Source organism: Hermetia illucens, chromosome 7 (assembly GCF_905115235.1).
Source record: "Hermetia illucens chromosome 7, iHerIll2.2.curated.20191125, whole genome shotgun sequence".
NCBI lineage: Eukaryota > Metazoa > Arthropoda > Insecta > Diptera > Stratiomyidae > Hermetia > Hermetia illucens.
This window is the reverse complement of record NC_051855.1, coordinates 13,154,541-13,217,718: the sequence shown is the minus strand read 5'-3', so window position 1 is coordinate 13,217,718 and position 63,178 is coordinate 13,154,541. Positions and strand designations below refer to the sequence as shown.

Sequence of the window (63,178 nt, the reverse complement as noted above, 5' to 3'; positions counted from 1 at the left end):
GCCTAAGGTATTCAGAGTTCGCATACTAAAGACCAAGCTCTCCATTGGCCACGCAGCCCCCGGTTTGGGGCCCTATTAGCACCTTCTGCAGTGCAGGGAGCACGATCTCCGGGTTGTTGCTTCGGCTCATCCTCCCGCCAGATCCACTTGCCCCTAACACATGACCAGCAGACAAGCAGATCCTCTTCAGTTGGATGAACCTACTACCAGCCTGGGTCTACAGACTCTTGGCCTGTTCAAGGACGGATTCCAGCGGCCACCACGAGGAGGTCGGGTGGAGACTTACTGAATTATGCACCTTTAACTTGAAGCATAAGCAGATCAAGCCGCCCTTCTTCAGGGACTTTCACAAGGATTTTCGCCTGCCAGCAAGAATTCAAATTTCTCTACTCAGTTGCGTAAATCCTCGCAACTTCACCCCTCAGAGTAGACTTCACAATGGATGGTCGGATACCAAAAGCTGGTTCTGGCCCTATCATTGTGGATCCAGAACCTTGGCGAGCCAGTCTGTCAGTCTCCTTATTACCAGCCATGTTTGAGAGCCCTGACACTCACATCATGTTGCTCCTCTTGACGACGTCGGACGTGGTTTCAGCCGACACATCGAAGACGACTCTAACCTTTGTTGAGGTACTGTCAGGCTTAACAACACAATGGTGTGGTAGGTAGTAGTGTGATTGGGGAATGTCTGTAACCTCCTGCATGTGGCCCAGTTTCAGTTATTCATCCATGAATTTGATGTACTCTAGCCTTAGTTCAGGCTGACGTGCTAGCTTGCACTCAAGTGCATAGAACCTTCGAAGAGCCATGTCCTTGGATTCGCCTAGCATACCTGGATCGGTTGTGAAAGGCAATGCGACTTCGTATCTTCCGCGGTAGTTCACTTGGTCTATTGGCCGAGATGTGCATAGCATTGTTTTCACTTGACGGGATGTGATGTTTGTTGCGAGAAATGCTTTCCAGACTCCAGCCTGCGATCGCAGGATTCTTGTTACTAAGGCAGGCAGGTTTCGTTTCCTTTCACTGGTGATGTCATTCCTCGGCGTAGTTTTTGGTACTGACGACTCGGATTTTCGGTCAAGAGGAGATTTCGATAGGGCGACATCCTGGCTCTTAATCAGATGCAGCAGGGTATTGTGTTTTTTGGTACAGAGTTTGCAAGCCCCCCGTGGGCAGGTCCTAGCGGTATGACCAGGCAGTTAACACATTTAGAATATTTCTGAATTAATTTCGGTCGATCCCTTGGTGTCAGCTTGAGGAAGCACTTGCTGGAGAAAAATGGATTTGCGGCATCGCGTTATGCACCTCGGCCTGCCAGGTACAACTGATATTAATGATCTTGCTGTAGATGGTCGTTTTTCATCACTACTCCTCAGTTTGGTACCGAATACCTTGAATTCTTGAAACCGGGTTTTCAAAAATGCCAGAAACTCCGTCAAAGATTGCAGGTTCCTTGGATGCATCAGGGATTGTACATACAATGTATGTGTAGTTTTGTCGAGCTTCCGTATGCACTTGCTAGTGCAGTAAAAAGGGGGTACCAAACCGTAGGGACTCCGATGTTTTCTAACCCCTTCAAACACTTTCGGGTCGTATCGTGGAGTGCCTTGATTCTTGCGGCTGTCTCCATGTTATGAGGTGGGCGTGAAAACAACTTCGAGATTAGAGCTGCCACTATTAACCTCGGGTTCTCATATCGTTCCTTCAACAGTAGCCATGCTGCAAGTAGTTTTCCTCAGTCAACAGTAGATTTTTTACCAGGTTTTCTGCTTCACCGGTCAGATTGGCGCGTAAGTGCCACAGTTTTTTGCAGGCAGACAAATCTTGCGTATGGAACCAGAAGTGAACAGATTCAACCACGCCACCTGCAACCTGCGGGGAGTCCCCGTAGACACCCCTAACTTCACTAGGTGATAATTTAGTCGGCAATGACCAGTGAGAATTCTCACTATGATTCGGAGGTTCTTCTTGGTGAAGTTTAAACAGTATTTTGGGTGCTTGGGATCGTATTCCCCAGTTAACTAGGCTAGCCCAGTATAGTTCCCTCAACTGTTCCTCTTAATTTTTTAATGACATAGCCATAAATTCGTTTCCGATTCCACAGAAGGGTCCTGGTGCGTGCAATAACGTCCCTGCCCCCATCTTGGCCCTTCCTTGGTAGGAACGGGTTGGGTTGGTCCCAACATGACCTGGAACACAGAGCATCCAGGCCCTATTGTGCGTGCCGAGCGTATTCAGTCTCGTGCGATATTCCCATACCAGTTTAGAGTTCACCTGGTTGTCCCTTGCTTGCCTGGTTGCTTCTGCTCTCCTGGGAAGTAGCCCGATGCCACAACTACCTTTCGAGTGCTCCTCGCCGCTTCCAGAGAGATTTGGATAGCCACAAGGTCCCCGATCAGGAACTCTGAAAGGCACATATTTTATATTACGTTTAAGAATGATGCAAGCTCTTAGTTTTTCGGAAGAGGACTTTCACTGGGCAGCAGGTCTACTTCCCTGATTGGTCTAGTCCTTTCTCAGATTTCTTCAGGGATCTCGCCATGCTTTCCACCCAGTGTCTCCTCCGAGGTGTCTTTCCTCGGCTTTTCCCTGTGCACATGCACAGTTTTGTTGCCAAATCGATAGTTGATAAGGCAACTCCGACGTTTGATTGCCTCCAAGGATCGGTCATCTACTCCAATCGTGAGGAGTTTACCCTTGCCCTTTAACTTGCTTCTGAAGACTCTCCATAATCGCGTATGGAGATCCTCATTCGCAGCGCGCGAGGTCCATGAGATCTTCCGCTTCTATTGTTAAGATTTTTGGTGTGTTCCTGGTATGTCATCCTCAACAAGTTCTGGGTCTTCTCCCAATAAAAACGAAACCGAAATATGCAAAGAAAGCTGCTGGATGGGGACATCTCAGTCGTAGCATGTCGGGAGGTGGTTTTAGTGGGGAAAAATCTCATATTCTTAGGAATCGTGAACCCTGAGGTTAGCCTTTTGGAGATTTCCACCTCTTAAAGAAAAAATAACATTTCTTTTTAGCTACAAAGGATATTTACAAGTTTCCATTTCACTGTGTTCAAATCTTTAATGACAAAAACGAGTTACTGTCTTAGGTTTTGCATCGAAGTCTTTCGTTTTAAATTACCCGCGATGAAAAATTCAATTAATTTCTTCGTTTCAAAATTATTCTTTTGATATTTTGTTTTTGGTTGTTGATACTCGATAGATAATAACGAACGGGCAAAAAGAATTCATCAAAGACGTACCTGACCTTTGTCAGCCCTGCACTGGCGCCTGGTATGTTCTGGTGTGTCAGTAAACGATACACCCACAGCGATCACCAGGCAATCATCTTTGAGGTATGTGTGGAGCCACCATGCCCAAAACCCAGAAAGAATTGAGGCTGGTCGGTAAAAGCTTTGGATGAGCAGACCTTCATAAAGGCATGGTTAGACCATCTTGATAAAGCAGGCGCCTTTACGGAAGGAGCTGTCCATGTGGCCCAATGCCAATGTTATCTGACGAAAGGAATTGATGTGCCTTCTTTCGTGCAGCCCAGTAGGCGCAAACGCGGAGAATAAAACACTTAAGCGGGTTGGTGTCATGCTATTCCGAGATGCCCATGATTCGCTCTCGAGATTCCTGATAGCTCCGTAGCTGAATATGGCACGTGTTCATATGTCTCCTCCTCAGATAAATCTGATGAAGAAATCAATGGTTTAATGGGTGGTTTAGGATCAATTGAGTGTTCGGGCTATAGACGTCATTATCGCATTACGAAGGAACTATGCCTGGTGATACAGAGATAGAAACGGACTATGAACATGACAAATCGGGCAAACAGTTGACACAGCCTCTCCTATGTTCCAGGATTGCCGCCAGCGTGACGTTGGGAAGCCATTGGTGGTAGGGTGCTCTCCTCTGGCCGTTTTTTGCACACGCAGTGCAGTCAGGTTTGTAAGTGCCTGGAGCGCCGCATCCGTAGCAAAGTGATCTACGGGGCGCTCGACATAGATTCTAGCGATGCTCCCGGGAATTCCAGCACAATGGAGTAAGCAAAATAGTCTCCAGCTCGCTATCAACCTCTTCGACGCTCGAAGGTGGATATTCTGTATCACTGTGGACCTCGTTTACGATGAGTTTGAGAGCGAGACGAGAGGAGCAAGGGAAGTGAAGGGTTTGGTCGCGAGACGTTCCGAGCCTTCCCCTCCATTGCTCCTCACTGTCCAGGAAGGACGCTACGGTGCTAAGACGTTGCCTGAGCATAGCTCTCCGACCAGTTCGTCGTTGACAAGGGGCTGACCGAACCGCTCTGACAGTTGTCCTTGCCGGACACGTGCTGGATGTCTATAAAGCTCAGGTGTCGAAGCTGACGAGGGGACGCTTTGTCGGGCCTTCGTTTCAAAGCATATGTGAGAGGCTTATGGTCCGTGAGCACTGTGAACGGCCTGCCTTCAAGGGAGACGCGGAAGTACTTAACGATCAAGTACTCGGCGAGCAGTTCTCCATCGTAAGTGCTGTAGTTCCGTTGAGCGAGGTTTAACTGTCTGAAGAAGAAGCTCAACGGCTGCCAGACTTGGTTCATCTTTTGGTGAAGACCGGCACCTACTGCGATGTCAGAGGTATCAACAAAAACGGCTAGGAGTGCATTTTGTCGAGGAAATACCAAGAGTGTAGCATCAATCAGTTGCTGTCGGGATTTATCGAACGCGCGACCAGCCTCTTCAGACTGCACAATCTCTCGTGTGTCCTTTGTTTTGGGGCCAGACAAGTACACGTTCAAAATGGACTAGTGTTGGGCGACCTTGGGCAAGAAAAAAGTTTAGCATGCCCAAGAACCTCCGCAAATCCTTGACGGTTTTCGGACGCGGGAAACTCGAGATCGCTTGCATCTTGTCTGGGTCGGGCTGTATTCCGTCAGGGGAAATGAAGTGGCCGAGGAATCTCACCTGTGTCTGGAGAAACTTGCATTTCTCAACGTTTAGGACTAACCCGGCCTCAAGGGGACGTTGAAAAATGCACTCGAGATGGGCTCAGACTCAGTGGAAGAAGCGACCAAAACATCATCCAAGTACACGAAACGAACCTTTGGAAGGTTTACGCCACATTGCACAACCCGAAAATCATCCATGTGAACTCGAAGAGCCCAAAAGGTGTGCATATTGCCGTCTTTGGAATGTTTTCTGGAGCTAAAGGGATTTGGTGATAGGTCTTGGTTAAATCCAAGGTCGAAAAGATGCGGCAGTTTGCTAAATGATGTGCAAAGTCGTGGAACAGTCTGTAATCCCCACAGGGACGTCATTCGCTATTTGGCTTAGGGACCATATGGAGTGGGGAAGATCAACAGCGATCCGAAGGTCTGCAGATACCCATAAGTTGCTCGAATTCTTTCCGCGCAATAGCCAGCTTTTGGGGTGTTAGAGGACGCACCTTCGAGAAGATCGGGGAACCAGTGGTGTTGATGTGGTGCTGCACATTGTGCTTCACTGGTTTAGAGAGACTACACTCGGTAGTAATCTGGCTGAACTTTTGGAGAAGTGCCCGAACACGAAAGTCGGTAATGTCTTCTAAAAGTACGGAAAATTGTTGTTGGGAAGAGATGAGATTCTGCCGGAGGAATTAAGATTGGTCGTGGGATCTATAAGAGACTTGTTTTGCAAGTCCACCAGCTGGGGAAGCTGACATCCGCCAGGATGAATCGCCACGAAAACGTCCTACGCATGCCAAGACTCACGTCCACTTGCCTATACCCGTAGGGGGGAGGAATTTGCTGCCGCCAGTTTCATTGGTTGCGGAAAAAGCCGATAATGCAGGGGTACGGGAAGAACCGAAACCTCCACACCAGTATCTACGAGGTAGTTGGGCCTACTGAGGGGATTAAAAATCGTTAGGCAACGTGCCGCCACGACCCCCCGCGTACCTAGTTTTTGGTGGTAGGCACGAATTTACACTGGATCGTACATTTGGTGGCTTTCTCGCCGAATCTGCGATGGTACCAACAAATACTTTGGTCCGTAGGCTGTCCTGTCCTAGCAAATTTCAAAATAAATTTCGAATGTTGCTAACCATACTGCGCCACACCAGGAAACTGCCTATTGGCATGGAATCAGGGGCTCTTGAGAACTTCAGGCCCCATTCAAACGCTATCTTACTTATGCAATCGTCCGGGTAAACACTACTGAGGAGCAGCCAGTTCCTCAGCGAAGCCAACCAAAGTGCTGAGGTGGATCCCAGGGTCTGGTAGATAGGTAGGTATCAGTGGCCGCTCCGAGGAGCCCAATTAGCACGTTGGTGCGCCGTTTTGATGCCACAAACTCCTAAGACCGTGACTGTTGTTAGAGGAACAGGGAAGCAGAGTCCAGCTGGCTCGGATCTTCAGAGCCAGCCCGTAGCATTCACGAAGGAAAGCAGCTCTCCGACCCTGCAGCTAGAAATCTCACTGATGTCCCCAAAGAATGGTTTACCCAGTGTCCGCAGCCTGACTCGAGCCAGAGCTGGGCAATCGCAGAGAAAGTGCGTGAGGGTTTCCCTTCCTTCTCCGCAGCTTCGGCAATGCGAGTTGTAGGGTAAGCCGAGCCTAGCGGCATGGTCCCTTATGGGCCAGTGCTCCGTGCAGACCGCCGTAATCTTGAATGCATTTGCACGCGTCTGGCACAGGAGCTCTCGTGATCGGGCTATGTTATAAGCGGGCCAAATTCTCCTTGATTTGGCACAGCCATCTCAGGCCCGCGGCTGCTAGGTAGTGCGAGTAGACTCGGCTCCCGACAGCTGCCAGCGGAACACCGACTGTATTCCCCGAGGGACTGCCAAGACCAGAGCCTTGCCTGGCCAATCCGTCAGCCCGCTCATTTCCCTCTATGTTCCTATGCCCGGGAACCCAGAGGAGAGTGATCTTGAGCGTGCCGCCCAGATGGTTGAGCGTGTCTCTGCACTGCCCCACCAACCGGGAAGATGTCGTCGTTGAGTACAAGGCCTTGATGGCCGCTTGGCTGTCGGTCAGAATGGCTATGTTACGTTTGGGGCTCAAATCACGTTCCAGCCATCGACAGACTTCCAATATCGCCAGTACTTCCGCCTGGAATACACTGGTGAAATCTGGGAGACCATATGACTTGGATACACCGTGTGTATTCGAGAAAACCCCCGCGCCGACTCCATAGGCCATCTTTGATCTGTTCGTAAAGAATACCGTGTCATTGTCTCGCAACACGCCGCCGGCTTTCCACTTTGCCCTGGTTGGAAGGTCCACAGCAAAGTTTCTCGTGGGGGATGCCCAGATTTCTCGAGGTATTTCATCTAGAATGTTGCTGCGGCCGTAGGACTTCGCTGCCCAGCATCCGGACTCACGTAGTCTGACGGCACTGCACGCTGCAACATATTTGATGTGGAAGTCTAGGGGGAGGAGATGCAGGAGTACATTGAGAGCATCTGCCGGGCAGGACTGCAGAGCCCCCGTAGCACCTGCACACGCGGTTCTTTGAATCCTATTTAGCTTCGTTCTATTGTATTTCTTCTTCAAAGCCTGCCACCATACAATAGATCCGTACGTCAGGATCGGACGCACTACAGCGGTGTACATCCAGAGAACCATCCTCGGCCGGAGACCCCATTTCTTCGCAAAGGTTCTCTTACAGGCATAGATGGCTATACAGGCCTTCTTAACCCTCAGTTCTATGTTCAACCTCGAATTTAGCTTAGGATCCAGGATTACACCCAGATACTTTACAGGGTCTTCTTCCAATAAAAACGAACCGAAATATGCAAAGAAAGCTGTTGGGTGGGGAAATCTCGGTCGTAGCATGTCGAGAGGTGGTTTTAGTGGGGAAAAATCTCACATTCTTAGGGATTGTGAACCCTGAGGTTTGCCTTTTGGAGATTTCCACCTCTTAAAGAAAAAATAACGTTTCTTCCTAGCTTCTGAGTTCAAATCTTTAATGTAAAAAACAAGTTACTGTCTTAGGTCTTGCATCGAAGTCTTTCGTTTTAAATTGGCCGCGATGAAAAATTCAATTAATTTCTTCGTTTAAAAGTTATTCTTTCGATATTACCTGATATTTTTTCTGGATTCTTGGCTTCATGATATGCCTAGAGGGTTATTAGATAATAACGAACGGCCAAAAAGAATCCGTCACAGAGTAAACCGGTTTTTTGTTTTTGTATATTTCCCACTGTTTTCAGTATAGAAATCAACGATTTCATATGCAATGAGGCATGGATACATATCTCATGTTTAAGATGTGCTAATCTCTCGTCTTTCTACCATTACGCATGAAGAATTAGCTTTTAATAATATGGAAACCATTGAAAGTCGTCACAATGAGTTTCCCTAATTTTCGCTTGAGAAGCAAAGAAGGTGAAAACCATCCGAAAATTTCCAAACAGTTGCAAATATATGCATTCCACATCTTCAGCCATTGCTAGATTCACCAAATCAAGCTCTTAAGCGTGTGTGCTTGTGTGCAAACAGGCAGCACACGGAACATATACACGGTACAAACCTAAGGCGACGACAGGTCGTACAGGTAGAAAACAGGAAGGCAATAGTGAAGTTTTCGAGTGCCTAGGACCGGTATTGTAGCGTATATAATGAAAACATTCTAAATATGTATGTTGTTTTTGGTGCTGATGTTACTGTCCGCCATGCGAAATAAGTGGCGTTGACTTGAACCGTTTCTGGTGAGTTTGCTTCTCTCATGTATAGAATTTGATGGTGGGGCACTCGTCAGTGGTAGCGCGGTGTAGCATTAAATGTTAAAGATATTTTCTTGGTTGTATTTCTTTTTCCCTTACCTGCCTTCTCTGCACTTTGCTTGTCGGGTGAGAGTAGATTTAGGTATAACAGTTGGCAATTGAGGCAAGTGAGATCTCCCTTTTCATAAGAAAATGGTAATTGTGATTTATTCAGTTGCATGATGGTGCCCCCTTTTTCTTGAAACTGTAGTAATACCATTGGTATATCTTTCAATTCAGTGAATTAGATACAAACGATGATTTTCTGGTTTTCTTGTTTTGTGGATCGTTTTACTGTGAAATGAGTGATGAGTGCTTACATAAATGTCTTTTACGAGCCGTTGAAGATGTTTGAACGCTTCTCGTTTCGTTTAGTATAAGGAAATTCTCAAGAGAACTTTGTGGTCCATCTTAAAGTCGAGCGTGTTGTTTTCTTTTGCTGTGCGGTGTTCATTAAATAGTGAACGATTTTCAATCCGGGGCAGATGTGTTTGAATCGAATTGAATTGTCAAAACCCTCGATCCTGTGCTGCAAGAATGTAGACGCATGTGGAAGGTGTATCCTTCATCGCTAGGCTCTTCTACGGTTTTCAGATGAGCTATAAGAAGAAATGTAAGAGAAACTTATCCAATTCTCGGTTAGAATTTCAACGTTCATTGGTAAATACGCGGTGTTCGGATAAATCGAAGTGGTTGTCCTCCAGCAATTCCAAAACTAGTGCAAAAAACAAGAAACTTGCTTTGCAGAATTTTCCAGTATTTCCAATATTTCATATACGGATTACATTGGATTGAATCACAACAACGAATAGTGCATAGCGAGAATAATTCTTAATAAACATGTGAAATCAAGCTGGATCTTATGCCACTTATTGTGTTTAGATACATATTACCGCACGACCAACTTGACAATTGCAGATTTTTTTTAAAAAAAAAGAAGATATCTGTCTACAACCTAACCAAAAACAAAAAAAATTATCTGATTTCTCTGAGTGTTTCCTAACAACAATAGAAAACTTAAGTCTTATATTCGTTGAATTTACGATGCTAGACTATCTAAAAAAATTGTTAATCAAACCGACCATGACAATAGTTCGAAAGATGCCGCGAATCATCTGGGAATTTCTATCCATATTGTCTGTTCGTTAGTAATTAATGTTCTAATGCGACATAGATATACGGAGTGAGGTGCGCGAAATGTACGGCAAAGAATCAAATCAAGTGTTTCACATAAAACACCATCAAACGATTGTTTGTAATCATAGTGCGTGAAGGTCTTATTGTACTTTTTTCTTGTGTTATCTTACGGGGTCTATCTTAAAATTCAAAAATTGTGTGAATCGTTAAAAATCTAAGCAAAATTTCGGGGGAAAAAAAAAACGGAAACTGACTATAAAAGGAATAAACGGTAGGTGATGGTTGATATTACAAATCTATTCATAAAAAAGACAACGTTTACAAAAAATAAAAATTTCAGGGCTCTTAGCGCAACAACCGGTATCCGGTCTCTAGGCCTGTCTCGGTAAGGAATTCCAGAAATCCCGATTTTGTGCCGAGGTCCATCAATTCGATATCCTGGCCCACGTCATCGGTCCATCTCAGGCAGGGTCTGCCTCATCTCCTTTGTCTACTATAGATATATCCCTTATAGACTTCCCGGGCTGGATCATCCTCATCCATGCGGCTTAAGTGACTCGTCAACCCAACTTATTGAGCCATCAACGGCGCAACAACCGGTATCCGGTCTAGCTCTGCTTTAGTAAGGAACTCTAGACATCCCGGTTTTGCGCCGAGGTCCACCAATTCGATATCTCTAAAAGCTGTCTGGCACCCTGAGCTATGTCATCGCTCCATCTCAGGCAGGGTCTGCCTCATCTCCTTTTTCTACTGTAGATATATCCCTTCCAGGCTGGATCATCCTCATCCAGACGGATTAAGTGACCCCCCCCCCCCCCACCATAACCTATTAAGCCGGATTTTATCCACAACTTGACGGTCATGGTATCGCTCATAGATTTCGTCGTTATGTAGGCTACGGAATCGTCTATCCTCATGTAGGGGATTCTTCTCTCGAACGCGGCTAAGAGTTCGCAGTCTCCGAGGAATACATAAGGACTGGCAAGATCATTGTCTTGTTCAATGAGGGGTATGACCCTATGGGGAGACGTTTCGAGCGGAACAGTTTTTCTAAGCTGTTGGGTCATCAATTTCGTCGGGTTACCGAACTCTCTCATGCCCGTGTACAGTTTTACCCTGACTATGCTATCATAGGCGGTTTTAAAATCGATGAAAAGATGGTGGAACTGATGTCCGTATTCCAACAGTTTTTCCATCGCTTGCCGCACAGAGAAAATCTAATCTGTTGCTGATTTGCCTGGAGTGAAGCCTCTTTGGTATGAACCAATGATGTTTTGGGCGTATGGGGCGATCCGGCCTAGCAAGATAACGGAGAATATCTTATAGATGGTACTCAGCAACGTGATACCTCTATGATTGCTGCACTGCGTAATATCCCCATTTTTATGTATGAGACCAGTTGTCAGGCGGTGTGATTTGCTGTCCCATACCTTCACCACAAGTTGATGAGCCACTTGATGTAATTGGTCGCCTCCATATTCAATCAATTCAGCTGTAATTCCATCGGCTCCCCCATATTGGATCAGAGCCTTGAATTGTGTTAGAGCACTTTATTTAAGATCGTAACCGTGGTGGTTGGACCTAAGTGCCTTGATCGCGTCTGGCTATCGGTGAGAATAGCAATGTTCTGTCCCCTGTTGCTCCTTTGTAGATTAAAAGAGGCACATCTGTCTATTTGTGTGCATTTTCCTTGGATCGATGACATCGGCACCTGCTCTCTCTGCTGTGAGGGATCAGTCGATGTACCAAGTAATCGGTTGCTGATTTAAGCCGTATGTCCCAGCCACGCTGTCCCAGTTTGCCTTGTTACTCCAACGTGTTTCAAACTTCATATCAAAGTAAAACCTCGTTGTCATGTTATTCTTTGGTTATTAGTAATTCGGGATACCGCCTAGAAAGAATATCAATCTTCCTTCGGTTTAGGCAGCTCCCCGCCTCACTGATACTCCCGGCCATCCTGAATATTGCCCTCCTTGCTTGCATCTGTATGTGCAAACTACCCAAGGGCTACGGTTCGCATGACCCCCTGGATTGGGGGAGGTATTTTTCGACTCCCCAGTCTAAATCCGTAGCGTTTTGTTAATAGTAGGGCACCCTCGTACAGGGCAGACGAGAGGCTTGGCCCCTAAAAAGCCACACATCGCTCTAGAGGAGAGACAGCTCACCCTCAGAGAGAGATAGGTTGGCCTCAGGGAGCTATGTCCCGTGTCAGCCTATCCCGCAGTGCATTGGTTGATCTCCTTTGTGGTACCAGTGAATACAGATATGAATGCGCGTTACCCATATCTGTATTCAACCGATGGTCCTGAGGTTCTTTCCCAATGAAAAAGCTCTCGTAAGGGTCCAATTTGTTGACCTTGACCTATTTCAGCACCTTTACCCTTTCCATTCGATGGTCATGATGTTCTACAATAAGCTAGGCGACTGCCGAATTAATATATGTTTTTCTGCCCCGTTTTATTACCTCAGTTTCTTTTAAATGTTCGTTGACCTGAGTGTTGTCTAACCGTTTGGTTTGCCCTACGTAGGTACAAGGGCAATCTTCACAAGCCATCTTGTAGATGCCGCTTTTTCCTTCTTTCTTCTTCGGGTCTTTTTCCTTGCCTAATTGCGTTCAGAGCATGTGAATCCTGCTTGATCCTACTGGTTCGATGCCTTCTTTGGCCAAGATTCGTCGAAAAGCTGGGAACATTTCCGTAGAGTAAATTATGCTGGCTCATTTTGTCTCCATCTTCATCCTCTCTTGTTCGAACAAGGTTGTTAGACGATTTCGCTCCTTCGTACTTTGCATATTCCTAATTAAGCTCTGGATTAGAGTTGGCCCGAATGTAAGCCTTTTCTTTTTCGAACCTTTCTTTAGTGAGTGGTATAGGCGGCCACTTTGTGCTGATGACTGTGGTTAGACGTTCTGGCAATGGTACGTTGTGTACTCGATGGCTTTCTATATATATCGAATTCGAGGCAGTTATTCTTTTTTAGCACTTTGATGTTGAGGAAGGGGATGCCACCGTTTGATTCCTCTTCCATCGTTAATTTTATATTAGGGTGTCAATTGTTGATTTGAGCCAGTAGAATTTACTTGTCTCCCTCTTTTACAATGGCCAGAACGTCTTCCACATAGCGTAACCAAGCTCTAGGTATGGTCATCTGTCGTTCCATTTTCTTTTCTAGGCCTGCCATGAAAATTTCACTTAATAGTGGGGATAAGGGGTTACTCATCGCTGTCCCTTTGGTCGTCTTATAAAATTTATTTCGAAAAGTAAAATAATGTCGTCGCTAGTTTGGTATATAGTTTGGCCTTTCTTTTATCCTCCGGAGTACTGTCGTGTTGTTCGATCCATTCTTCTAGCATACGTAGGGCTTCTTTCACTGAAATTCTCGGAAATAGTCCTCTATACGGCACTCCTTCAATCTCTCCCCGATTTCTGCCTCCTAATGTTGTATTTTGTCTCTGCTTCGAAATGTTTTATATTACCTTTTAGTCCTTATAGTAGCCCTGGTTCTAGGCTGCTGAGGAATCTCCCGTGGGAGGCTGTTTATCTCCTGCATTGCTGGACCATGGTAACCAGCTGGTGCACTGTTCGATGCACGCTTTCCCTGGCCATGGTTTTGAGTCTAACTTGTCTCACCATCCCACCAGGGTCGGAAAACGTTTCTACCACTCAGGCCGACTACCAACTTAGTGGACAATGATGGTAGAGGATTTGTTGTTAGCTTGAAGAAGTTGCCGTTGTTTAATTTTTGGAATGCCAGGTCTTTGTAGGTCATTCGGTCTAGTATTACCAGTTTGTTACCTCTGTCTGCTTTGAGGTAAAATTCTGGCTTCTGGTTAAGTTTTTTGATGATGGGGTCTTCCTTGTTTTGTTGTTTATTTCTTCTACCCTTAAGTTAGTCGCCCCTCGGTCCGGTTGGACGGGAAGAAGGTCTGTGTGGCCTAAGGAAGACGCCAAATAGTCGTCGAAATATGGATAATACGGGAGAAAACATCGTTGAGCTTCAATAGTTCAAAATCTGTGGAATTTGAATCTCACTAACCATCCCCAGTCTCTATCCATCTACGACCACAGTAACAAAATTTTACTTCCCACAACATGGAAATGTTACTATAATTTATTTAAATTATGTTGAATGTTTAAATTAGAAAACTCTTGGCAACCGGAAATGAAATGAAGAAAAATGCAGTGAAGGTGAATAATAAAGACCAAAAAAAAAAAATCGTCTCTTGTTCATTTCTCTCATCACTTTTTTTTGGTAGTTCATGGCAGATCGATGCCGATTAATACGTAGCTCATTGAATTTGGAAGCATTTCTACGTGCTTATGTATGCATCGAGGGCAAAAAAAATTTTTGATATTTGTTTTCATTTGCATTCTGTTCGATTTTTGTTTTATCGAATTTTTCTGGGTTATTTTTTTTACACTCAAGCCATTGCTTGTGCCACAATTAAAGCGTTGTTTGGGGCCTGCGTTTTCCGTGTTTGAATCGCGGCCATCGTCATCGATGTTTGTGAAAGATTAAAGTACAATAGGACTACTAAAGGCCTATAATCGGCATATCTAAATAGCAAAATTTTAACGAACTTAAATTAGAGATCTGTCAAAACTCATTCTCGCCCATAATGTTGGGGTGACTTTTCGAACTCTTCATATCTCACTTGCTTACACCACTTCGCAAAAATAAATTTCGAATGACATTTCCTATGCAGAATCCGGATGTTGCCGAATTCTCTGTGCCTAGCGGAAGTTTAACGAAACTATCGGAGGAGTACACTTCACGACGTACGTCCAAGATAGTAAGTCACATTCAATTTTCATTGAGGAATTTCTAGTACGTTGCCGCATATGCTTATTATGTTCCAGCTTAAGTGCTGGAAGTACAGTCCCCTTATTTTTCCTTTTTTTTTTTGCTACAAAAAAGGATAGTTTGTGGCAAACAATCGCAGAGAAAATTACATTTAATAAATTTCCAATTCAAATCTTTGATATGACCTTGATGTTCCGGTTTAGTAATCCCCTTACAGCAAAATGAATCTAACCTCAAGACGTTTATGTAGATACATTATGATGAGCCAAAGGTCAGTATAACCATCAACTGGACGGAGTGGACTAAATAAGAACGTCCTGGATTGATGATTGACCGACAATATGTAGGGTGAACTGGGGGTGATGTACAACACTTTTTTTCGTTGTTCGTAGAGGGCTATCGTATAAGGCGTTCCACAGGTCCGAACCAAGGATAGATCCCTGGCCTTCATTAGCAAAACCGCCTCCGCTAATTCCTTTGCAGTGAAAAGTAGGCATTCCTCAGAATTCACTCCTTCATCGACAGCGTCAATTCGGATAGGGTAGACAGCAAAAAAGGGCCTGCACAATTTCTTCCATCTTCGGTGCTTCCATAGAACAGGGCGACCGATGGGCACTGAGTTTTTTGAAAACCAGCTTATACCCAAGGCCCCATAACTCTCTGTTTACATGGTTGAATAGCTCCTGCTAATAGCGTGCCTCTTGTGCGCTAAAGAATCCGCCGAAGTCTGAGGCAATTTCTTCGTAGGTTTCGTAGAGTGCCATTTTTGACATCCTTGGAGATATTTCGCTGGACAATGGGAGCAGCCTTGATTTTTCGTAGGACCACCCCGCACTTTTTGAGTAGCCTTTCTTCCTCTGCTCTTGTCTTTCGGATGACGTCCATCCTGTCCGATGAGATGACTTGCATTTCCGCGTGTTTGGAGATTTCGTCACCTTTTTTGTTTCCGACAATGGGGTGTCCTGCGGCTCACTCCCTTTAGGACAGTGGGCTTTTCTACTTTTTCAGTAGGTGACCGTCGTAACTTGGTGTTTCTTTCAATGGGATTTATAGTAGGATCTTCCATTTTAGCTGCCAGAAGTGGTAAGCGTGGTTTATTGCTGCTATTGTCGGTTGTTGTTATTTGAACGTGGGTCCCAGCTGCAATCCGCCATCTTCGCTAGAAAGGGCAGTTGCCTCAAATGATCCCCGTGATTGTCTATGCGAGCAGAGAGGTCTCGCGTGGGTTGACACAAATCCTTATGGGAGTTCGTGTTCTTCAGAGCCAGGGTCAGGCGCTAGTCAGGAATCAATCTGAACTGAGCCTGCGCTGCCAAGTTAGTGGTGTCATAGCTTTGAACATACTTGCAGCCCTGCCATGATTTATATCTGGACGGAGGCAGCTGTACCATTACCCTGAAAAGAGGGTGTGAGTCAACTTGGTTCGGAAATAACAAGGATCATTGCCATCCAGCAACTTAGCCCTGTCTGTCCGAACCCCCGTTTGGCTCGTTTTTTGTGGTCGCAGTGCGGCGTCCTTTAAAGATATTTTTAGTAAATTCTTAAAATCTTTGAATGCTGACAGTTTTAATTTAATTATTTTTTTTTTTATTACAGATACCTTAGATTCTGAAATGTTAACAATACCTTCCCAGATATGCCTTATAGTGACGGTTTCATCTACAAATAATGTTGGTAATTTTCGAAGCTGTTATTACGTACCTGAAATCTATAAGTGATTTTCCCCTTTGTGTTCTTCCATTTGTAAATAAAACTTAAATCTTAAATAAAGATGCAGTTGTCAATTTTCCTGGAAATATAAAAAATACTCCGAACATAATCATTGTGTAATTAAATGCCTTAAAAAAAAACTTTTCTTCTCATCAATTTTAAAATGTTTTATAACCGAATAAAAATAAGAAAACGTTCCATAAAATAATCAAAAATAAATAATAAAAATCTTTTCAAATAAATAATAAAAAAAACATGTATTGCAATCGTTGGTCGCGTTCATTAAGCTGAAAATTAATTATTAAATTTAAAACAAAAAAACAAATTACTTTATTTTATTTAAATATGAATAATGAGTGATTATATTGATCCACATTTCATAAAAGCTCTCTGTTCGGAACCGGAGAAACGTTCATTGCATGAATTACAAATTATATATTACGGTTTGCATGCATTGGAACCGTTAACAGCTTATCGTGATTCAATTTTACGAGCATTGTGCAAAATTGTACGTTATGAAAAGCATCAAGTCAATGAAGTATTGTTTTTGTAAGTATCTTTTAAATTTTATATAAAAACTTGTATCTATTCCACGATCATATCATCATAGTCAAATTTTAAAAGTACATTTTCTCAGGATACTCAACAGCATTTTTTGTTTTTGTTATTTTATCCACAGTACCGGTGAACTTGCACAATGCTGGTATATTTTATTATCGGGTGCAGTTTTTATCGGGGGTTCGATGTTTCTGCCCGGATCAAGGTAAGTTTGAGATTTTTTATATTACATTTTTTTTTTATCTTAAATTCAATAAGGAAATATGGGAAATTGGGATTGACTACGGGTGAAGTATTGGATACAGTAACCTTTTAAAAATTTTATTTAGAACTTACTCGAGTTCTCTCCCAATTATCATATGGAACATTTTATTTACCATTCTATTCACTCATTCCCAACAGCTAGATCGAGACTAGAAAATTGAATTTTATTGTATTGAGGTAATCACAGGAACAAAGATATTCACTTTGAGTCTACAGCAAACCTGACCGGAACGCATTGACTCAGTTACACTGAGCCCTGCAACCTATACTTTTTCTGGGAGTAGTTTAGGTGAATGCGTTTACGCACAGACTGTTAGACTCCCGCAACAGTACGCTGTCGGACTACCAACTAAACACCTCCCCTGGAACCATTTAACACATTATTTGGGGCTAGCCCTCCCACTATCCCTTCAAGTCAGGGAATTCCTTTCACCTATGCGAGAGGAGTGGAGGAAAGGAGTTGTTAGCTCAGGGAACTCTTTGCCATTCGGTCCCTCCGCTGGTCGAGCTCAGTCTTCTTCGCAATAAGAACTCGAACTTGAACATAATACGCAACACGGCTCCATCTGCCAGCGCTCCTCAGCATCTCTCTGCTCGAACAATTTTGTCTGGAGGGAGCTCCCCTGTGTCTGCATAAAACTGCTGATAAAAGCCGTCCAACCTTTCACTAGAGAAACGGGTGTGTTCAGCGTCATCCGCGACTACATTGCAGAACACACAATCAGGGGATCGCACCTTCCCAATCTTGCTCAGGTAAGACGGAAAACCTCCATGCCCGCTTAGAAGTTGGGTAAGAAAGTAATCAAACTTACCATGCGTTCCATTCAGCCACGGATCTAAATTGTCGATGAGTCGCGCATTTCATCTGCCTCTTGGCTCCTCCCCTCGATAAGGGTTCGTTGACGTTCTTCACGGGCAACCACCTCTCTTAAGTGTTCGTCCTTGCAGCTGTAGATAGCTTTACACTCCTAAGCAAGGAGGGAAACGGGGATCCCGTGATCACCATCACGGCCGGTTCTTAGGCAATGCGATAAGCAGACGCCACTCGCAAAACTCTTCCTCTCTGCACTTGATCAAGGGGCTTATGATGCTCCTCCTTGTCAAGGGCATCAGCCCATACCTCCACGCCATAGAGTAAAACGAATTGCGTCGCTCTCGTAAGAAGACGTCTCTTGATAGATATAGTATCCCCAGCAGTTGCCATTAGTTGACTCAAGTCCGAGACTCCAACTGCAGTCCTGGTCGCTGCTGCTTTGATTTGCTCGAAAAGCTCATCTTCTCTCAGTCGAGCATTAAATCAAGGTATTTAAACGGAAGTTTTAACTCTACAGTCAACTCGCCGATCGATATGGGACGCCGGATCGGGATTCTCTTTTTAGTCAAAATGGCTACCTTGATTTTTTCCAGCGCAAGGCTGAAACCATGAGCAGTCATCCATCCACGTAACCATCGCATCAATATGCCAAACGTGCTTTGCGCCTGTTCAACAGCTGTGCGTCCGGCAACAAGTGCTGCAACATCGTCTGCATAACGGACCAGGCACAACTCTTCTGGCATGTCGCGGTCTCAATGGATAAAACCGCGATGGTGTTGAAAGGCTGCCTACGTCGTATGTCTTTGGTTAAATCGACTGGAGTTTGTTTGAAATACCGGCAAAAGGTGACACACTTGGGAGTCACAATCGCGGAGCATATGTCCTTGAATCCGCACTTGCGTGAGCTCAAGCCACGGTTGACTATATGTTGAGGCGTGTGATGAGGTGTGAGTGGGGTCTAAGCAGGAGAGCTGCTTGATCAAGATATGTGAGGCTCTTCCTTACATATTCTACGTACGGGTCCCCTATGTTGTATGACTGGGATGACGGCATAGGACAGGAAACTTGTTGTTGTTAGCGTCCGGTCTCGACCGACGCCATGCGGGTCTTGTTGGGTGTTTCTCTTGATCTGGAGGTAATCCTTCGTGCCACGCCTGCAAACAGACTTAGTAGGTGTGGATCAGGTGGACCGCTTGCGATCAAAAGGTTGTTAGATGAGAGTGTAACATCTAAATGGCAGCTTAGACGGAACGAATAAGGAAAGGTCGAGTCATGTATGAGTACGTCAAAAATGTGTCTGCCAGAGGAAGTTCCGTCGTGGACTTCAGGCTCGAGATAGGCTTCCTCCTGACGGGGCATGGTTCTCTTCTCACGGAACCTTGCCTCCAGTCGGGGTTGTGTTCTGTGTGGGGCAGACTCAGAGGATATATCCTCTGTGTATGTCCAGCATACTGTGACATCCAGAATCTAGACGCCACGTAATCAACAGTATCTATGATTTTAGGCAGTGCCTTGCTAGCATTGATACAATTCAATGTGCTAATGAATTCGCGCGTGCTGCCTCCCGACTAAGGAGGGCATCCCTGGAGGTCCTTCTGGGATTAACCCCTCTCCATCTGCACACAGATGCAGGCAAGGCCGGTAGTATGAGTGAGGCAGGGAGCTGCCTAAATCGAAGGAAGATTGATATCCTTTCTAGGCGGCATCCCGAATTACTGATACCGAGGGACAACATGACAACGAGGTTTCACTTCGATAAGCAGTTTGAAACACGTTGGAGTAACAAGGCAAACTGGGAGAGCGTAGCTGGGACATACGGCTTAAACCAGCAACTGATTACTTGGTACACTGACGGATCCCTCACAGCAGAGGGAGCGGGTGCCGGTGTCATTGGTCCAAGGAAAATGTACTTTGAGCCAATGGGCAGTTATGTACACTAGAATATTCCACACGATAGACAAATGTGCCTCCTTTAATTTGCAAAGGAACTACAGGGGGCGGAACACAGCTATTCTCACCGATAGCCAAGCAGCGATCAAGGCACTTAGGTCCAACCAGGTGAACTTTAAACTGGTATGGGAATGCCTTGAGAGACTGGATACACTCGGCTCGTCCAACAAGGTCTGGATACTTTGGATTCCAGGCCATGCTGGGTTGGAAGGCAATGAGGTAGCGAATGAACTAGCCAAGAAGGGAGCAGGGATGCCTTTACACAGGCCAGAACCCTTCTGTGGAATCGGAAACGGTGAATGAATGAAGAGGAACGGCTAAGGGAACTATACTGGACGGGTCTACTGGGAATGGAGCAGTCCAGGGTGCTTATTGAAGGGGATACGAACCCATACGCACCAGGCATTGCTTAAACCTCACCAAAAAGAACCTCCGAATCATAATGGGAATTCTCACTGGTCATTGTCGGCTGAACTATCACCTAGGGAAGCTAGGGATATCTACGGACACTGCCTGGAGGTTTTGTGAGGAAGAGGACGAAACCTCTATACACGTCCTGGGACAGTGTCCGGCACTTGTGCAAAGTAGGTCGATACATCTGGGAGAACACTTAATACCAGATGCAAAGCTGAAACTTCTGGAAGTGGGGAACATACTAAAGTTCCTAACGGTTACAGGCCTGCTTGAGGTAGTATGATCAATAGGTACACTATGATCAGTAAAAGGGGCACAATAGTTCTTCAAGGACGCGATGCGACTTTCCCTTAACAGAATAAAAATAATAAGGAGGGAGTTCCTCGACGCTGCTTCACCTGCAGCATAGATAGGCGAAAGGTCATAGTGGCCATCGTGGATAGAAATCAGTCTTGTGTGTTTTGTGTTGGTGTTGTCTTGTGACGTCTTACGTGTTGAATTGGACGCAGAACGATAGTTGACTGGTGGAAGGGTTTCGTTGCGGTTCTCTGCTTTGAGCTGGTTCCAGTCAACCCATTGGGGAGTCCCGTCCCCATGATCTTGAGGAGGGCGATCAGACTGCAAAGGACTCGTTTCAAGTGGCTCTTGTCACGAAGCCTCACCCAAGGTTATCTGGTACCATGGGAACCGGGATGGTCCCCTGAGAGCATATGATCCAGGAGAATTCCTGAAGGATGTGTTCTCGGCCCAGTTATATGCGGTGGGTTCCTTGTGGGAGTATCATGGTGGTTGTGGTTATGCCTGCATCGCGGATAGAGCTCCTTGGAGCTCAAGCATGGAGTTGTGCTGTACAACTCGGGTGCCGTATCCCTTAGTCGTGGACCGAGGTGTTAAATAGGCCTTGCATCCATTGGTATGGATACTGAGCCTGCACTCAGTATAAACCAGTACCATTGTGCCAGTCATGTCAGAGCTCTAATTGTGGTCTCCAAATCATGTCAGGGCTCTAATTGTGGTCTCCGAAGATCCCCCAGGACCTTCATATCAGCGCAACTTAAGTCGAGGGAGCAATAAAGCGAATGCATTCGGGGAAAATCACAGGACCTGACGACATCGCGTCTGAGCTCTGGAAAGCGAAGAGCTGGAAGTTAACACTGTGGCTCAGTGAATTCCTTAATCGTCGACGCCTTGCGGTAATGGAGACGAAGATGTTGCGTGGGTGTACCCACCTCGTAGGTCCAATTAATTGCATTCTTGACCTTCCCCTTGGACTCCAACGAGCAAGTGATGTAAAAGAGCTTGTTTATGGTAAACTCTTGAACTCCCAAAAATGCACTCAGACTTTTCAGGAGTGGCTTAGATCTGTTCTTGGCAACTTCATGATAGATTTCATATTTCATTCATCAGCTTGGAATTAATTGAATATTATTAACCGCATTAGCAATATAGAAATCAAGAACCCTCTCAGTGAAAATTGAAAGTTTGCAACCAACTCACAGCACGCCGAATGTATGCACACCCCACAGGTAGCGAAACTATACTGCACGATACACCCTACATTGTATGCAGTGCTGCCGGACGCGAGGAATTTATGATAAGACGCGACCAATTTGTGATAGTAAAATTCAAATAATTGCGCGCCTATCATTTGATCTCGTTATCTCGTTTGTTTGTGGTCATTTTTCCGCTTGTCTGACTTGTGCAATATTAAGTATTAACCGGAATGCAGCCTTTGTTACAGAAACTACTAAATTGCATTGCATTTGATAGCAGAGCGGCAGCACTGATTGTTAACATATTTCCTTTGAACCTCGCGTTCCAACTTCAGTTGCTCTTCGGTGTTTGTACAGGTGAGGTCGTGGGTCGGTCGGATGACGTTCGCTATTGCCGGTTAAGCGTGGATATTGTCGAATTGTGTCATTTTGAAATCGCGTTTGTGGATTTAGCGTTGCATTCGTTTAAAATCTACAATAAAATGCGTGCGGGTACCAAGAGAATGTTTAGGTGATAGTGACGCTATCGAATGCGGTCGAAAAAAACGCGGGAGTGCCGTTGTCGCGGCAGACGACGGATGAACGCAATCTCAAGTGTACAATCATCAACCAGCCAAGTTGTTCCGTTTATGTGATTTATCGTGAAGCATTTTTAGTGTACGTTTAGATTTTATATGTTCCCACCCCCTTGTGACTTCAGTGTGCGGGTCTAATAGCCATTCGAGTGCGTCCTTCCGCAAGGGTTTCCAGGCGTTGCATTTGTCCAGATGTCAGTGATTTCCCCCGACCCTTTGAGTGTCATCCACATATGAGAATCGCGCAACGTTTTGATTTGTTCCATTCCATTCCCTCGCTGGGTGAATTTCACATGATTCTGGTACTCCCATTCCATTCCAGATACATTCGGTTCCGTTGTTGCTACATTCCCCGTTCCACGCTGCTCCTCAGCTGTACGGGTCGCGTATTTGCTGTCTTGCTGTCCCAAGATGCACGATTCTCGTCGCTTCCCATTGAGAAATAGTGCGTGAGTCCTCCCGATTCTTATCCCCCCACCGTGGAACACCGGGTTCGTGTACTATGTTTTACAATCGTCCGTCACAATCCCGTTAAAGACATTCTTTCGCGCGAGTGTTGTGTGCGTTTATGCTTTCTTTCTTCTCCCGCCGCGCGTCTTCACCGCATCGTGTTCATCCGCCGCTGCACATTCAGTGGATGTCCATCTGTTTTGAATTTTCTTTTGCTTTCGTCTCGCAGCGCCGCTACTAACAACAATATGCGTTTCCATTTGCTTGGTCGCTTTCTCTCCGCGCGCGTCACGGCAACTATTTAGGAAAATTCAACGACTCGGTCTGCCGTGGGTAGTGATTTCTTTCCTACTTGGCTTAATCGAGCAATAAAAGCGCAGAGAAAACTTGGAAATTCCAAACGTCAAAACACTCGTAAATTAGAACGAGGAAAAGTTCGGTCTGGACGGTCACTGGCCGACACATAATAGTGTGAATATAGTGAATACGTGAAAATAAAAAGGTTTTCCTTAAGGAATTGTTCGTAAACAACAAAGAAGTTGGAATTGGTAGCATGGAGTCCGCAAAACAGCATCATCGGTAGTTCAGGTAGGCGTCTCTTTCTCTATGCCATCATTCGTTTCCTCTGGCGTGGAAGTTCGTGCTGTGGGCGAGTGACTGTCACTGGGTGGCAAATGTCAAAATTTTCGAAACGAGATTTTCGCATTTGGGTTACTTTTGTTTTCTATTTTTTCTGGAGAGTGAGGAGGTTCCCATGTTGAAGATATTGTGATTGTCTATGCTGCGAGATTCCTATATTGAATGCGGGCTGATGTTGTCCAAACAATCGCTTAAGGGGGTCACTCCGTGTGATGGGTTGGAAACAAGGTTTTTTTTGCATGAATTAATCCCTAAACATGTCTAAAATGTTTAGATCGCTTTGTCAAGCTGTGGAGCGCCTCCTTTGGCGTCCAGGACTGCTGGCAGTAGCATACGAGCTGTATATTTAGGGTCGTTGTTCAGTTGGAAAACATAGTTCGGACCCAAACTCATTTTATTGGCAGGGTAGCTAGGTAGGTATCAGTAGCCCCTCCGAGCAGCCCAATTGGCACTGCGGTGCGCCCATTTGATGCCACAAACTCCCAAGAGCGTGACTGCTGTTGTGAGAGCAAGGAGGCAGAGTCTAGCCAGCTTAGATCTTCAGAGCCAGCCTGTAGCATTCAGAAATCTCCTTGAGGTCCCCAAAGTATGGTTTACCAAGTCTCCCTAGCCTGCCGTCAGCTAGAGCAGACGATCGCCGAGGAAGTGTCAGTCGGTCGGGGCCCGGATCATGCTCCAGTCATCGACAGACTTCCAGTATCGCCAGTACTTCCGCTTGGGATAAACTGGCGAAACCTGAAAGACCTCGGATACACTGTGTATATTCGAGAAAATCCCCGCACTGAATCCCCAGACCATCTTTGATCTGTCGGTGAAGAATCATCATCATCAACGGCGCAACAACCGGTATCCGGTCCTAGGCATGCCTTAATAAGGAACTCCAAACACCCCGATTTTGCGCCGAGGTCCACCAATTCGATATCCCTAAAAGCTGTCTGGCATCCTGACCTACGGCATCGCTCCATCTCAAGCAGGGTTTGCCTCGATTAATTTTTCTACCATAGATATTGCCCTTATAAACTTTCCGGGTGGGATCATCCTCATCCATACGGATTAAGTGACCCGTCCACCGTAACCTATTGAGTATCGCTCATAGATTTGGTCGTTATGTAGGCTACAGACCATGTAGGGGGTCAAAAATTCTTCAGAGGATTCTTCTCTCGAACGCGGCTAAGAGTTCGCAATTCTTCTTGCTAAGAACCTAGGTCTCCGAGGAGTACATGAGGACTGGTAAGATCATTGTCTTGTACAATAAGAACTTTGACCCTATGGTGAGACGTTTCGAGCGGAACAGTTTTTTTTAAGCTAAAATAGGCTCTGTTGGCTGACAACAACCGTGCGCGGATTTCATCATCGTAGCTGTTATCGATTGTGATTTTCGACCCTAGATAGGAGAAATTATCAACGGTTTCAAAGTTGTATTCTCCTATCCTTATTCTTCCTGCTTGACCAGTACGGTTTGATGTTGTTGGTTTTCGATGCTGACGTTGCCACCATATACTTTGTCTTGCCTTCATTGATATGCAGCCCAAGATCTCGCGCCAATTACCGCCTGCTCGATATGGATGAACGCAGTTTGTACGTCTCGGGTGGTTCTTCCCATGATGTCGATATCGTCAGCATAGGCCAGTAGTTGGGTGGACTTAAAGAGGATCGTACCTCTTGCATTTAGCTCAGCATCACGGATCACTTTCTCGAGGGCCAGGTTAAAGAGGACGCATGATAGAGCATCCCCTTGTCGTAGACCGTTGTTGATGTGGAATGGTCTTGAGAGTGATCCTGCTGCTTTTATCTGGCCTCGCACATTGGTCAGGCTCGGCCTAGTCAGTCTTATCAATTTCGTCGGGATACCGAATTCTCTCATGGCCGTGTACGACGGCTTTAAAGTCGATGAATAGATGGTGCAACTGTTGTCCATATTCCAACAGTTTTTCCATCGCTTGCCGCAGAGAGAAAATCTGATCTGTTGCTGATTTGTCTGGAGTGAATCCTCTTTGGTATGGGCCAATGATGTTCTGGGCGTATGGGGCTATCTGGCCTAGAAAGATAGTGGAGAATATCTTATAGATAGTATTCAGCAACATGATACCTCTATAATTGCTGCACTGTGTGATATCTCAGATAATGCCTCGTTGTCAATCGTCAGGCATTGATTCGCTGTCCCATACCTTGAGCACAAATTGATGAACCACCAGATTTCCCTCTTTGTCTCGGCAGGATGAGCATCATGGTGTATAAGGCTTCATCCTGCTGACTTGTTGGTAAAACTTGCGCGCCTGATGCGGTTGCTCCCTGTACTTTTCAAGTTCACAAACTTGTTGGTCCTCTCAGGCTTTCTTTTTCCGTCTGTGAAGTCGCTTCTCCGCTCGACAGAGTTCGTGATAAGTCTCTGCGCGTGCCCGCGTTCTTTGAGAATGCAACATTGCTCGGTATGCGACATTCTTCCGTTCCGTTGTTAGCTTACATTCATCCTCAAGCCAGCCGTTCCGACTTTTTTTGCGGCTGAGGCCAAGTATCTTTGTGGCCATATCAATGATAACGTTCTTCAGGTGATTATGAAGATCATTTGTTAATGCTTCATCTCCAGGACCTCTGTTGATTGCGGTTATTGCGGCATCCATTTCCCCCCTCGGTCCCTGTCAATCGCATCTTTTGTAACGCTATCACATCAGCCCTATATTGGGACTGGGTATCGGCTAGCTGCTCAGCAGCATTCGGTCTGTACAGAGAGCGCACGTTCCATGAGAAAATTTGTAAATTGTTAATCCGTTGTCGTTGCCGGGTTCGTCATTGTAAGATCCATCCTGTCCGAGGCTCCTTTCCTGGCTTCGTAACATCGGTTTTCCGTGTAACTTCCGCTAAATCCAAGAAGGTAGTTAGGGTATACTGCTTGTATTGCAGCGACGGTTAACCCGCCCCAATTTCCCCGGGGAGGGCGGTTTTTGTGGATTTGCCTTTGAAGTCTGCATGCTAGGACTTAGAGAAAAGCATGAATGTCCAGGACGCGCTCTAGGGTCTTCAACACGAAAGGGGTAAAGCTGATTGGTCTGATCATGGGCGCGCCTGCCCGCATTTCGATATGAAAACCACTCGTCCACGTCTCCCGGACTGTGGTACGTATCCTAAAAATATACAGCTTCGGTAAATCTCAACAAGTTACGGCACTAATTTTTCCTGCTGCTTCTGTAACATGACTGGCATTATTCCATCTGGGCCCAGAGATTTATATGCGGGGTAGCTGCTTATACCCCACCCGATTTTATCCTCGGCAGTGCCCGATTTGATAGTCTAATACAGCTGGGGTGGCCACAAACCCTCCAAGCAAGGCTCTGACTCACAGTCCTTCTCGCTGGTGAGGAAGTGCGTCTCAACCAGCAGCCCCAAAGTTTCACCAGAAGACTCTGTCCAGAATCCTTCCGACTTTTTAAGAAAGGATAGTCTCCTATGTTCCTTGGACAGAATCTTACTGAGCTTTGCGGGGATTCACTAGTGCTTTCGATGTTCTGACAATCGACAGTCTTGGTGGTCTTGCCGGCCGGCTTGTATGTCTTCAGGCAGTCCTTGTATGACTGCCAATATTTATGCCTGTAGCGGATGTTGAAGATTTCCCTGGTCAGCTTCCAGTGTCTAGAGAGATCTCCATTCCGTCACTGGAAGTGTCTTCTTGCTCTATTTAGCAGGACACGAGACTGTAGTAGACGATATCAAATGCCTTTTTTTTTAGAGCTCCGACCTTCGATTTCAGTTCGTCAGTCGTGCCAATTTGCGCACCGTAGAGTTTGTTTTCAATTACTTGACCAAACTTTCTCCAGTCAATCCTCGTGGGGTCTCTGAAGGGTTTGGAGACCTCTGCGGCGAGATGTAGAGTGAAAAATATCCAACTGTGATCTGAGAAGGATCTCTGCTCAGACACTCTCCAGCTCCGAAGAAACCCATTGTCGGTTAGTAAGGTGATATCAAGGGCCTCCTGCCAATCGTCACAGTTCTCCGAGTTGGGGAAATGGAAGGTTGGTGTACTGCCCCTGTTTGTAGTAATAATAAAATCAAAGAATGACTCGCCTCTTTCGTTAATTTCCGAGCTGCCTCAAAACGAATGTCTTGCATTGGCGTCACAGCCTATCAACAGGTTGGCTTTCTTAGTTGCTTTGGTGCTCGTCAAATATTGTAGCTTCTCTGGGGGAGCTGATCGGTCATTAACCATGTAAGCCGAAGAAAGATACATGTTCACTGTCTCTCCTTCGCCACTTTGACCACGACTCGATCGCTGGAACTCAGTTCTGGACACAGAAAAGCGCGTAGACTCTTCTTTTCGAGGATACATGGTCTAGGTCTGTCCTAATCAGCGTCTCCTGTCCTGTGGAATAAATTAGAATATTTGCTTTAGCGTTTCCGACCCAACGCTCATGTATTAGTGCATGTCATCCTCTAGGAGCAAGAGAAGCAAATTACCCGAGGTGCACTTCGAGTGCTGCAGATTTATCTGCGTTACCCTTAGCATCATCGGGTTTCGTCAGTCCCCGTCAATCCTTATCTCCACCAACAGCTCGTCTGCGGTGTCGATTGGATCCAGGTCATCGTCGGGTTTTTGAAGAGCGGAACACTTTCACCTCACCCTTCCTAACTCCGAACCGCACTTTATAGTCGACCTTACTCCGTTCTCCGTTTATACGGAGCAGAAAAGGTTGGCTTTTTGTCTGGGGTTCCTCCTTCTTGGTAACAACTCAGTCGTCCAAGGGAATTCTGGGGTTTTGAAGGCGTAGGGATTGGACGAGCTTGTTCTTATCCATGCGGATCCTCGGGAACCAGATGCGAGCGACCGATCTCTTGGAAATCTCGTCGTAGGGGATGATTTTGAGCTTTACGCCTTCCCATGCGTCGTTGATCTTAACGACGCACGAATTGAGAAAGTCTCTGGAGAATTGGTCCTCGCAAGCTATTACGTGGAACCCACGAACCACCTGAAAGAAATCAAAGCAGGGGATGGATCCCGTGTGTTTGTCTTTGCCGTCCAGGAGATTCCCAATGACCATCTCCCGACAAACATCGAGACAATCCACAAATTCATAAAGCGAAATCGATGAGGAAGGAAGTATATGCTATGGAAGTGGATAGATAACTTGAAATTTCGAAGTCTCTGTTAGATGGGCGTCATGTCTCCTATCGGAACATCCCAAGCGGCATCAATTGGAGGTTTCTCAGCAGCTGTTCGGACGATTCCAGTAAGAGGGTGATGCGTTTTTGGATAGAATCGCCACCTGCGACGAAACTAGTGTTGACTTGACCCTCGGGTATCGGCGTTTGGTTACGGACATTTGGCTGAGAAAGATTGCTCAGCGACTGGCAGCTTGACTGCTAATCCGCTGAAGAACTAGACGAGTTAGACTTTGGCTGAGATATGACCAACTGATCAGTGTTTAAATTAGATGATCACGCCACATGAACATGAGATGGTAGTTTGGGGTTTCCTCAGTATTGATTTTTCCTGGCTTTTTGCTTTTCTGATTTAGCCCATCTTCCATGGTTTCTTCTAACGTTAGATACTCTGCTGCAGATCCCAGTGTGAGTTCCCAGTCCTCACGAGGTTGCAGGTCGAGCCGATAAGTAATGAGAGGTACAAATGGTTGATCTCAATATTGAAGTAGTGGTGATCGTTGCGCGTTGAGTGAATTGAGAACCTTGGTCACTGTGTTGATGATAGTCTTTAGTTCCTTCGAGGTCCTGGACGCCATCCTAGGAAGCGTGAAAAGTCGGTCCAGTTGTGCAGAATTAAAAAGCTGCTTATTTTCATGTCTAGTCTGCTAAGCTGTCCAGGCCAAGTTGAACGCCTCAGCATTTTCGTGAACACTTATTGTGAGGTAGTGCATCTTGTCAACCTCGGTAAGATCCTATTTCTCAACGACTGACAAAAACAAAGATCTGAATGACAACTGTCGACGATGCTGCCAAAGAATTCTGATGGTTTGATCGTCGGCAAGGGTGCACGGTTGTGACTCTTGTGGCTTCGAAGGCCTTCCTAAAAATATTAAACCGACCATCATACGAGGTGACCCCCTTAAAACAGCAGCTGTGATACCCAGATTCAATTTCTTTGTGATGGTTATTATGATATGCATTGTTTGTTTGCTTTCGCAGACATTTTCGATAGCGAAAAACAGGCAATCTAGAGTGGATTAGATATTTTTAAAATTCGATTCTATGTGCTGACATTTCAATACTGTGTGATCCATCCCCCATTCCCTTTGATGGATTCCATATGCCTTGCTTCACTTTGTTCTTAAAAGTTCCAATTAATTTACGATTGTAGCGTTGTCCATTGGTCCCTTTTCTTTTTGACTATTCGTCATCTGTTTCCATCTTAACTCTCTTGTAGAGTTGATGATTCCTCAAGGCTGTTACTGCTGGAAATTCTTCAGTGAATCCTATCCTTTGTTCGATTAAATGATCCAAAACTAATGAGCCCTACGTTATGGACTAATTTGTTATTTGCATCTAACAATTTTCACAAATATTGGGACCATTTTTGTCCCATAGCTCTGTCATATTTTATCTCTCACAAGTCGCACTTAAACATCTTTTTAAAGAGCTGATATTCCGGCCAACAATTAAAGAATGCAAGAGCCCCCCTCGGCCTCTCAAATTACGATCAGCTTCCTCACAACTGCTCCCTACCCTCCATTCCAAACTATCTGCATGAATTGATGGAGTTGATGTGCGCGACTTGCCCACTGTGGGAATCTGACAAATTTCACTTTGGGTATGAGTTGGAGCTTTGTAAAATGCACTCAGAGAACAAGTGTTGGAAGAGGGTTACAGAACTACAATCTGTAATGTGATAAGCTGGGTTGCATTTATGAATGGAAACAAGGTTAATGTGTGGGTAGTTTTGTCGCATTTACATTATATTCATTACAACAAGATATCTCAGTAAATACGCTGAAAAGTAGTGGTTTTGTCTAGTTTTATTTGTTTTTCCCTTTAAGGTAGGAATAAGATTGCATGTTTAATAAGCGAGGTTCGAATAAGGAGAACCTCTAAACTTGTCGCTTATGGCATACAAAACCGATGTTCCAGGTAGATTGCCAAATTTCAGGTCACATCTTATTTGACACAGCCTCATTTTAGTTAGTTTAGTGTGGAGAGTCCCAGCTCTAAGCACTCAGCACTTCATCGGCCTCTCGCTCTCGAACACTCTCCAGAGACAGAGAATGCGCAGACTCTTCGTTAAAAGAAACCTTACCAAGGTATCTGAGGTCTGAGGAGGTCAGGCAGCTACATACGAAGTGCCCGTCTCCTCCTCCTCCTCATGTTGCCTGCATATGGCCACTCAGATTTTTTCCATGTAGTGGTTTAAGGAGCAGTGCCCCGTTAAAAGCCTTACTAGGGGGGGACAACAAAAACGCCGCTCTAGTGGCCCCGGGTTTTCCCATGCCAGCAGAAGTTCAAATTTCTCCTGTAATCCTTGCAATATCCCCCTTCAGTATAGACTTTACAGTAGATATTAGACGCTGGTTCTGGCCCCACCATTGTAGATCCTGAACCTTGACGAAGCAGTCTGTCACCCTCCTCATTACCAGCGGTGTTTGAGTGCCCTGACACCCACATCAGGAATATTTCGTTCAGTCAGCCAAGTTTCAGCAGCATCTGATGACAACTCCACACCAACTGGCTTGGTATGTTGTTGCTGTTTAGTGCTGATAATGCTGGCCAATATATGGACCTTCCTCCACTCTAGCATATGAAGGATCCAACTGATTAAAAGTAGCATAAATGAAGGTGTCTTCGACGTCCATGAATGTGCACGGATATCGTCTTCTCAATTTTTGCCGTTAGCTCATGGAGTGCTGTCTCCGTGGATTTACCTTTCTGGTAGCCATGTTGCCTACAGTGAAGTGGCAACCTAGGGACATATGTACCCCTTATGATCCGATCTACTAGCCTTTCAAGTCCTTTTAACAGAAAGGAAATTAGACTGATCGGACGGAAGCTTTTTGCATCTGTGTATGCCAGAGTCCAATCTTCCGGTTGAGGACTGTATTTGTCTGTCGGCCCCGAGATGAGAATTTGGGTACTGCCTGGGAAGTGCATTTCAAGCAAATAGTTTGTCGCTTTCTGTGCACCTTCCGTTCTGTAAACGTAGATAACCCAAATTCTGGCTACGTTCTTTGACAAGAATCCGTTTTATTTTTGAGGTTGCCTCAAGAGAATTGGTCCCTTCGCCTCCGCACGATTTTGCGTATCAGGGTAAACAAACAACGAATCGGCTATTCTCTAGTAGCTATTTTTGACCGTCCATGAACAAAACTTTAATTCTTGGGAGTCATGTTAGGATGGAAGTAGGACCTTTCTCTAGGTCGACAAAACCCTTCTACATCATTTACACTTCTACATTATACGTCCTTTACGAGACTTCCTCGGTGGACTGAGGCAATAATCCCTTGGAAGAAAATTACACCACAATCATGTGCGGAGCGTTCTGTCTTGAGTGGATTCCGCGCTTTGGTGTTCCAGTCTTAATTATGATAGACCAGGGAATGCAGTCCGAATTTGTTCTCTTCTCGGAGCTCGGAAAGCTCCTGGGTTTCAGCAACCAAGAGATAGTCGCATACCATCTACAATCGAATGGACCCAATTGAAACTAGCTCCACTATCTTGCCATGCTCAGCCAGTTGTCAGCAGCCCTAAGAAGCTCGAAGTTTGCACTCAGGTTCTGGTGACAACTGATGCCACTCAGAAGCCGCTAGGCCTCTATAAAAGCAATGAGCGCGTCACAGTAACATGCAAACACGAACTGTTCCTCCAAGCAGAAGAGAAATCAGCCATCAGTGGACTCAAACGCAGAATGATTTATCGCTGCACTTGCAGTTACTGCAGATTTTCTGCTTCCACTCGTACGGAAATCTTGGGAATCCGACATCTTCCCCACAGATAGGGATCGTTAAGATTCCAAAGAAGGGCGCCCGTGTGAGTCTGACAATTGGGGGGATATCTGCACAGTCACTGAATCCTGAAACGCTTCCAAGAACATTTCGAAAGCTTGATCGACAGAGAGCAGGCTGGTTTCCGCTCTGGATCCTCCTGCATTGACCCCATCAACACCATACGGATCATTTGGGAACAGTACCCGGAACTTAGATCTTCGCTCCACCTGGTCTTTATCGATTTAGAGAAAGCTTTCGGAAAACTATTAGCTATTATTAGAGCGAGATATGAATGCACAAAATGTCACATGCTGCGCCGAGGTGATATCTCAGAGTATTTTGAGGCCCCGAACGGACGCCGCCTGGGTTTCATCTTGTCGTCGGTTCTTGTTATCGGTGACGTTTTTTATGCTGTCTTGTTTGCGGGACGTGGAAGGATTGATTGGACAATGACGTCGTTCGACGTCGCTGATGACATCTGTTTGCTCTCTCATCGGGTCTTGGACGTTGACTAAATGGTTCTGGGTTTGGAAAGAGAGGCGAGTAGAGTTGGACTGAAAATAAACACCAACAAAATGAATGTTCTTAATCTGATAGGTCATCGCATTTTCTCTATCTGCATCAAGGGCCAGAGCACCGAAAGTGTCGATCAATTTGTATATCTAGAAACCGTGGTTTCTGCGGATGGTGGCACCGAACTGGATGTCGCCCGACTCATTAAGAGCTTTCGCTTCCCTGTCGAAAATCTGACAATCCAGTTATCCCAAGATCAAGTTGAGACTGTTCTGTGTTGCTATATGGGAGTCGTTACGTACCAACAACTGTGGCTCCATGTTGGGCGCCAATTTTGTTGCGTACGTAAGCCACAGTTGCTGTATTTATAAAAGAGTTGGCGCCCAACGTGGGATCCGAAAGATGGCATTCTCACTCTTTTGGGGTATACTCTCACCGAGCTTGTTAGTATGAGGATCAGAGTTTCCTTCGTTTGTGAGTTCTCTGATGCCTCAACGAACTTAGGAGGATTTTGTTCATCAGGCGAAAATCCTCTTGTAAGTTTGAGCTTGACGCTCACACCAGGGCTTTTCAACGTAAAGCCAATCTTTGCACGGTAAACAGTGCTTATCTCATGTCGCTCATTGATGGGATCTTGAATGGGTTGCCTAAGGCTGAATACATTTCCGCTATTAACCTTAAAGACGACTTCATACAGATACCCCTCGATGAGACGTCAAGGGATACAACCCCTTAATCTGCGGAATATCTCCTATTGATAGCTCGAATGCAGGTCAACTCTCATCAACTTTCGGATCTATGTGTGGCTGACAGATGTGTATACAAAAGAACAGAGCACGCCTAGGGAGCTGACCTCGAGTTGGAAAATTTGGACAGGGGGTTTGATTGAGTGCCTTCATGTGTGCTTTTGGCCCCCTATGGCTAAACAAGTGAAGTCATATGTGGACAGTTGTATTACGTGCAAGACGACGAAGGTGCCCAATCGCTTCGCCTTCTTATGGTTCCCACTACACTCCTTAATAGGCCGTTTCAGAAGCTGTTCATCGACCTTATAATTCTGTTACGTACGAAATAGCTGTAAACCCACGTTGGGCGCCAACTCTGTTACGTACGTAACAGAGTTGGCGCCCAACGTGGGACCACAGTTAGAGAAAGGGATTTACAGTGTCAAAAAAGCTCCGGAACGACGGGATGTCTGGAGTTCCTTATTAAGGCAGGTCTAAACCGGACACCGGTTGTTGCGCCGTTGATGATGATGATGAATAGGGAAGTAATTGGTCAACAGTTCTGGGTCCTCAAGTGTTTTTGGGATAGATAATACCCGAATAATAGACCAGTCCTCTGGAGGACACAATCTGTTCCAGATGAGATTGAGATTAATCCCTTTAAGCAGTGCAGAGAATGCTTCATACCAGGGACGGAGGCACGCTTGTGTCTTAGCAATGCAGCCGTCAGCTCTTCTAGAGAGAAGGACTGAAAAACAGTGGGATATCTAAGGACATCCGGAAGAGACGGGGAAGGGGGGCTGTACTGCCCACCGGAGGATCCCAACATGGGCACTTGTCGCCGAGGTATGCACGAAAACCCTTCATGGATGTCCAGAAGGACCTGACATCTTTCGTCACAGATAAGTCAGACCAAATTTCACGCCAACGCTTCCGCTTCGTGTCAGGAACAACCATCTTCCACAGACGTTTGACCTCGTTCTCGGCCGATGAAATGGCTGATGTTATGGTCTGGATATGACTTTCAATTTGCTGAAATCTGTACCATCTTATGTTGGTCATGCTAGTCCCGCTACTAACGTTCTCTTTTGCGTGATACTTGTAATTATTTCAAGGCAATTGTTCAAGAAGAGGGCGAGGGAGATGTATGGAATCCTAACGTGCATTTTATCTTTGTCCTTCTGTATAGAAGCTTTCCTGAAGTTTAGGCCTGCGCAGAATGCAATGGAATATTTCACATTGTTCTATCCTTTTTCTCTGATATCTATTTTATGCGGGAAATCGGAAGCTCGTCAGGTGGGAATATATCTGATGTGGATCTGGATGGATAACATTTCATGGATTTCTGTTTAGCAGAACAATAGTCGGATTATCTCCCTTTCAATTGGGGCCGTATTTTTAGGTATATCGGATGTAAAGCGAAATGCACTGGACGAGGGGGAAATAAGGCTGATTAGAGCGTGCTGAGTGTCTTATATGTTTGGTTAGGGGTATTCTAAATAGTATCTGTTACTTTTTTTTAATCTAAAATAACGAACTTTGGAGTTTGGCGCTCGTCTCTCTTAAAAGGACCCCAATGAGGACCCTTTATTTGGACTCTGGCAACGGCTACTTCACAACAATAATCTGCAGCTTCAATCTATGTATGTGCCACCTACCGTCAACCGTTGTAAGCACTACAAAAAGCTCCGGTTCTCCCTATAAATCACATCGTAAAGCATGGTTTATTGCCACCTTTCTCAATCTCTCTTTTCTTTTGCATCGATGATTGTTTGCGCTTTTCTTTGGTTATTTGCTTAGAGGCGGACAGCGTAGTGGTTAACAGTTCTTGTAGAATTACATTAAACGCGCGAAATTTAGTTACCGACAGGTCTATCCGTGAGTTCTGTGTATTATATTGAAACGATTTAAGGCGGTCCGACATACGCCTCTTCGTTTTACTAAAACTTGGTGGTGATTCTACTAATTTCTTCCCTCTGCGTCTGCACTATGACCGTGCGATGTTTAATGGTGTCGATAAGTTTGACCATGTTCTTTCCCAGCTAATCATAGATTGGAATTGTTTCTGTAATTCAAAATTATCGCGATTAGTGGGTTATTGTGGCTTTTTTTGAAAGGAAAAATAGATATTTATTTGTTGTGATCCCGAAATCAAGTTGATTTGGTTGCGTTTTCATCTCGAAAGCTTTTTCGCAACCCCGAAACAATCTTCCGTATAATAAGTATTATCGGCTATGCTTAAGCATAGGGTAACTCCGCAGAGGCGTCGTCATCATTCCCAAGGATCAGAGACGTCCTACGACTATAATTTAGATGGTGGAATAATTGGCGGTCAGCTTCATTACAGTGGTGAACACCAGCAACAGGGGGGTCACCATTTCTTGCAACAACAGCATCCCACCTCACAATCGCTGTCTCCTATTTCAACTTCGTCCATATCACCTTCAGCCATGCCATTCGGATGTTTTGGCAACAAGTGGCCGTCAGGTATCCTGTCGAATTCTGCATTTTCGTTGGATCGGTCAAGAGGGCAACAGCAGCATCCTTCGCGCCGCCTCAGTGATGATGATGAGGCCGATGATTGTGATGACGGTGGTGAAACACCAAAAACTCCGCGAAAAGGCAGTAGTCATACATCTTCAGCTGGAGGGAGCCCCCGTCATGCTGTGACACCTGGAGCGGCAGCTACTTCTGCCTCAGATTGTTCAGTTGCTGGTCAACCGCCTGAAAATGCGTCAAGTGAGGTGATGCGTCGATGGAACTCGTTTCATTCAACACATGGTGAATGTCATCCAAATCGTTTTCGACGTAATCGTAAATCTACATCGCCTTCTATTGATGCGGGTCGATTGAGGAAACTTTCTGCCATAGCACATCACCATCAACATCAAAGTAGTACACCTCCGCGTCACCGTTACGGTCGGCATTCTGTACAGGACGATTCACAATTAACAACACCTAGAGCATGGCAATTACGACGTGGTAAATCCTTAGCAGAGAATACTCCAGCTGGGGGTATATCACCGGTTGAAGAAATGACCCATTTAATGGTTCAACAGCAGGTGCAACAACATATGCAAGCTAAAAATGTATCAAATTCATCAAGTTTTAATGCTTCTGTTTCGGATGATGGGAGTTTAACTGGTCAAGTCTCGCCAAATTCGCAAACAAGGTGAGAGGGTCATCCATCCTTCAAAATCTGAATGAATAGGATTGCAAGGACATTTAGTCCACCTCCAAAACACACACACCTCCTCCCCCCCCCCCCCCCCCTGGTCCTTTTTAAATATTGACAATTTATCTACGTCCCTGTCGCGAAGTCCTTTTTGGACTGAGTTCTCCCAAAGCAACTTCTGTGTTCTTTACGTGTCCTTTGGTCCCCTGCACGATTCATTATTTTTTTTATAATCCACAAGGATATTTTCTAGCTGTTTTATTTCCATAACTAATTATTTATTATTATTTTTTGCGTATTTATTGTATTATTTTTATATTTTTCACGTATTTTTTTTATTATATTTCTAGTTTTGGGAAGCGCAATGGCGGAAGTTGTCGACGACCCAGTGAGTGCTTCGTTCTCGAAACATCTGAGATGATAGTGGTAAGTGAATTTTGATAATATCTATTTGATTTTTGAATCTGAAAGATAAACAGCAAATTTCTGGCGCAAAATATTATGAAAAATTGTTTACCATTATTTTTTATCTCATTATCCCTTCTGTTATTACCCTTTCCTATATCATATCAAACAGATACTTATATCTTAAAATATGAGAACTGGACTAAATTCAAATTGTTTAGTCGAAGCACTTTATTTTAGGGTTTTGTGTATTTTTTTTTTCATTTTATTAAAATCGTTTAATGTCGTGTCTATCCTGTCTCTTACAGTCATTTCCTCGAAAATGGCTCAATCCTAGTGTCATAAAATTGGATGAAAGTATGTAGTCTGTGAAGCTTTTGTATGCAATGACTTGATGTCCCCCCCCTCCTAGGGGCGGGGGGTTCTATGTAACGCTCAACATTTCGACAGTTTTTACGGTTTTGGTATATTTGAATGAAATCAAACTACTATGACGTCAAAAAGATCCAGGACTTTCTCAAAAACTCTTTATTACAAATATTTACAATTGTTCTAATTTATTCTCCCCACTTCCTCCCTCCGGTGTTTCGTTTGTTCCATGCATCTGGAAAACTGTTTCATGGATGCTATTCAGTTGTTCCAGCGTTTTTTTTTTCTTTGATCTCCCTTATCGTCTGAAATCGTTGTCCTTCCATTGGATACTTGAGTTTTGGGAACAGCCAGAAGTCACACGGAGCTTGGTCAGGAGAATAGAGGGAATGGTGAAGGGTTTTCATCGACTTTTTGGCAAAAAAAAACTAGCGAATGAGGAGCGCGGTGTGACAAGGCACGTTGTCATGGTGGAAAAACCACTTGCCTGTTGCCCAAAATTCTGTCCTCTTCTGACCAATCTTTTGGTGTTAAGTTTTTTTGGGGTTTGGAGGTATCGATAACGATTGATTGTTTCACTTTATGGAAGGAATTCATGATGGATCACACTCTTCTAATCGAAGAAGACGAGCTATCCTCTAACTTCTTTAACTTGTCTGAAAAATACGTTTTCTTGAGGTCTACAAAGTAGGCCCCCTTGGCGGCGATGACTTCCTCATTTGACTTGATTTCTGCCGGGCGAGTTAGTTTTTAAAGTTTGGAAACAAAAAGAAATCGCAATTTGGAGGAAACGGTGGAGGGGGTAGCAGTTCGTAGCCCAACTCGCCCATTTTGGACGTGGTGGCAGTGGCGCAGGTGCGTTGTCATGGTGGAAGAGCATCTTTTTCTTCGCCAAATGGGGCCTTTTTCTGCAATTCGGCCTCGAATCGACCCAATAATTCGATATAACAGAGCTCTGTGACCCGTTTGGCCTTCTACAAATTGTCGATTCGGATCACATCTTGTGAATCCCAGAAAATGGTGGCTATCACCTTTCGAGCCGATAGGACAGTTTTTGCCTTCTTCGGAACACATTCGCCAAGTGAAGTCCACTGTTTCCGCTGCTCTTTGACCTCTGGTGTACCAGTGGAACCATGTTTCGAAGACGGTCATGGAACGACGCAGAAACGCCTTCGGATCGCGCTTAAACAGCGTCTAACGCTGCTCTGGAATGGTTTCGCGGTTGCACTTGTTGTCCGGAGTAAGCAAACGCGGCACCCATCGCACCAGCAGATTTTTCACACGGTCTTTTGAGATGCCCCCTGTCTCAGCTATTTCACACACCTTCAATCGCCGGTCTGTCAATACGAGATCCTGAATTTTTGTCACATTATCCTCCGTAGTAGCCGTTTTCGAGACACCTGGGCGTGGCTTATCAGAAACCAATTTTTTAACAGTCGCCATTGCACGAGTAGTCTCCATGCACAGAAGCCAAGCGCTTTTTGATTTCTCTGCGAGTCAGATTCGGCTGGAATTTTGGCAGTGGGCGTCTACGAGAATGTACTACACTATAGTGAATTTCTCTTTCGATAGTGGCGCCAATGAGTGGGAAGGCTAAGTTCTCGTATTGGCCTTTCGCGGCGTCACTGACTCTGCCCTCTAGGTTGTCTTCGACCACTCATGATGGTCGTTTGATCATCTGCGATAGAAACGCGAAGGGCATCTTTGGAGGCGGTTATGTACGGGGGATGTTTTTAAAACAGTAAAATTCGATGCATGCCAGAAAGTCAATGCTCATGCAAAAAACGACGCCTAACCGGCTCTTATGGGGTCAGCAGCACGCCAACTGGACAGTCGATGATTGGAAAAGAGCCATCTTCCCCGAGGAAGCAAAATTTAAATTATTTGGGCCGGAGGGCATAGGGATGATTCTCAATACAAAGCATGGGGATTTATTTTGAATTAAATGCTTCTCCAGGTTAGTTTATACTAGGGTTATCCTGAAACAGTCTGTTATGGGTAATCCAGTAATCGTTGCCTAACCTTTCCGGGAGATTGTTCCTGCCATTTAGGGCAGTTTCACCATCGTTTCATTAACTTTAATTTTTATGACTCCATGAAAAAAAACACATAATCACGCTCGTTCCCTGCTCTTCCAAGAGTTGCTCTGGATATCTTTCGCCTGCCTTATCTCTCTCTAAATTTCAGGAATTTTCCTCTGCTCTAGTATAACTCTCATGAGAATCATAACTCATTCCTTTTTTATACTTTTCGGTCTTTATCCATCACCTTCCATATTTACTCGTCAAGTTTAATCCTGCTCCTTGCCTCTATTTGGTGTCCCCGTCTCGTCCAGATTATCTGACGAAAATAAACTTAGACAAAGAAGCTTTTTTCTCTCATAAATATATAGCTTTAAAATGCTACGAAATTTGAATGTAAAATGTCAGATGAAACTCAAAGGTATCATCATCAGTAATCCTTTTTTTCAAGTCGCCTTGTCACTATCAGTGCATTCACATAGTCTGGGAGGTAATAGTTGTAGGAGTCATTGGCTTTCCACAAAAAGCTCTCCCTGTATGTCGCTGCTTTTCTTGCTTTTCTTTATTTTCTTCTGCAAAGCAGTTCAGGTGCTGATGAATACAACATAACATATGACGCAGAATACTTGTGGTTATGCTACATGCTAAGGATCGATGAATTCGTCTCTTGCATCTCAGTCTTATATTGGCACGTTTTTAGATATTTCCATAAGATTTTATATAGTAGGAGGAGTTGGAAAAGTCTTATTTTTTTCAACAAAACCTTATTAAAATCAATTCAGGGTCTGTCTGCCTGCCACACGCATTATTCTCAGAACAGACTGTACCGATTGGCACGAAATTTGAAGGGAAGGTGGGAGCTATCTAAGGTCCGCGGCCGCTAAGTAGTGCGAGTAGATTTCGTCCTTTACAGTCGTCAGCGAGACACCGACTGCACCAAGAGCAGAGCCCCACCTGATCAATCCGCCAGTCCGCTCATTCCCCTCTATGTTTCTATGCTCGGGAACCTAGAAGAGGGAGGGCTTGAGCATGCCGCCCCGACTGTTCAACGCGTTTCTGCACTGCCCCACCAGCGTGTAGAATGTTGTCGCTGAGTACAAGGCCACTTGGCTGTCGATCAGAATGGCTGTTACGCTTGGTACTCGGATCATACTCTAGCCATCGACAGACTTCCAGTATCGCCAGTACTTCCGCGGTTTTGAAGACGCAGGGATGCGGATCTTCAGCAACTAGATGTCAGTGACCGGTCTCCTGGGAATCTCGTCGTAGGCGATGACTTTAAGCTTTATACCCTCCCAGGCGTCGCTGGTTTTAGCAATGCACGAACCGAGAAAGTCCCAGGAGAATTAGTCCTCGCAAGCGATAACGTGGAACCCACGGATCACCTGAGAGGAATCAAAGCACAATTCACATAGCCGGCGCAGGCTGTCCTTGAAATAAGTCAAGTTTGCCTTTCTTCGCCGTGCTTTTTAAGATTGGATATTATGCGTTGTACCAATGCATCAATGCAAATCTGGCTTTACGGAGCCCATACTGTCAATCTGAGATGCCTCCCTGGCTCTCAACGACCGGGAGTAATCTATTTCCCCTACAGTGTCCAAAAAACATATAGGTCTTTAGGAAGTTGGCTCACCTGGAGGTTTACCAGGCTTTGGCAGTAGTATCGTCGTGTCCATGCCGCAGAAAATACCCCTCGGACATGCATGCTTCAAATAACTCAGCGAAAATGTCCGGTCTAGATTTCACGGCAAGCTTAAGGGTCTTATTCCGTACTCTCTCCAGGCCCGGGGCTTTATTGTCCCCTATTCTACCGAAAACATCCAGCAGCTCATCTCATGTGATTGGGGGTATTGCCGTCTCATTCAGAGGTCGTTGGAAGCTGTCAATGCTCTCCTCTTGCTGCTCTTACCAGCTTTAGAAGAGACTCCAAGGTGATTTCTAGACCTCTCTGGACTAGTGTTGGTGATTTCAGTGGTTTAAAAGTTCCTACTACCTACCTTATCCTAGCTTCTAAGTTTGTTTTGTTTGGTTGAAGAGTTGTCGAGCCTCATGGTGCATCCCTTGGCGACTTAACTGCCTTAGCCTGACAGCTGTCCTCATATGCGTCAATGACGACTTTGTTGAGGTCTTCCACACACTATGGCTCCTGATATCACCGCCGCTTTGTAGGTGAGCATGTTGTGGTTCAGGTACGTTGCATAGGAGTCTCAATCCGTTCACCTAGGATTCTTTATTATCCTTTTTCAATGTCGCATCTGATTATTTTGTGACCCGACATAGAGGGCTCATCCGACACCATTCAATTTCTGACCAGTTCGTTCATCTGAGTATTCCCTAGAGTTATGTCTAGTGCACTTCAAGATGTTAATTGTGGAGACGAATAACCGTGGCAAGCGCAATGATTAGACTATGAAACTCTGTCGCAGTTTTGAGATCTAGCGTCTGGGAGAATCTCAGCATATTCTGTGAAGGTGACGTGATATGCAGCCAAAGGCATGAGGCCTTTAGCTTTGAGTCGATATCCCCAGTAACTAAGCCACTGACTACTGGATTCATGGGGTGCCTTACAGACACTTTATTCAGTTTGGTTTGTTAAAGACCCCACACCGACTCCTGGAAAATTGCCTAGTTGGAAGGGCAACTCGATTATTTTTCCCGTCACCCGGTATTAATTGATTGTGGAAATCGAGGTATTAACGCATCATCGAGTCGGTGTCTGTACCCTGCTGAATTCGGTTCCAAATCCGTGACATAACTAATAGGCGCGAACGATAAATTCGTTAAGTTGGTTTGACCCTGGTGGTTGACGACATAATCGTCAAAACATCCAAGGCTGAGGAGCTACCCTGATGTTGCTGAGCAACTCTCAACCGCATTGGGTACTGTCTTCGTGTCCCTGGGCTCCCATTAAAATTATTCAAAGTGTCGGCCTTTTGGTCGTTTACCGTCGACTTCGATGTTCACACCAATGTTGGAGAATGAATTCTTGTTAGCGTGAATTGCATGACCATACCATGGAAAACGTCTCTCTCGTTGCAACCCCATATCGATCACGGATATCCCCATTTCGGATGTGACCAAGCCGTGTCACGCCACCAATCCAGCGCAACATCTTCGTCTCCATTATCGCAAGATGCCGTTCATTGTCTTTTATAGTCGGCCAACCCTCAGAACCAGAGGGGGCGACAGGGGCTTCACAGACCACATACTTTCACCAAATTTCTGTTTATATCCCCAACTGTTTCGGAGTAAATCTTGTGTGACAGACAGACAGATGGTCCGACAGAAATTAAATCGATTTTAATAAGGTTTTATTTCAGACAGAACCTTTAAAAAGAAATAAAAATTGGGGAACTAGCAGTTGAACTATTAAAGTGTGATGGGTTTTGTGTTTTTGTTATGTGCAGTGGTTTTGATTTGAACGTTATCAACGTAGCCGAGGTTCTTCAAGAAAAATATCATTTTCCATTGTCCTCCACGTCCTCCGAGATGTTCTTTGATGTGTTCCAGAGTTATTTTAGCTATTACCTTTGCGACAGCAGGGAGTATGCAGATATACCTCCAATTATCACACTTAAAATGGGTCTTCTTGTTTGAGATGTTGACGATCATCCCCTTTTTCCACTCCCTGGGAAAGGTTTCGGATTCCCAAGATTTCTCGTAGAAAGCATCCTTCTCCAGTACATCGGAAGTCTCCATTGGTGCGTAGCACTGTATAATTGTGATGGTCCTTAACCTGGACCGAAATCTAGCAGCTAGAACTCTGCCAGAAACCGAGTCCTAGGTCAAGGGAGCCGCGCCTTGCGGTAGCCGTCAAAAGCAACCCAAGCTCGGACTCGTTTCTGCTACCTAGTGGTAGGCTGGGTAGGCAGAGTACAAAAAGACATTGCCGCAAGACGAGAGGATCCAAAATGTCCAGTTTATATCGCTGGAACTCCCGCTTAATTTGGAGGAAGCGAGTATTCTGAGGATCCTCGCCCCAGCTTCTTAGACCATCGCATCATCCAGACCCAATTTTATCCTTTAAATTTATTTTCATGGCATTTTCTAAGTCTGTTTTTCTTTCACTTTAGGCTAGTGTTTCCTCTTGTTTTCGCCTTTTATTTGAACTCTTCTGAATGATTAACCAAGAGCCAAAAATGGAATCTATTTCATTTTAGATTGACTACCCTGAAATTCATCCACAATATAATCTACCATACCAATATAAACCTCGTCAACCACAACAGGTCAGTGCAGCTAATCTATGTTCTTCGTCTGTTGCTGTTGCTACAACTAGCATTATTGCTGCTGTCAATACATCGCCTGCAAATCAAAATCAATCTTCAGTATTATCACCGCAAAATCATATAAATCATCATCATCAATATCATCAGCATCATTCATTGCTTCATCAACACTATAATCAAGCTGCATTGTCTTTAACCACTAAGACATCACCAACAGGTGGGGCAGGAGGTGTTGCCGGTGAAGGATTGAATGTTGTGGGGATTGGTAGTTGCGGTAATAATACAACAAATAGCGGAAGTTGTACACCAACAAGTGCTAGTGGAGGTGGAACCCATAAGTCACAGGGAGGTGGTGGCTCTTCACAACCGCCCACACCAACGTCTTCGTCACAGCAATATCATCAGCAGCAGCAGCAGCATAATATCGGCGGGGGTGGTGGCGGAGGAGGAGGAGGAGGAGAAGGAGGAAGTGGAACTGCTGCATCCTATATTCAATATCAGCAGCATCAACTCCCGTCACTACCGTTACCTGTTCATCAAATCCATCATCGAAGTAGTACTCCGGGCGGTATAGGTTGTGGAAACGATCTTGCAGCAGCTATTGGTGCATTGAACCTTAACTATCATCAGCATCGGGCCAGTGCTGGATGTCTCACCCCGACCATAACAACAACAGCAATGGATCATCATCATTTACGCCATACAATGACCGGTGTAAGTATCCCATTACACAAGGGGTAAGGATCCTAAAGATCTTCCCTGGGTCTCCTAGTATGACCCTCTCCAGGATTGACTTCAGCGTAAACTCTTAAAATTCCTTCTAGTTCTCTGGTGGTAATCGGCCCGAACTGTATCAAAAGTGCAATCGTGGATCACATTCAAGTGACACAAGTTCGGCCTATAGCGGTAGTGACACCATGACTTCAGTTCATAGTTCATCCTTAGATGCAGATGAGGTAGATTTAAGCGGGCTCGTGGAATCTGTTGTTGATTCAGACGAGGAGGATCTCGCTGAAAGTATGGATGTGAGTATTACCGCGTTCTCTATCGTTAGCGAAGTTAGCGAATAAATATCTGTCTCATCCTTACATCACAGAGTCTCAATGTTCGTGATGCTGTTCGCGATTGTTTGGAAAAGGATCCATCTGAACGTACTGAAGATGATATTGAAACCCTCCTCGATTTCACCCAAACTCTCAAAGCTTTCACCAATATGACGTTGGCCGTACGTCGTGCTCTTTGTTCTGTGATGGTATTCGCTGTAGTTGATAAAGCGGGTACAATGGTTATGAGCGATGGTGAAGAGCTCGATTCGTGGAGTGTCCTTATAAACGGTCATGTTGAAATTGAGCACAGCAATGGTGAAAAAGAAGAGCTTCAAGTAGGCGATAGCTTTGGTATTTTGCCAACAATGGATAAGCTGTATCATCGCGGGGTAATGCGGACAAAATGTGATGATTGTCAATTCGTGTGTATAACACAAACCGACTATTATCGGATACAGCATCAAGGAGAGGAGAATACAAAGCGTCACGAAGAGAATGGACAGGTTGTTATGGTAACAGAGCTCCGTTTAAGTGGGCCAGATCCAGGTACGAGCCTTAGGCGCGGCCATGTCGTGATACGGGCGACTGTAGAGCGACTTCTGCTTCAATTAATTGAAGAAAATTCCATGACTGATCCGACCTATGTGGAGGACTTCTTGTTAACGCATCGAACATTTATTGATAACTCGCAGGAAGTCGCACAGCAACTGCTTACATGGTTTGAAAATGAGGATGTCTCACCATTACAAACTACTGCCACACCCACTGAAATTCGGGATCGAGTGACACGAGTGGTTCTTCTCTGGGTGAACAATCATTTCACTGATTTCGAAACAGATCCTCAAATGATGGGCTTCCTTGAGACATTTGAAAGTGGCTTGGAAAAGAAAAACATGTTTGGTCAGTTACGATTGTTACATATTGCATGTGCGGCCAAAGCCCGAACGAGGAATGTTACTTTAACTAGATCCTCACGCGATGAAGATCTTCACTTTACCATTATCGGTGGCTATGAACACGGAGGCTACGGCATATTCATATCCAAAGTGGAGAAAAAAACTAAAGCCGAAGATGTGGGCCTGAAAAGAGGCGATCAAATACTTGAAGTGAACGGTCAGAGTTTCGAGCATGTCAAGTACAACCGAGCAATGGAGATCCTTATGAGTTCAACCCATTTGAGTATAACAGTGAAAAGTAATCTGCTGGCGTTTAAAGAAATGCTCCAAGTGCCCGATCATAATTCATCAAGGCCCCGGCAAAATCGTCGAAGAATATGCACGGATATAGCGAAGCTTGATCCGAGAAGTGTAGTTGCCAGACTATCCACCGTTGAACTACTCAACCCATCGGGATTGATGATATCCTCAGATCAAGTTGATCACTGGGCATCGCCCATTCGCGATATAGGTACCAAAGATCTCTCTTCAAGCACGGCTGGCTCGTTGGCCATTACTACAAATTCATCATCCTCGTCTGCGTCTTCATCATCTTCGTCACACAAAGGTTTCATGACCCTTGGCCCGAAACGGCGAATACAGAAGGCTCTCATCAAAATGAATCTTTTACCAAAGAACTCAGTTGCTACACTCTCGGATAGTGGTGGCGGGGGTAGTGGGAGTGTCGGCGGCGATGTAGAAAACATTGCGACCACACCCGCAGCCAGTAGCAGCTGTAGTGTAACAAACAACAATTCGACTAATAATAATAATAATAATTTAAGCATTAGCAATAGTAATAGCAGTAGTCAACATCAACAAAAAAACCTTGCGATAAACCAGCCGGTGAGTAGTGGAGCTGGACCACAAACGCTTCAGCAACAATCACAACAGTCGCAACTCTATCATTCCCATAGCAACCCGGACCTGACCACTATTTACTATGAGGATACCCGACAAACTGACTATCCGGAGCACGTTTTAAAAGTCTATAAATCCGATCAAACATGTAAATATCTGCTCATCAACAAGGAGACTACAGCTCATGAAGTGGTCATGCTTGCCCTTCAAGAGTTCGGAATCCACGAGACCAGCTCTAACTTTTCACTATGCGAGGTATCGGTCGGGGAAGGTGGCATGATCAAGCAGCGTCGTCTACCAGATCAGCTTCAAAATCTTGCCGAACGTATTGGTCTTTGTTCGCGTTACTATCTCAAAACAAATGGGATCACTGAGACTCTTGTACCTGATGACTTAGCCCCGGAGTTAATTCGGGAGGCAACTGTACACTTTCTACAGTTGAATGCCAATGAGGTGGCTATACAATTGACGTTCCAGGATTTCGCTATATTCCGACAAATTGAATCGACTGAGTATGTAGATGATCTGTTTGAGTTAAAATCAAAATATGGTACGCCAATGTTGAAACAATTTGCTGAGTTGGTCAATCGTGAGATGTTCTGGGTTGTTACTGAGGTTTGTAGTGAACATAATATGGTCCGACGAATGAAGATTGTCAAGCAGTTTATAAAGATTGCGAGTGAGTATCACGTCACGCTTGTCATAGGTACTATTGTGTCCAAAAATTAATACCAATTTAAGACCTCGTTTGTTCTGACAAGTTTACTTCAATGCCTTCAAAGTGATCCTTTTTGGGGACATCATTGACAGACGTCTTGAAAGATTTTTCTGATTCAATCCATATTTTTTCAATTGGGCTAAAACGATGCTTCCCAAAGTGGGCTCCTCGTAGAAGGTTACATAAAATTGCAGTGGGGGACTGGGGGACTGACAGATCTACTGGTGTTTCCCAGGTTTTTCTGTCTAGTCGCCAAACGATGGGTTTGTCAACGAAAAAAATGGTCTTATTTTTCGGATACATTAGCACATGTACGGTTTTTTTTTTTGGCGATCCATTCTCATGTTTTATATCTTTAAGGACACTGTAAGGAATGCCGCAATTTCAACTCTATGTTCGCCATCATTTCGGGACTAGGTCATGCAGCTGTATCACGTTTGCGACAAACATGGGAAAAGCTTCCAACCAAATATCAAAAACTCTTCGCCGATCTTCAAGATTTAATGGACCCTTCACGAAACATGTCCAAATATCGACAACTTGTTCAAGCCGAGCTGCTTGTTCAGCATCCAATCATACCTTTCTATCCAGTCGTGAAAAAGGATCTCACTTTTATTCATTTGGGTAATGATACGCATGTTGAGAGTTTAATTAACTTTGAAAAGTTAAGAATGATCGCGAAAGAAGTTCGCCTTTTAACCCATATGTGTAGTACGACATTTGATTTGTTGACAATGTTGGAATTCCAAGGACATGTACCAAGTTCAGCGATGGTATCATTGAATCAAATGTCAGTTTCCGCGGGAGTTGTGGGTGGGAGTAGTACAGGTGGCGGAAGCAATATGGGGCTGCACACGTTGCATGGTCAGGCGACTGTGAAACGACGTAAGAAATCCACGGCAGCTCCGAATCCTAAAAAGATGTTTGAGGAGGCTCAAATGGTGCGGCGAGTTAAGGCGTATCTGAATAATATGAAAGTGAGTTGAAAGATAAATGGAAGGTATGGATAGGATAGCAGAAAATTTATAATTTGACTTTTAGGTAACTACTGATGAGGATGCTCTACATACATTCTCGCTTGAATGCGAGCCCAGCAGTGCAACTGGAGGCAATACAACTGGTACTGGAGGCGGTGGTGGTACCGGAAGTGGTGGGGGATCAGCTCCAAATTCAGTGATGATACGCAAGCGACATCCATCCCCCACCCTTTCAACAACAAGTAGTACAAGTTCAACAAGCGAGGGCAAGAAAGGCGGTGGTAGCGGCAGCATAGGGAGTCACGGTGGTCAGAAGTTTGGTGCAGCATCGCCGCAAGCTGTTAAAAAGATACTCGCGTTATCTGAACAGACAAAAACTCGACCACATCAACCTAGACATGCTGGCATACCTCTGCCATTGGTTGGTCATCCGTTACATTTACCGTTACATCATTCATCGGTTAGTCCGTCACCTTCTCCGGGGGCTCATAGACGTATGGGTTCTAGTAGCAGTGCAGGTATAGGAAGACTTTGTTAGTTCCTTATTATATAGGATATTTAGGAGTTTTGTCTGTTTTGTGTTCTTTAGGTTCTGTTTCATATTCTGGTCATAGCTTTACACTAGCGGGTAACGGTAATCACAGCTCATCACAAGGAAATGGTGCAAATACTGGTAGCGGGAATGGAGGACGTGCCGTACATGAACGATCCCATTCTGATACCCCAACACCGCTGCCTTCTGTTGATCTTTCAGTGGAAAGTAGTAGTGTTACCTCGTTGAGTAATCTACCGTTGCGTAAAACTATTACATCAGGTTAGTGTTGATTCTGAGTCTAAAATAAGGTTTTTCTATTGCTCGGAATGAGCGCCTTTTATGAATTGCGATCAATGTTGTTGGAGGTGAATGGATAGGGGGAGGAGGGAAACAGATATACAAAGCAATCTATTTTGAATGTAAATACCTACAAATATCCTTTTTGATGAAAAATAAATCTTTGTTTCCTGGCCTTCCCTCATCCTTTATTTATTACAAATAGTTCCTAAATTTTTTTGTCGTTGTGATTACAAAACAATCCCTAGTTTTTGCCAATTTGATCATTATGTGTCGTTGATTGGAAACGCCTTAAACAACATTGTTGGCTCTGAGTCTCCTTTCCATTACTGTTACGCTTGTTTTTCTCTAATTCACTCGTTATGTATATCGTATAGCACTTTCTCCAATACACAAATATTTTTCCCTTTTTTCCATGTGTTTTTGTTCTGTATCTATATTTTCCACTACACTGAAAAATAATACAAAATTTTAAATAAAAAAAAAAAATCATGGGATTATGGCGAATGAAAAAAAAAAAAATAATTAAATTTAAAAAAATAAAAAAAAATAATTAAAATATCAAAAAATAAAAAAAAAATAATATCAGCATCAGTTACATCAAGTGATAGTGGTCATGGTTCATGCGTTCAAGCTGATACACATTCGAATTGTTCGGAAGGTAGTAGTAGTGGTGGTTTATATCACGTAGCATCATCAATTGTTCACAATTCACCATCACCGACATTACAACAGCGTCGTCATTCAGCTGCTCATGGTAAGTAGATTAAACAGGATAATAATGGAAAAGATACTAAGATCTGTGTAGTTTAGCTGTCGAGGACACATTACAGTTCAAACTTTTGGAAAGGGGATCATATAAGTCTGCCTTTATTTTGATTGGTTGGTTCATACCCTTCGGACTCAATATATCACTTTGCACGATCGGGTAATACTGTGAACCAATTAAAAACTTGGACAGTTCTGGCAATACTCTTTGAAGTCAAATATTTTCGTAGCTCCTTTTCGACAAGTGCTTTATCCGATTTAAATCCGGGCTCTGAGGTAGATGAGGAAGGGTCTTTTTGACATGGTAAAGCAACCATTCCTTAACGTCTGATGGTAACCCCAACATCGCTATCGTAGCTGGTATGTCCTGCCTTAGTATATTAAGGCAGCCTACTTTAGTGAGGTTTCCCTGGATTATATATAGGGACCCTGGTCCCTTAAATGCCCTAGCACCCCTCACACCATGATGCTGCCACTGCCGTGTTTAATCACTGGTACAAAGTTACCATCTGCTAAGGCAGTGCCTACTCTTCTCTAGACCAATTGCGGACCATCGGAACCGAAAATACTAAATTACGACTCGTCGCGAAAAATATCTGTTTTCCAAAACTGCTGGCTTATAAACGAACCCTTGAGCATATTCAAGTCGTTTTTAAGGTTTTGTTTGCAAATTCGACTAGAACCTCTCATATTTTCTCTACACTCTCCCTTTACCAGGTTGTACCTTATCAGGTTTTCCACCGTTAAACGGGTATTTAGCTCTATTTCAAGCTTTCTCCTTAAGCCTTTAAATCTTGGGCAGCCGAAGAGGACGTGTTCTGCGTTTTCAGCTCTACCTTCACATGTAGAACAATCAGGCGATTCATCTAGACCGAAGCTATGGCGGTACTTCCTGTATCCATCGTGTCCGGTTAAGAACTGAGTCAGATCGTAACTCGTGTCACCTCCTTCCACATAGTCCACATACTTATGACTGGAATAAGCTTGTGTGTCCACCGGCCGTTCTCCGCCTGGTCCCATGCTGTTTGCCATGCAGCCAATGACCGTATATGCTTATTTTGCTTGTTAAGGTTCACTTCCTGATTCTCGTGCAGACGACTTGCCTCATCGGTTAGAACATCTACCGGGATCATCATATTGTTCGGTAGGCGCAACATGTTCGAAGATTTTTATCGCCAACGCCCACACTGGTGCCGCCTACATTTGGAAGAATCCTTACCAGTGGTCTTGACACTGGGAACTAACGACATGCGCCCTGATGCAAATTTCAACAGTTTTCTGTTTCCGCTGCTTTGTAAAGAGCACCAACTCCGTCTTGTGTTTGGCAAGCTCCAATCTGTGGTCATTAAGCCAAGACTTGATCGTCCGTATAGTCTTGCTCGCATATATCTGTACTTCGTCGGGGTAATTGGGTGTTACGACCACTCCAACGTCATCTGTGAATCCGACGACAACGGCTTGTTTAGCTAATGAAAGCCGTAAAACGCCATTATACATTGAGTTCCATAGCAGTGGGCCCAGAACAGACCCCTGCGGAAGCCTTGCCGTTATTACATACATCTTCGACCCTTCGTCCGCATCATAAAGTAGCTTCCGCTGTCGGAAGTAATCGAAGATTATATTTAATATACATTTTGGTGTTAGTGCCGCGATGAGAGCTTCAATTATATGGTTCCATCTGGCAGAATTGAACGCGTTCTTTGACGTCAAGAGTCACCAGTGCGCAGTATTACCCTTCGTCGTATGCTTTTCTGGCTAGCTCAAAAACCAGAACTAGCTGACCGAACCTTCCGGAAGCCAAACTGCCTATTCGATAAATAATCGCCACTATCAATTAATGGATATAGCCATATAGATTACCCGCTCGAGGACCTTGCCCTATTGTATTCAGAAGACAGATAGGTCTATAGGATGTTGGTTCACTCATCGGCTTACAAGCTTCTGTATTATCCAGTCTACGGGCAAGGACTCTTCTTTTAGGCTGTCTGAAAATATCCTTGTGAACATGTTTGGTGCCATTCTCATTGCCAGTTTCAGCGCGTTGTTGGGGATTCGATCAACCCCGGGGGGTGCGGTATCCCGAACCCTTTTTACTGCGTCCAAGACTTCGTCTGTGGTTACTGGAAGTATGTCTTCGCCGCTCATTGGTATCAGTGGGAAGATTGTTTCCGGATATTGGGGGAACAATGTCGAAACTATCTCCCACAACAATCTAGGGCACATAATAGAAGGGGGCCTTTTGCAGACATAACTGACTTGTACGCTCCTCCCCATGGATCTGAGTCTGCCTCCTAACAGAGTCGCTACAACTTTTTGCGTGCCTGTTTATATCCTAGGTACCTTTGTTGGGAGGAATGGAAAGAGCTAGACCACGTACAAATGGGGTACTTCTGCACTCGAAATATACTCACAGAAGAAACAAACAAAACCTTTCATACCTGAAGTGCCGAGTTTCCTGTTTCCCGACTTGTTTAATATTTTTTTTGCGAAATGAGTGGCTTCTTTCTCGGAGTATAGGCTCTGTATCCCTCCCTATGAAGAAAATTTCGAACAGTTTGAGGACGAGCTGTCACTATACCTTTTTTCTCCACAATTGGTCTGGTTTTCGAGATATTTGACTTCTGTCTTAACTGTCCAATTTTTCCCTTGGTTGATCTTCATTTTTCGAATAATTAGAAATCACATGGAGCCAAATCAATATCAGAATAAATACAGTCTGCCAATGTTAATCCTTGATAAAAACAAAGAAATATTATTGCTATAATGCGTTCAAGAATTTACATTATTTGCTTAACCCTAATGTTAGTAACCGGCTACCCGGGTATCCACCGCGGTGTATTTGTATGAATAGCTCAAAGAAAATTCAATATTTTATTTTAAGCTCTCAAATCGTCGGTTTTTAACTTAAAAAAAAGAGGTCGTGGTCGCATTTCCGAGTTGTTCAACCCTGCTCTGATGTCCAGTACAGGGTTGGCGGGGAAGCGTAGATTCTCCCCGTAAGTCATCTCCGCTGGGCTGTACGGAGGTCGAGGAGGACCAAAGGCAAGGACCCGCGACCACGACGGATGGTCGCTAGCCACTAGAGTGGCCTCAGCGTCTGGTGCCAACGTTCCCGCATACCATTGGACTGTGGATGATATGTGGTAGTCCTACGCCGTTAAAGTCAGAAAGCTTCCCTAACTCCCGAAAAGAGTAGATTCGAATTGCTTCCCCTGGTCCGTGATGATAATCTCGGGCAGAGGTATCGCTTCAGGCCACCGCAAAAACCTGTCGATGATTGTGAGGCAATACTTGAATCCGTGCGAGGCCGATGATGTCGCGATTAATGGTGTGAGAGCACTTGCTTGACCGAGGGAATACACCTAGTTCCTTTCGAATGAGCTTGTTGATCTTGCACTTCTGGCACGCGATGCACTCTCTGGCCCAAGAGTTTACGTTCTTGTTCCTGGACGACCTGAAATATTTATCAGTGACTAACCGGTTCGTCGTCCTGATGCCTGGGTGCGCGAGATCGTGAATCGCTTTGAATACTTCCCTGCGAGGTCTCGCAGAGTAAGCAAGAGTTTGAGCCATAACACTGGGGATGTAAGAATCTTGACTGACGGTTTCGTCTAGGGCAGAGGCAACTCACCAAACGTTGCCTCACCTCTGCCCTGGGAGCAGCGTGACCGACAGTAGCGGCAGGTGGTAATCGCTCCATTTATATATCCCAAGCATGACGTGAGTGCGAATTATATTGAAGTAAAATCCGTCCTAAATTCAAACCTAGACCAGGCCGAAGTGAATTTTTTTGTTGAGGATGTTGGGAGTCCTGAGTCCGCATCCACTTGATGATGGACCGGACCATTTGGGAATCAGCTGACTTTCAATTTTGTGGTCCACGGACTCCTCTTTTTGGGTTAAACACCCAAGTTTATCGAAAATCTTGACTGACTGTTTCCTTTACCTCGAGTTGCTTATCTTGCACGGTGTTCTTCTTAGGGATAAGGTCGGTAATCCACGCAGTGAGGAAGGGTGGAAATTCTCCCGGCCGACTCATGATATGATTTATACTGTCTGCCAATCGACTATGTACGCTGGTAAATTTCTTATACCAGAGATTTTGCACCCGATCCGGACTTGGGCCCCTCCAGTTCTTTGAGCTGTTTATGGTTCGTCGAACTTCCTCTTTCATAGCATCCGCAAAATTCATGCCAGACATTGTGGCATGGCGGATACCTTCGGCGGTGATTCACTCAGCATGCTAGGCGGGTAATCCCCAAAGTCCATCCCAGTATTCTTTCGTTTCCATTACTGAAAACTGTGCTGCGTGGACGCTCTGTTGGGATTCGTTGAGAGCTTTGAAAAAACTCCGCTGGTTCTTCACATATGTTGCATTGTGGACACGTCTGGAGTGACTTTTGCCATACCGTCGTAACCGACTACATACGACAGAAAGTTCTGTTTTTTATTTCTCATCCATCCGCTGGCATTGCCAGTGCTGATCGGAATCAGCCTAGCAATGTCCTGCCTTAATGAGTTCCGCCGACGGCGAATCTTCTGACAGTGCAATCTGACAGCCGTAAATGCGTCATAATACACAAGTGATTGTAGTTTCAGCAGCGACATATCAGCACAGGCTGGAGATGCAATCTCATCATTGATGTGAGATAGAATTCTCGGAGTTGCTGGAGATTCATAGAGCCTGGGAATACCTGGTCTATCCAACAGGATCCAGTTCCGAGAATTCTATAAAAGGTCCTTGGAATTCGTCCCGAACCTCAGCTGGACGGTGAAGAAGAGTGCTTCGGCGAGTACTGAAACTGTTGCCTGCAGTGCGGCGTGGTATTGTTGATGCCGCCACCTCTGCCCCTATCGAATCTCGGTCATCAGTTTTCGCGTAGACCTCAAATCGAACACGCTCCCTGATGATGGTCGGGATTGTGTCGCTGCGAGTTATAAAACAGTACTGGTCTGCGACTCGCTGCGCAGTCACATGAGCGAATTGCGGGAAACGCTCTACGAATCTCTGATGCAACAAGGGCCGATAAGATATTGTACCCTGCCCTCGCGTTTTTCTTAATAGGAGCGGATGGTGAAGAGGTTCATTTCTCCAGTCCACTCCATCCGCTGCCTATGCGAACCTGCTGAAGTGGTCGACACAGATTTTGGATAAGCAGCTGTAGCAGGCGGAGCAATGCTCCTGGTCATCGTGGTACCTAGACGTCGAACCGCCCCACGACTAGCGGTTTCGACGCCGTGTTGTCCTTTACGGCAGCCTGACCTAGTCATCAAGTTAGACGACTCCCGCCGGTTATCCGCACCGGACTTTAAATTTCTTCTTCTTCTCATAGATAGATTTGCATTTGATACCTAACTGCCAGGTGTGGGGATAGCTTCTTCAGTGAGTACTGTGCAGGACTGCAAAGTTCCTGCACTTTCCTTACCTACCTTGAGGTGCTGCGGTGGCATGCAGCCATTCAGACTGAAGCTATTGATGCCTCTTGCGTTTAAAACCGGCTATTTTTTTTTTAAATTGAATAAATATTATTTTAATTAATTTGAATAAAAAATAAAAATTGAACAAAATTCAGTTCAGCGTACCCGGGTTGCTAAAAAAACGTCGGTAAAGCTGGTTACTAACATAAGGGTTGAATGAGTTTTCACATCAGTTGCGACTGGGGTTGGGGATGAAGAAAAAAGTGTATACCCCAGCAAAATGATGTTTTTCCTTCGATTTTTTCTTGTCTGTCACTGCACCCCGAGCACAAACATCCTTCCTATGGTGTGTCCATTAAATCCCACTTGTTTTCCATTTGATATTTGGCAGTTCCTATTGGTTATCTTGGCGTAAGTGCATGCTATTTGATCTTTAAGAATTTCCGGCACTTGGTCCTTTTTTTAAAGTGGATCTTCAGCGCTTGTTTTGGCGACACCTAAGTTAGATGGAAACATAAGAGGAAATCATACCTACTAGACTTCTCCTCATCATAATATATTTTCATTTTTTCTTTGTCTTTTTTTTTTCTTTCTTCTTCCATTTTCTCTTCCACTTTGTGGAATTTTTTTTCTAGGGCACGGTCTTATGATGGCACCACCAGCCCCTAAAGGGCCACCACGTCATCCACCAGCTTATAATGTAGCCGCACAAATGGCTAGACTTCAACGATTGGGACGGGCCCATAGTCATGAGGGTGTAACTTCAACAGCGTTAGCAGCGGGTGTTTGTAATATTGGCAGTGGAGGTGGAGGTTCAATTGCTGGTAGCATCAGTAGTGGTGGCGGCTATTATCATCCTGATCCCGGTGACGAAGATGGTTAGTAAGAAATTTTATTTGCACTTTCGCTATTAGGTCTATGTTTGCATCGGTTGGTCTTCTCATCACATTCAAGGCTATATTAACAACTTATGTATGCTCAGTTTGCTGTGTTTTCTAATTTCCTGTGTGAATATGTTTAATGAGTGAAACCTCAGTTTTAACAACAAAACTAATATAGATGAACAGCTGAAAGGTACACAATAGTCTAATAAGGAAGCGTACTTAGTGGTCATTCCAAATTATCGCCACGGTTCTTCACATAAAGTGCGGCTTTCACTATACTGACCTTCAAAGTTGTCAAATTGGAGTGCTGACAACGACATGCGACCTCTCCAAGCTTATTCCACATACAATAGTCCAATGGACTGCCAAGTCTGCAGCCCAGACTTAGCTTCCGGAAAGCCAGTCAGCCGACACTATGCAATCTGGTACACTTATCGCTGGCCCAAAATCCTGCTGAAAGCACCAGTTATGACTCTTGAAGAAGCTTTCATTCAGAGGCTCAACTACGGTCTCTAACGTCTGTTCATACACGGCCGAGTTGGTCTTGACATCGGTTTCACAAAAAGGAATGTTCATCACGCTGTGATAGGAAACTCTCCACCACATCATCACTGAAGGAGGGTGGTGCCCCCTTTGAACGTGTGGTGCTCGATCCTTAGCCTGATACACGCTTTCTTTGCTTTTTAGTTGGCATTCTTATAAATTTGCCAATTGGCGGGCGTTTTATCGTCGAGAAACCTGTGATAGAGGCGTTTCTTTTCACGGACCTTCATTTTAACATCGTCATTCAAAAGCCAAGCATCTTGGTTGATGTACCGCTTACCCGCCTTGGTGACTCCGAGGGTTGCAGAGACCGCTTTATGGATCGTGTCTTTAATTTGGTTCCACGATTTTTCAACCATCCTTCGCAAGGATTAGTAATCGCGTAAGATCATTTCTTCTCACAAAATCGCCAAAATTTAAGGCGTGGCGGGCCAGTGCGTTCCTCACGCTGTTTTATCGGTGGCTTAATTCGCAGGAGGGCAATCAACGGCCGATGTTGAGGTGCGATGGTCCCAATATAAAATGTAGGAAGATGGGACAATCGTTTGATAAACCATGTATTCATAAGTACAAGCTCATGGGAGTCCGCAGAATTGACTACACGCTCCCCCCTTTCCCCCATGCCACCTGTTACCGTCTGCTGTTGCCAGTCTTTTCTTCGAGAAATTGACAGAAGGGATCTTTCTTGGCATCAGGTCGACCTGTGTGTGGTGCGTACCCGGTGAAGAAGTAAACAGTGCGAACAGCTGATATAATGGTGAGTTTCATCAAATCGTTCGACTTCGTTAATGGCATCACGGAAACCCTCTGAGATAGCAATGCCAACACCGCATTGAGTGTGCGGACTACCAAAATAGAGAAGTTTATAGCTATTTTTACCGCGTTAGCGTTCAATGTCGCAACTTTTGGTACCAGACCATCGGGTTTATTGCAGAGCGCAGATATCAATGTGCCTTTTCAGAAGAGCTCTTGCGAGTTCCTCGGTCGTTCCTCGGTTTTTCTAGTTAGGATGCCAACATTTAGCGAGCAGACACGTATTTGTTTTGTTCGGACTAACTTGCTTACGTCCTGACGCCGTCCATGTGTCAATAACTCTTGCCCATTTCTCTACAGGACTGGAGCCCGTCCTACCTCGTCGATTGAGTTGGACGTCCTAGCATTTTTTCGAGGCTTGTTACTCGATCCGATCGTCTTGTTTCTAACGACATTGAATGCACTTTCTTGGTCGGCCTGTCACAGGACCTGTCACCAAGAGAGATCAGATAGGATTTCGCATAGTAGAATAACTCCAACTATACTTTGTTTATCTCATTCCCTGATCTCAGTATTTTATTTTTGTTTTACTGAGGATAGTATAGAGTACGTTGCCTCAAACCTTCCTTCTTTAGATGGGCTTGGGAGCAGCATACTATGTTAACACAAAAGAATGTCCGAAAGCCCTCGAAACTGGGGTTTTTGCAACACAGCAATCCCTTTAGAGGCTAAATATTTCGACACGCTGAGGGCGGTGTAGCACGGTGCGTTGTCGTGATGAAGGATCCAGTTACGAACGATATCTGACGCGCACCCTGTTGATTCGTTTTCGCAATCTTCCGAGTACTTGGCGATAGTAGATATGATTTACGGTTTACCCCGGTGGAATAAATTCTTTGTGGACGATTCCACGGCTATCAAAAAAGGTAATAATCATCGTTCTCACTTTCGACTTGCTCATGCGAACTTTTTTCGAGCGGAGTGGGGCGTGCGGAGACAACCATTGTGAGCTTTGGCCGTATTGAAAAAAAAACAGCTCTCATCGCTTGTAATAACTCGATCAAGCAGCGTGAGATCGTTTTCCACTTGTTCGAAACAGTCTTTTGCGAGGGTCATTCGATGCTGTTTTTGATCCTCAGAAAGGTTTTTTGGAACCACTTTCGCGGATAACTTTTTCATCCCGAAATCGCCTGTTAAAATTTGTCTGACTATTTCACGGTTCATACTCAGTTTCAAGGCCAATATTCGAACTGCTAAATGCCAATCTTCATGGATTAGGGCGCGCATTCGCGTCAGTCCGCACTTCGACTGGTCTCCCACTCCGCGTCTTGTCTTCCACGCTTTCACGCCTCTCCTTAAACTCTTTATGCCATCGAAACACCTGGACACGACTAAGAGCACTATCACCATGCATTTTTACAATTTTGGCGTACGTTTTCGAAGCTGTTTCGCCCAATCTGGTGCAAAATTTTATCGTGGTGCGTTGGTTTAGATTTCGTTTCTCCATTTTCGTGACGAGCATCACCAACGCACGTCTACTCAACATGACAGAGCAGGCGAACTAAACAGGATAGAGCGATGGTGAATATATCAATGGAGAGAGGAAGGGGAAGGGAATTTGAAGGTTGCCCTCGTAGTCTCCTTGATCATGACATCACTGACATGACAAAAAAATTGGGCAGATTATTATGGATTAACTGGAATTTCTGGTTTTAAATTTTACCTTCATTAATTTTATGCTTGGCTTGGAATTGCTTTAATTTTTTTTGCTCCTTTGAGTGTGTATTAATTTATCATTTGTGGGTTAGTATAGCGGTGCAGATAATTTGTTGATTTTAAGGGGGTTATCTAGTGTGAAGGCCGTTTTTTGTTTCCTTTTTTTTTTGGGAGTTTTTGTGTCATCCCGTGTGAAGGCTGTTTTCTTTCTTTCTTTTTGGGGTTTTCTTTCCTTTTGGGGTTTTCCTTCTTTCTTTTTTGGGTTTTCTTTCTTTCTTTTTTGGGTTTTCTTTTTTTCTTTTTGGGGTTTTCTTTCTTTCTTTTTGGGGTTTTCTTTCTTTTTTTTTTTTTGCGACGAACTGGATAAAGTACAAATACGAATTTTTTCACAATATATTTACTAATATCTTGAGCATGCGTAATAATTTTGTCAGCACGATATCATAGTTTGTTATTGAAGTACAGTGAAACTTACATATTCAGCTCCAAAAATAAGGTGTCTATCCGCTGCCACGCTAGAGGGTGGTGTGCTCATTTTAAAGAAGAAAAAAATAAGCGGTATTTTAACGTGCGGACTTAAGGGGGTCATCTCGTTTGAAGGTCGTTTTTTTTACCCTAAACTTTAGATTTCTTGAAGAAGCACAAGTAAGGCCTTGGCTTCAATTCTTATGATTTTAACGAAGTTTATTGGAACGTCATTTGGACCAATAAATAGGCGCTTTATTACTATTTATTATTTGGTCGCCATAAACCTGGCATGTGACATTTTACTTGTTTAACACTGCAATTTCCGAACGACTCCGAATGTCAAAAAATAATTTTTGACCATATATTCTGCACTATAGATAAAAAAATCGATTCCTCAGATCCGACACACGGGATGACCCCCTTAACCACGGTTCGCAAACTAGGATTAAAAAAAAATAATGAAAGGTAAATTTTTTGGGCCTTGTTAAACTGTAAATTTTGATGTTTTTTCAATACTTCTTTTGCTTCTCAGTGAATCGCAATTATCCTAGTTTACGAACCGTAGAAATATGTTCTGAGTGTCGTGAAAATTTCAAAGAATTTCATTGAATAGATTTTGGGCTATGATAGCAGGGGATTTTGCAACAGACGGGATGACCCCCTTAAGTACTAACATTTGCATATGTTGTGAGAATACATTTTTAGAAAAATAAGAACGCATTTTCAATTTTAATTAAGGAGGGCTACCATTTTATAGATTGTCACAAGTAGATGCATTTATAAAAGCTAATTTTGTAAAAAACTTTAAATTCAAAACAACAGAAATTCCTAGCATCAATTTTATTTGTTGGTTTCAGATGACGAGGATGCCCAAGTTTCAGCCGTTTAGATAATAAAAATAGATTTTTCTCCATATAACAGCATGAGAAAAGCATAAATAGCAAATCTAGAAGATTAAAATAGGCTTCAATATGTCCTTTGCGAATGCACGTTTGCAACGCTAAATGTTGACAATTTTCCTGTTGTTTTCCGTGAAAAATGGTTCTTCATAAGGGGTTGTTGTAAGCCTATTATTATTCTCTTCCTATTTGTCTTTCTCATTCGTGTGGACGAGGATAGCGGGATGATGTGAGGTCAATAAAAAACAAATTTGTTGATATATAAATATATATCGTTAAGGATACCAACTAGGAAATGATGAATCTTGTTGACTAGTGTTAAATTTAGTAAAGAAAAACAAAAAAAGCATTTTAAAACGAGATATAAATTAAATTTCTATTCAATGTTCAAAAAAAAAAGAAGAAGAAAAAAGGCTTTATTCACATATATATATTCCGAATATTTTATTTATGTTTTTTTCATCAGTAAAATTGCTATAAACATGGAAGAATAGTCGAGGGCAAGGACGATGATGAGATAAATTACAAATTATACAATAAATGAGAATTTTTCTCTCACAATAGGCTCCACTAAATAAAAATCTCTTGAATATTTTATTACGTAATATATTAATGTATAGTTGTAAGCTATTTTTCTCATCCTTAAAAAACTGATAAAAACAGAAAAAACCAAAAATAAGTCAAGCTCATATGGCAATGTGCTCTAGATAAGAATAAACATACATATTTTCTGAATGTTATTTAAAGTGTATATGTAGTATATATAGGATATAGTATATATAGTGTACATATAATATATATACTATATATTTAGTATATACATATATTGTGTGTGTATGTATAGTTGAATGGGTGGAATGAAAAAAAAAGAAATGCGTACTAAAAAGACAGGAAAAATGCAAAAAGACACGAATATTTTACTTGAAGTCAAGAATATTTTTTTAATTATGAAATTAAATGAGAAATCTCACTATTTCATGCTAAAGTTTTTAGTTACTACACGTTTGAGTGACAAAAATATTTCAATTTTTTAATGAAAAGACACAATCAAAGAAATGAGACTAAAATCGTAACCAACAAAAATGCCAATTACTAAAGATTAATACCATTGTAGTCAAAGAGAGAGAAAGTATATAACAAAACAAAAAAAATAAATACAAACATATCTTCCATAGAGAGAATCTCATGCCATCTGATGGAAATTTTGCATCCAGTACTTTTTATCAATATATATATATATTTCTACATTTGAAATTTACATATATGTATACAATTTTAATCTAATTGTCTCCCTGAAAATGGATTCAAAGTCAAACCCCAATGGCTTTACAAGTTCAAACAAATCTATACTCTCTTTTTTTGTAGTTTCCATAATAGCAAAAAAAAAACAAAAAATTATAATAATAAATCGAATATTCTTGTTTTCTCTTTGCGTTTATTTGAAATTGTTGAGTTACGGAGAAATTCATTCTTAATTCTTTATAATACATAGATCTAAACAGAAAAATCTCATGCTCCCTAAACGGAACGAATAATATGGAATGGAAGAAATAGTCGAGGAAATGGACAAAAATTAAAAAACAATTCAAAGGGAATCGTGTAAATATTTATGGATAAATATATCATCTATTTAGGCATGCAAAACTAAAATGGCGTAGGAAAGAAGAAGAAGAAGAACGACCATTAACCACGCCCAGCACTACAATTTAGAAAGGGAATGGAACGCAATATATATTACAGAAATGGAAGAAGAACTTTTAAAAAACGCAGGAAAAGACTAACCTCAAAAGTAATTATTAAGACGTTTCTGAAATAAATGACTTTCTTTTCTTTTAAAGAGATTATATGATGGTATCTGAAGACTATGTAAAAAAAAAGAAGAAACAAAACAAAACTTTAGAATCTTATTTACACATATGTAACATTAGCTCACCTAAAAAACGCATATACACAAATTAGAATAGTTAAATGACGGAGAAATAAGAAAAATATCCAAATAACACAAAGTATATATGAAACTATACTGTAGACGAGATTTTCCATACAAGAAAAAATCGAAATATGCATATATGTATAAAATATATATAAAAATGAAAAAGAAACCATTACATATAAAAATCAAATGAAAATCCTAAAAAAAATTTTTTTTTTTTTGCTACAAAGTAGGGTCAGACCTTGGTAACAGGTTTGTTTTCTTGTCCCTTCCAATTGACTAATACAGGTGGTCGTATAAGCTCCAGGAAATGTGTGGTAAGTTTGGTCATTGGCTTCATCGACAATAATCTTAGGACGTACTTTTGTATCATATATAGACCGGGTCTCCCTTTTAATGGTCTATGCCTGCCTTAATAAGGAATTCCAGACAACCCGATTTTGCGCCGAGGTCCCTTAAAGCTGTCTGGCGTCCTGACTTACGTCATCGCTTCATCTCAGGCAGGGTCTACTTCGTCTTCTCTTTCTACCATAGATATTGCTCTTATA

General features: G+C 43.9%; 1 protein-coding gene across 5 annotated transcripts; it reads left to right on the top strand.

Moving 5' to 3' along the window:
* Positions 1–16,499: 16,499 nt before the first annotated feature.
* LOC119661030 (rap guanine nucleotide exchange factor 2) lies at positions 16,500–62,838 on the top strand. 5 transcript variants are annotated; one of them, XM_038070193.1, is made up of 12 exons: positions 16,500–16,916; positions 17,047–17,130; positions 37,206–37,281; positions 43,811–44,593; positions 44,704–44,904; positions 44,976–47,400; positions 47,800–48,416; positions 48,481–48,934; positions 49,006–49,230; positions 49,838–50,005; positions 56,070–56,312; positions 60,656–62,838. In XM_038070193.1, the coding sequence occupies exons 1-12, from the start codon at positions 16,720–16,722 to the stop codon at positions 60,685–60,687; spliced, it is 5,505 nt and encodes a 1,834-aa protein (XP_037926121.1). In that variant the 5' UTR covers positions 16,500–16,719; the 3' UTR covers positions 60,688–62,838. The 5 variants fall into 5 exon arrangements, with proteins under 5 accessions (XP_037926121.1, XP_037926122.1, XP_037926120.1 ...); XM_038070194.1 differs by lacking the exons at positions 16,500–16,916; positions 17,047–17,130 and adding an exon at positions 22,207–23,473; XM_038070190.1 differs by lacking the exons at positions 16,500–16,916; positions 17,047–17,130 and adding an exon at positions 35,430–36,852.
* The last annotated feature ends 340 nt before the right edge of the window (positions 62,839–63,178 follow it).

Bases quoted from the DNA above. Each gene is read 5' to 3' on its own strand.
- LOC119661030 (XM_038070190.1), top strand. From the start codon at position 35,915: ATGCTTAAGCATAGGGTAACTCCGCAGAGGCGTCGTCATCATTCCCAA. The intron at 36,853-37,205 runs GTGAGAGGGTCA...TTATATTTCTAG, and splicing joins TCGCCAAATTCGCAAACAAG to TTTTGGGAAGCGCAATGGCG. The intron at 47,401-47,799 runs GTGAGTATCACG...TATATCTTTAAG, and splicing joins GCAGTTTATAAAGATTGCGA to GACACTGTAAGGAATGCCGC.